The sequence below is a fragment of the Phyllostomus hastatus genome, unplaced genomic scaffold (genome assembly GCF_019186645.2).
Source record: "Phyllostomus hastatus isolate PE091 unplaced genomic scaffold, TTU_PhHast_1.1 phas_contig_150, whole genome shotgun sequence".
NCBI lineage: Eukaryota > Metazoa > Chordata > Mammalia > Chiroptera > Phyllostomidae > Phyllostomus > Phyllostomus hastatus.
The window spans coordinates 26,311,568-26,373,126 of NW_025333611.1; the positions used below are offsets into that span (position 1 = coordinate 26,311,568).

At 41.6% G+C, this 61,559-nt stretch overlaps 1 protein-coding gene across 1 annotated transcript; it reads right to left on the reverse strand.

The window, feature by feature from the left end:
- Window positions 1-10,474: 10,474 nt before the first annotated feature.
- NDFIP1 (Nedd4 family interacting protein 1) lies at window positions 10,475-46,062 on the reverse strand. The gene is made up of 8 exons (XM_045826103.1): window positions 45,763-46,062; window positions 31,459-31,546; window positions 26,373-26,503; window positions 22,793-22,880; window positions 21,782-21,906; window positions 19,816-19,882; window positions 16,494-16,599; window positions 10,475-11,521 (listed from the first exon to the last, which is right to left on the reverse strand). Exons 1-7 carry the CDS (start codon window positions 45,823-45,825, stop codon window positions 16,496-16,498), a joined length of 666 nt encoding a protein of 221 aa, XP_045682059.1. The 5' UTR covers window positions 45,826-46,062; the 3' UTR covers window positions 10,475-11,521; window positions 16,494-16,495.
- Window positions 46,063-61,559: the final 15,497 nt, after the last annotated feature.

The window sequence follows — 61,559 nt, forward strand, 5'->3', positions numbered from 1 at the left end:
AGATATTATGCATGAAAGCACTATACTAGCATCTGGACACATTAAGTGCTGAATGAATATAATCTATTAATAAGAAATTAGTATTGAAATACTGTCTCAAGGTGTCACTGTACATAATTTGAGAGTGAAGACACCAGGATCTTGCTCTGTCTCTGTCCAGGAGCCTGCAGAAATCACTTCATTTCAACAGTGGCTAGAACGATTCCGATTCCTCTCTTTTGCTAGGCCAGCCTCATTGGCTTAGAGGGGAAATAAAAAACCTGAAGTACAAGCTGGGGAGGCTGAGGCCAAGGTCAAGGGTCAGGCCAGGTGTGGGCAGAACAATGAGAAGAGGGATGCATGAGTCCACTTCATTCAGAACATGCCAGGACCAGAGAACGTCTTAGGCGGCTGTGTTAGGGGGGATATTCTGGCTCTCTTGGCCAGAATCCACCCCTCATCCCTGTCTCCAGTAAAGGGGAGTTGGCAGGCTGGAAGCCTTGGGGGAACAGAAAGGAATGTGTTAAAGATGAACAAGAAAGGGCAGGAGAATAAAAAGTAGGAACAGAAGCAGGTGTGCACACAGAAGGGGCAGGTGTTGCATCACTGCTAAGAGTTCACGCTCTGACAACACCACAAACCAAATTAGTCTCAGCCTCGCCACTAACACTTGTACAGAGCAAGTCAGTTAGCCACTCGAAGCCTCCCTTCCTTGTATGACACGAGGGTAACAGTATACCCACCTCAACAATTTGGGATGATAATGAAACTGAGGTAATGTGTATGAAGAATGAAAGAGGGTACTTACTAATGGTAAATGCTCCATCGATGGTACCCACCACTATCTATATATGAAGGGCATCTGCAACCCAACAATAACACACATATTCACTGTGGGTTTAATCCCTGGGGTCAAGGAATTTGAGGTGAATTTCAGATCAATGGAGAAACTGGGTCTCTTTTGGACCGTTATCAATGAAACATTATAGGAGCCTTTGTTTATAACTGCTGCAAAAGCCTCGTCATTCTCCTCAGCAATGAAAGAGTGGAAAGAAGAGGCATTAGAAGTTGGCTTAAACACTATCATTTAAGATTCATTAGAACTAATTGAAAAGTGGGAAAAGGCAAGACAGTCTCCAGTGTAGCAAAAAGACTGTAGAAAATGTAATTTCTGGCATAAATATAAAGACTTGATAAGAGACCTCATCGCACCAGGCTGTGCTGGTAGGCCAGCACCACACTGTGTAAAAAAAAGGATGAATTCACAAAAACAAGGCTGAAAAAGAATAAACGGTTGATTTTGGTGGGTGGTCAGATTAAAGGTGACTTTTAGATTTGCTGGTTGTCTTTGCAAAATCGGGATGTTTTTGTAAACTCCTGGGAGACCGATGGAAAGACGGTGTTGATGGGCTCACGGTTTCGGGCACCGTGGGAAAGAACCTGGGGTGTCTGCCCACGGGCGGTGGATTCCAAACCCTCTTTTAACTGCAGAACCTTTTTCTTTTGTAAATAACATCTTGAGATCCCATATATGAAGCAGATAAAATGCTGCTTTTCTAACTACATAGATTGAATACACATTTGAATAAAGATTGGAGATATTTTTAGAAGACAAAATTCCAATGAGATGCTTACAGAATCCTGTTTCTTGGGAAGTAGTTCAGAAACATCGAGAGAACTCTGGAAATCAGGGCCAATCACTGGGCACTTTTCCATGTAGACCCAAGGCTGGCCATGGATTCGTGCACATGTCCTCCATGTTGGTGTGAAGCGGGAAAAGAGCAGTGAGCCATGGGCACCCTAATGTCCTCTGTTTGATGAGCGACCCAGACTGGCACAGAGGGGCACGGAGAAGTGGCGAGCCTGGGGACACCGCGACAAAGGCCACATCTGGGAAAAGCTCCCAGGCGAGTCGTACCTGGGTAGGCTTGGGTTTGTGGGGCAGAGGGACAGACACACAGACTGAGGACACCCATCCTGAATCATTCAGGAACAAGAACCGGAGGCTTCCAGAAGGAAAAGAAAGCCTGTGATTTTCTCGTGGGGTGAGGCTTAGTGGGATAGTGAAGGAGGGTAGAAGGGGACACGTGGGTTGACAGGCAAGATGTGGAGAAAGGAAAGGGACACACGGCCACTGAGGAAATGGCCCTCTCTGCAGATGCAGAAAAGAAATGTGTAGGAATTTAAGACAGGAAAAGGCAAAGAAAGCAGAGTATCTAAGATGTACAGAAAACCTTGTCGGGGGAGGTGCAGAGAGGCTGGCAAAGAGAAGAGGTGAAGAAGTAGCAAAGAATTTAAGGCAAGTACGGAAAGAAACAAGGTAAAAAGGCTGAGAGTTCAAAGGAGGCTTTGAAGACCTAAATCCACAGATAGTGTACGGCAGATTTTGTAATGTAATACAAATGGCCCAAGAAAAAAGGCCAGAATTTTAGCCTGTAGACCTCAGGAAAGGAAATGAGAGTCCGTTGATTGGATTTACAGAGTTTTGATGTGATGAGTGTTGAAAAATTATTTGCCTCAGGAGGGAGGCTTTGGTTGCTTGCTGGTAAAGAACTTGTAATAATCCCTTTTATAGTGATCTGCGAGGATCAAACGAACATGTATATAAATATAACATCCTACATAAACACATGATGGTATTATTACCAGAAAAGCAACAGGAAGTCATATTCTCATCTGGGCTGCAGAAATTTAGGAGGGGGAGGGGCCTGCTTCATCAGGGACAATCTAATGACAGCCGTTGGCAAAGAAGGAATGAGGATAGACGGAATTTAGGAAGGCTCATTCATGGTCCTGAGAAGGGAACGAATGCCCTTGGTTTGAGCTACAGGTTTGCGCTTTTCATGTCCTGCCCTTGGATCCAATACTGTAGCTGCTTGGGGAGCTGTCTTCCATGCACTGGGAATTTTCCTTACCTTATCCTGTTCAAAACTAAAGATGGCCCTGGGAGAAAACATTCTGGTACACGGGTTAGGAAACCAGAGCTTGGATAGGGCAAGTCCATGACCCAAGATTACATAGCCAGCCAGAGACGGAAGGAGTGTTCCAGCCCCAGCCTCGCAGACTCCTGCCCACTCTCCCTCTGCACCTGGCTTCCTGGGTCCCAGACTCACAGCACCTGAGACGCTCCCTTCTCCATCCTTCCAGGTCCCCTCGGGAGTGGCTCCCCCTAGTGGCAGTAATCTTTCCTTCCTCAGGGAGGAAGGAAAGATTAGTTAGTTTATAGATCTTTATAAAACATTTAGTTTTATAAAGATCTTCAGTGCTGTTCTGGTGAAAACTAGAGGCAGATAATTGTAACTTGAAAAGTATAAAAAGCTTCTTCCACCACAACACAAATAAGGCAGATAAAATGGTGACACTAAGATTTCTGGAACAGGAAAGCACTTTGTCTTCTGTCTTGCCCAACCCTCTCCCTAGACCCCTCCTGGCGGCTAGGGGCTGTCTTGTACAGATCCCACTTACTCTACAGCCAGCACAAGGTCATTTTCATCGTAATCAGCTAATACAAATGAAAATGTATTAAACGAAGGTCTGAAACAACTCTATACAAGAAGCCAGAGCATTTCAGTTGTGCAATCCACTGTACAGCATGGTGCCGATAGTGGACAATACTGTATTGTGTACTTGCAAGTTTGCTAAGGGGGTAGATCTTTCTGGTGAGAAGTGTTCTTCTCACCAGAAAAAGGATAATAATAGTAATAATAATAAAGTATAGAAGAAACTTTTGGAGGTGACAGGTATGTATGTTTATGACATAGTTTTGGCAACAATTTCCCAGATGTATATTTATCTGCAAAACTAAGGTATATGCATTAAATAGGTACACCTTTTTTGTATGTCAATCATACCTCAAAGAAGTAGATTTAAAATAAATAAAAGGTAAAAAAGAAGCCAGAGCACAAGTATTTCTAACATATAGAAACTATATATATATTTAAATATTTTATTTATTTTTTAGAGGGAAGGGTGGGAGAGAGAGAGGGAGAGAAACATCAATGTGTGGTTGCCTCTCATGCGCCCCCTACTGGAGACCTGGCCCACAACCCAGGCATGTAACCTGACCTGGAATTGAACCCATGACCCTTTGGTTTGCAGCCCAGCACTCAATCCACTGAACCACACCCGCCGGGGCTAGAAACTGTATTTTTCAAAAGTAAAAATTTATCCCTCCTAACACAGGTGACTTTCCAAATTTCATCTGTAAGTCTTTCCGAGGGGAATAAAATACTGCAGCTGGAGGTCCAGCCAAGGCAACTTGGAGCCTGAGGGTGTAGGGAAGGTGTCTTGGCTTCTCCTCAGCTGTCTGATGTCACCAAAGCCATGCTCCCGAGGGCCAGCCTGGATAAACTTATGACCTCTGTTTGGCCCTGCGTTCCTAAAAATTTTTATGGGAAGGTCACTAATAAACTAAGTGTGTAAATGCTCCATCATCTAGTTAAAAAATAACAACCTAACTGCTACTGGAGCCGACTTACACTACATATTTTCTGCAAAACACATTTGTTTACCTTTCCTTCTAATAAAGTACAACCGGCAATGAATAAAAGGCAGTAAAAGTATCCATGGTTTGCTATTAAAACATGATATGTTTTTAACAACAATTTTTGGTACTGTTTTTGGATGGATCAGGTATTACTCGAAAATAAGCACCCAATGTGGACATGGTTGAGATTGGCACGGAGGTACAAACAAAATAATCTGTCTTAAACACAGTGTCTATACTCAGAGAACTTAAGTGCTGCCCCCCACGAGATCAGACTGCACTTTAAAATAGCCCATATACTTCTACCAATGAGTCACTTGCACAAAACACGCCACCATAAAACACATTAGTCTTTCTGCTTTTTTTTTTTAAGTTTAAACTACAGTCCAGTGAATTTAGTTCATCACACTCTTACATAAATGCTACAGTGGAGGGTGAGAGAGTCTTCGGGATTTCAGGGATTTTTTTTCTTTTTTGTCAAGAAAGCCTCTCAAGAGGGTATCCAAACCACTTCTTGGAGATATAATCAGATGTAAACAAAAGTAACCCAGAAAAGGGAGGAATTAAAAAAAATCCTTAGTCACTTTTTAAATGTATTCTTCAACTTAGACCAACCCTTTTATAGGGGGCTCCTAGCAATCAGCTGGCAATCTCGCCCCGGGGTCTCAGGGACGACAGCTGGGGCAAAGGAAGAAAGGCGCCGATCGGCTCCTGGCCTCGCCAGTCCTCCTGTCGTGATGAAACAGACCCCGAGTCCTCCAGACCCCTCCTCACCCACCTGATCTTTCTTGCCTTCCACCCATGGCCTCGTAGAAGGATTCTTAAAGGTAGTATTAGGCAATACCACCTAAACAAAGTCCCTTCAGAATATACAAAAGTTTGGAAATGCCTTCAGAAACTAGAGAGTGGTTTTTTGTTTTCTCATTTTGGAATTCTGAGCAAAGTGCAACATTTTTTGATCATTGGATCTTAAAAAAAAATATGCAGCAGTAGGTAATAAGCCACCCAAGTTAGGTTTACAAGTTCAGACACACTCTTTTTTCTCTTGCAGACTATTCAGGACAGTGCTCCCAGAGAGCCACCACATGAAAGAGGGCACAGCCTGGGAACAGCAGACGCGACAGCTGTCGAACTCACTGTTCCATCTGTCACTGACATGGGCCACATACAAACCTCTAGAGCTGTTGGGGACTTCAAGGGGCCTGCTAATCCATTCCTTTTCCTTTGCCCTAAGACCAGTCCAAACAAGGAGGTTCTACCCTATTTTTAAAGACCTCCAAGGAAGAGTCCACAATCACTCTTAGGCAAATATTTAGAAATTAATTTCCCTACGGCCATTCCCCACAGCTCTGCATACACAGTCCTTCTCTTACTCCTGGCGTGCAGAAGAGAAAACACTGCAACCATGGGCTTTGAGAACACTATGTGAAGACAAAATAATTCTTAATTTTACCCAACAAGCAATGCCATGCAAATGTACTAATGAAAAACTAACTCCCGGTTTTAAGTGTTAGTTTCTTCTATTCAACCTTCTATAGAGAGTGGAAATTTGAAATGAGTACTTACCTATTACCCTTACTTGGAAGCTCTGTGGGATGGCTGCAGGAACCATTTATAATTCTACAGGATGGGTGTTACAAAAAGAGTGATTAAAAAAACAACTTGCTTTTAGTACCTAAGTCTAGGAACTGCTAAATCACAGAAGGGATTAAGGCCCTGAACAAGTAGGAGACAGACCTCATACAGATAAAACCCCATTGCACACGTACAGCCTCAGTACAACGTACATCTCTACCCCACACAAGGCTTTTCTTGTACCCGTGACCATGGGGTTGCAGATCTAATGCTTGGGAGTCACCGAGTCAGACTGAGAGAAAGATGGACTGCTGATTTTGTTTCTTTAGGCCACCAGTGGCCACTCTGTTTCTTTTAAACAACTGTACAGTGCCAAATGATGCTAGTAATGAAAGGGCTGGTGAAAATGTTGATCTACCCAGTGGCTCACTCCATAATGTATTTGCAATCCCAGTTAAAACAGAAACTGGGAATAAACCATGGATGTAAAAATCTTCAGTGTCAATAACCAAAGAAGAAAACATACGAAAATGACATCTAAACCCAGTGACTGACAAATGCACCCTGTGAAATGTGCCGTCAAAATAAAGACGTGGAAGTCAGGAAGCAGCTGGCAACATTCTAAATCTGCATTTAAAGGGAGCAATTCAGGGATTTCTGACTGCTGTGCAAATGCAAAGAAGGATATCTCATCCAGTGTAACTCCAGCGAGTTACGGTAACAGGTTGGTCCGATGCTCTCTCCTTGGCTCAGGAAGCGACTGGCTTAACTGGGGGAAGCAGCTCTCAGTGAGGTACATGAAGGCAGACCCTGACGTGCAAGGCGAAAAATCACTGCAGCTCAGGGTAAATTCCAGAATAATAATAAGAAGGTAGCACACTTTCTTAGTTCTATAGTTTAGCTGATAATGTTTTGTGCCAAGAAATCACCTTCTCTATTCGAGAGATTTCTTTCAGGTTTTTGACCCAATTTCTCATTCCCCAGATGGTGTATACCACTTGCAAATCTTCCAGACAACGAATGAGTAACAATAACTACTCACTTCTCATAGCCATCATTCATCTTTGTAAGACGTAAAAGAAATCACTTTTCTCAGTTTTGGTGTCTATAAACCTGCAATCATGTTTGGATGGAGGAAAGTTTGTGAAACACTTCGTCTCCACCATGAATGAGCAAAACAATCTCTTTTCGAGGACGACGTACAAACCTGGGTTGGGAGATGTATATTTTATACAATTGCATCTGTTTCTGACCAGCATGGAATCCTGCATGAATGCAAGAGAATTCTCTGTATTTTGTATGTTCTCTATTCATGTTTAAGAGCTTTGCACTTAAGTTTACATCTTAGTAATTCATGAATTGATGAACTTAAGAATTAAAACTCTTAAAATCAGGAAACATGCTTTTTGGTAAAGACTAAAAAAAAAAAAAAAACCAGACATTTAAGTGAAAACAGATTATCAAACCAAAGCTTGAGTAATCTCTCTCTTGTATAAGTGACAAGTTCTGAGGGTAACTGGAGGGCCAAAGGGACCAAATGCCATATAGCAGATGGACCATTTACAGACAGGGAAACTGTCCTCAAGTGGACAGCTCTCCATTCCCAAGGTCTCTGTAGGAGCAGGCCTTTCTGTAGGCCATGAAGTTGTAGGTGATACAATGAGCTGGGTTGTACAGTAGCCTCTTTTTAGAAGGGGGATGACGCAAAATCAGTTTCTGTCACTGTCTTTTCCTTCTGAAAACCTTTTACTCTCAACCTAAGCTTACTCGCCCCTTTGGGAATTCCTGGTCTATTCCTTGGCCACGTCTTCCACTTTGTAGGAGAGCCTATGAAGAACCAATGTAGCAGAGGCTACCTATCAAAGAGCACTTTTTGAGGGTGTTTTAAATGAGTATAAATATACACAGGTCAACAGGTGTATGTAAAAGGGAAATCTAAACCAAGAGTGCTTTAGTTTTGGCTTAACAAGTACTCTCACTCAATCTACCTTATCTTCCTTACAGACTATCAGTACTATTTGGGCTTTAAAATATGCAAAACAAATTTTTAACGATGCACAAACCATCTATGGAAACATTTTACATTTTTTATGACTCTTGTTATCTCTGAAATCATCTTTGGAAAGCCTAAGGTGAAAATCTAAATAGGTGAAAACACCAGCAGAATCTAAAAACAGTTGAATTACATCTTGCACATGATTTACCTGGATGCATTGTCGAGGCGTCAAGAACCAGATTTGGGAAGGTAACAGAAGCCATAATTACCTTTTCATAAATTACTCCTTCACACTTTACATAAACATACAGTTCTATGTCTATTTTTGGCATGTTTTAAGAGTTGATGACTGGTATTTACTAGAATCAGAGCCAAATGATTTTCAGTATCTCTCATGCCAACCCTTAAGGAGGTCAGACACTGGCAGAGGTGGGAGGGATGGATTCAGAGCCGAGGCCAGCGTGGGGTGGGTTTCTGTTGATGCTCTCCTGAGAATCTTGCCACCCCAGGCAACCACTTAAACGATCACTTCTATTAGTCCTGAAACTCCCTTTCATTAGTTATTTCCTCCTATACATGTGAAAAATTTACAACCAAGTGCAGTACATCCCAGTATAAGACTACAGACAAGGCCAAACGAAATTCCACATGTTTCTAATGACTCACAATGGACCACAGCTCAAGTCAGCTAGCTTATACTTGCCAAGAACGCCAAAATAAAAATCTCGTTTCTTTAAAATTCTGAACAGAATTGATACCGTTAGTGAAGATACTCATTCTTATTCTTTTTTTAACAAGTAAATCTTAGTAACCCCTTTTATTCTCACACAAAGCAATCTAATTTTCCTAGGAAGGAAAAAAGGAATGGCTACGCAGGGCCCTTTAAACGTCGTTTGTGTGATTCCAAACAGTAACGAGCGAGGAACAGGAGGAGCCTCTGTGCTCCTGGGTGAGCCCCGGCTGTCCCTTAGCCCCGGGTCAAGGCCAGTTTATTTCATAGCCGTGGGTGAGTTACAGTGGTTCTTCAATATCCCCTTTCGAGTAATTTATCTTAAAGACCCACCTTTTTTCTGAGAGGCTTATTCTTAGTAATACGCCTACCAAAGGAGGACAGAAAAGATGAGAAAGAAAAAACAAGAAGTGTGCAGCATAAACATTTCCACCCAGAACAGTAAGGAGTATAGGTGACCTATGGTACCAACTTTATGGATGAGAAAAGACTGTAATTTTTAAAGCATTCAAAAGAAAAAAAATCATCCTCATAAATACTTCTAAAGCATATCAAACCGTAGGGTTACATTTGACAAAAGTCTTATGAACCACCAAATAGGTAGAAATAGGAATTCCAAATATTTTGGTTCTGTATGTTCAGACAACTACTGAACATACAGAACCAAATAAAGCACAAGGACCTAAAGAAAAAGCACCAAGTGAGTCCATAATGTCTGAGTGAGCGTGACTTAGGGCCCTTCTATTTGTTCTGTAAGATAATTTATTCAGATTGTTAGAGATGTAGTCATTCTGAAACTTAGAACATTATAGGCTATATACTCTTCCAAACTCTATTGTTGATATAATTTAATTCAAAATAAAAAAAATCTTCAAAGAAACTTTCATGAAGCCCCTGCTTATCTATTGCAAAATACAACTTTTAAACAAGAACATATTGTCCCATTACTTACAACAATCAATAAATCAGTTAGAACGATTATTGCCACGTCAGTCCAGGAGGCGCTCAGTTTCCCCGGTCGGCTCTCAGACCCCCTGCATGCTGTGCACGACACCTGACGCCCTGCACCGGCCTCCCGTGCTCGCCCCGGACGCTCGCCTGCCGCAGGTAAGGGAACATGCGCAGCTATCACACCATGCAAGTGCTGGCTTGTGTGTTATTTGACCATTTTGCTGTATTTTTTTCTTTATAATTTATTTGAATAAGTGGAAGAAGGAAAAAAATCAGATGGCCGACATGGTAAGAATCGCTGGTCTCTAAATGTACACAGTTGAGGTAAGAATAGAAATCTTCTGCCTCAGCTGGGTGCTCACAGGACTTACACCAACTGGCTGTGGTCAAGCGAGAAAAAAGGCAAATGCAGAGAACATGCAGAAAATACTGAATTTAAATTATCTAAGATTATGTCTAAAAAATGAAGCATAATTAGGAATTCTAGGATGATTTAAGATCTCTTCAACTCCTCCCTATTCAGTCCATTATCTTTTGCAGGACCAATTTTCACATAATTTCTAGGAATGTCCTGAGTATGATACAAAAGAAGGGAACTTCCTGTGCTGAAAAAGAAGGAAAAAATTGCCCAAAACCAATTCATTTTATATTTACTGAATGATTCTGTATGAATCTATGTGAATGAAGATTAGAAGAATATTGCCTTAGCAATCAACAAATGCAAACTAAGAAATTAAACACTAATCTACAGCAAAAGTTGCTACACAAGAGACGTTTATTGATGTTCTGTTGTATTTACAGTTTTAACATAGCAAACCAAGGTGAATAACCAGTTGGCAGAAAGCACATCATTCTACATTTATAACGCATCGGTTTCTGCTAACACATTGTAAAAGCAAGTAGTACATACAGTATGTTAGGGATCATCTCAAAAGTTCCAAGTTAATTCTTTCTTTGCTCCTATTAGCTAATCCCCTCCCTACTCCCAACCCTTGGCCTAATCATCAGGAGATAAGAGAAAGAAAAAAAGGGAAAGGGACTCTAGTCATACAGAAAGTAACACGAATTGTATTTCAGTAATTAAGCTGTATTTGTCCCTGTCCTTTCTATTTTATACAGTGACAACACATTTACAATCTCTTAGGTACACAACAGAGAACAATAGGTACTGCAAAATTGAGAATACAGACTATGAAATTAATGCTTATCATTTACCAATTAAGGACGTGTTCTTGACCATACCTTGAATGTATTTGCACTATGGTGGTGCTTCCAGGTGTTCACAGTACAAGTGAATAAATTTCTAGATTAATTTTAACAGCAAATGTGAAGAATTATGTGCACAAATGCAGTCATAACAAAGGTTTTAACTTTTGAGAAAACCCCTTTACAATGGCCAGCATTACACATATCTTACACTAAAATATTTAATTTCAAAGTCATTTTGAGATGGAAGATGAATAAAGCAAGATTGCCCCCTACTGACTACAGGGACAAGGTTCATGCTATTTTAAATGACTACAAACAATAGATAAGGCATTATTAACACATCACAGACTTGATTGCGAGAGCGTTTTCAAACATTAACCACTAATGATTCCATGATTACAGAATTCTGCATTAACTATTAAAATTTTACACCTAGGAACAAATAGAGAGAAATGATCTTTTGCGACAGTACTTTATGTTTTTAGAGCAGGTGATTATTCCTCTGTGTTCTGCATCTTGATTCACTTCCTGCAGGTGTTCTCTTGCTTCTTGAGAGAGAATTCATAAACGCAGGAAGACCTTTGCCAGAAAACATCTGCCAGAGAAGGACATTAAATATTGAAACTCCCGTTAGCGTGCTATTTTGGTGGAGAGAAGGATGTGGTCACAAAAGGCAGGATGTGTAGAGACACAAGAAGTACATTTCAACGTGGCTTCAAGATTACTATACACTGACATCATAGCATTCAATAAGCATTAAATTTTCAGTTCTTCAAGTTATCGAGGACTCTAGAACTAAAAAGAACTTGAATGCTCTCTTTAAAACCCATGAAGTTAAGGGTCTCTCTCTCCAAACTTCCTAACAAAAGAATGGAACGCAAGCAGCAATTCCTTCATTCAAGCTCCACAGCAACGACTGAAACCCGGAGACAAAGAGACAACAGGATCCGAGCGCCCAGGTCCCTTTCCTGATACACCTGAAGGCACTGTTTACTCTGCCGGTTCTGCCGGATCTCACAAGAGGAAGGTTTCCACTAAGGAAGGCAGTGATGTCATGCTGTCTTAGAGCAAAAACGACTTGTAAACTCACAAGTATCACACGTACCTGATCTCTAAGAAAGTGGGGGGAGGAAGGAGGCAGGAAGAGGAAAGAATATTGGTAGGCTGATGTCAAACGGGGGTTTTTGCAATGAGCCTAGACTCAGTACAAACCTAAATAACTTCAGTTTTATCAGTTTCCACAAATAGATTAAAAAAAACATAATGTTATAATTATTAGGTAGAAACACTAGATTTTTCAAGAACATGTAACATGGTCCAGATGACTACCTGGCCACTTTCCTCAGTTCTTGCTTCCACAGAAGTTAATCACCTTTAACAGATCCCTCAGAGTCACCCAGCAAACATCAAAAATCCTCTCAGAGGACCTAGGTGGGTCACTGTGGGGGACCTGCATCGCCACACAGACTCCAGATGAAAAAGCCTGCTTGCAGAGGCACTCACTGCTCCCGCAGGCCTGGAGGGAGCCTGTTCAGATCACCCCAACTCACAGCTTGTTACCGAACAGTGGTGAACACGAACTGGAGGACAGGCAGGTTTCAAGGGCTGGGGACATCTTTACTAAACGGTAGATCAAGCTCCGGAAACGAAAGCAATCCAACAGCCTACGGATCATTTAATTTCAAGAGGAAGACACGATTTCTTCTTGGACACTGTGATTTTTTTAAGAAGCAAAAACTGCACTGGAAACATTTCTGTGAGTCGCTACTTTATATCACAGTCCAATAAATCAAACTTTAACTTGAGGTGAATCTCCTCTAGTAAGAGAGGCATTAGGAGGCAGGGACAGCACAGAAAAGGGGGGAAGGAGAGCATCTGGAGAAAGTCACACTGCCCGACGCCCAGCGGGTGCAGCTGGCCCGGGCTCAGCAGAGGCCTCCACACTACAGAGGGCTCTGACCTCACTGATGCTGGGCCTGCGAATCCTCTTTCCTCCTATTTGAGACGTCGCTAAAGTAACAGAATTTTATAATCTATTACGTTTCATGTGCCCAAGTGCTTCTGGAACAGATTTGTTACCACCTTGCAGCTACTTAATTACGCCCTCGATTACCTGGCGCCACTAGGGAGAGTGATAATCCATAAAATTTACTTTCCAGTTAACTGGTAAATGAGTATGAACATCTTACAGTTTTCGGCATTTCAGATACGGGTGTAGATGGTATGTTTCTTTTTTACAACAGAAGGAACGTTTTGCTTTTTCTGCTTCCTCACAATCACACTTCCCCTTGATGCCGACTGCCACCGCCAGCAGCTCCTTCTGGCTTTCCTTGCTGTGGGGTAGGAAACCAGATTTCCCTTTTTAACCTTAAATGGGCTTCAAAAGGGAACCCAGAAGCTGCCTCTGTGATAGTAGCACTTGAGATTTAGTGGTCGGCTTTTGTAACATCTACCTGGGCTCATTAGAAAGAGGCCCCTGGGGCCTTCGCCAGGTGCATGCCTGTGTGCTGCCTTCCTTCGGGTGGCCTCAGGAGAACAGTCGCTATTCTTGTAACTTTTCCCAGGAAAATGCTAGATCTTAGTATAGCGTGGGAATTAAGTTATTATTTTGTTTTATTTTGGCAAAGTTATTCTGAACATTCCCTATCTGTGTCTTTCTGGCAAAAAGGAAGCCTCCAGGTAGCTTTTAACTAGTGACATGTCCACTAAAGAAAGAAGTCTCAATGAAAGAAAATAAAATCTTTATACATGATGGTTTTCTAATACATCTTTAAACTTAAACTAAATTTCCCCTGAACTACAGAAAGAAAACATTTTACATCTGAATCTGGATGGACAGCTCTTATCCCTGTCAACGGACAAAAGAAATTCAGTCTCATGGGATATTATGGCTTACTCCCTCTGGGGACACTGAAAATTGGTAAGAAAGTCAACAGGATTCTAAATGCTGCTCTCAATCCCCAAACCCTTAATTTAGAGTTCTGAATCCTCTGGGCATGTCAGGAATGATTTCAAATCAACTGGAATAGCAAAGTCAGGCAGACAGCAAAGAAACCCTCCAATGCCCTCCAACCGGGACGCTCTGAGACACGGCGTTTCCGAGAACGCCTCAGGCAGTAAGGCTCCACTGCAACACAGAGAGCACAGCTCCCACAGCGCCGTTACTCAGGACTGCCTAGTTCATGTCTTAGCCCTGAAGCTACTTTATTTCACACTTGGGATGCTCCCATGAAACATTTCAGAGATCTCAGAAAATCAAAACAAAACCCACCAAACTGCTAAAACCCTATGCATAGCGCTTCACAACTCAGGAACACTGAGAAGCTCGGGCTCCCCACCTGACTGCTTGTTAAGTGTCAGAAGCAAGGTGAAGCTGTGCAATCCTAGTAGGAATGGAAAGCTCTCTCTCTAACGTAAGAATGAAGAGCACAGACGGGGGTGTGCTCTCAACCCATCTGGAGATTCAAAGCTACCTTTTGATAAGACTTAGAGAAAATATTGTTTTAAAAAAAACTGTCCCCTCAGTATATTCTGGATGAGGGAAAAGCCAAGCCTGCAGCTGATGTCAGCGCCCTTCGTGAGAAGGCGAGCGGCAGCAACCCCGAAGAGCCAACTTCTGAATCCTCTGCGGGTGAGAGCTAACCCTGAGGCTTGGGAGTGACTGTAAAACACAGTAAGACACGGAAAAAAAATGGTGACGGTAACAGCACAGGACGACACAGAACCCCTGACAAGCCTCTCACAGTCAAGACTTCCTCCCCTCGACACAAAGCCAGGCCCGGCCCAGGCCTCGGGGCCCAGGCCAGTGGCGTGGACATCCTTCTGTGTCAGACTTCGTCGCCCACCTCAAATTCAGGACGGGCCACACACTTTTAAACACGAAACAAACTGTAACTATTCTTTTTAAAAATCATAAACACACTGGTATTCTTAATAACTAAAATTTCACTTTTAAATAAAGCACATATTCCTTTGAAGGAACCAACTTCAACCAACACAAGGCTAAGTTCTCTGTCTACTTTAACCTTCACAAGAAATGCCTGATGAATGTACCTTACCCTGCATGTATCTGAGCTTACCTATCACTAATGCCTTCTGTTGCTTGCATAAAAGTACATTTAACTACACAAGTAAAATGCTTAATACAATATCTGATACATGAAAAAGTTGATGTTTGTTACATTCAAGTTCTCATCATATTATTCTGTTGCTTAAAAAGTTTCAATGCCATCCCACCAATTAGCAAATTAAATATGGTGAATACTTTCTTTTCTAAACACATGCATTTTGAGACCTAAATGAATCTTCAGAATTGAAAACTCCACCCGCAGCATACGATTAGCTACATAAACTACGATGCCCCAACAGTGAACACAGAACAAGTGGCCGATGTTCACATGAGGTCGGCCTTGAATGAAGCCAACGTTTGTCACTAGGTTTAAATGCTGCTCTATGAATCCTATTGGCTCCATTGCAAATGGGCTTAGTACTCAAGATATTTGAGCACAGGACAGCTAGCTGTTCAACCTGGCTTTCCAGACCTGCCCCGAGATGCTCCTTTCTGCTACAGTCACAGTCCAGTCCCTCCAGCAGGCTTCTTAATTCCCAGGTGATTTCCGCTCTCCACTGTTTCAGGTGATTCTGAAATTCTTCCCCACCCTAGCTAATCTCCACTAATATAAATTCTACCTATCACTTAAGGCTTATCTCAACTGCTACACCCTTCACAAAGCCTTGCCTGAGGCCTTCAACCGTCCTGGGCTCCAGGTGTTGCTTAAGACACCAGGAGCCAGGCCTGGATGGATCCACCACACTCAACAGTGTTAAGGAATGAAGAGTGAAGTCCAAGAAGGCCTATCAGATGTTGGTACGAGGCAGGCCTCTCTGGGGTACTCTTTCCAAGACCCACTATCTCTTTTTTGCAGCTACTGATGTTAAGATGAAGTCAGCCTCTGGGGGAAAAAACACCTGCGAATCAGAGAGCCCCCCCACGGCCTGCTCCACCTGTTCCCTCCTACCCTGGACAGGGAAAAGACCCCTCCCTCCCTTCCTTTCTTCTGCCCCCTCCCCACCACCAGAGCCATCATATCAGGGTGTAACCCTGAGAGGTGGCCCAGGGAAACCTCCCTGACTGAGTTGTAAGAAATGGCAGCCCTGGCAGCCCAGGCAAAAGGAGCTCCTAAAGAGCCCATGGTCTCTCCCCGCTCAGGGGGTTGGAGCCCCTATGTAACTGGACTGAGTGATTAGGCCTGCAAGTCTCCTTCCTGACACCGTCTTCTGGAACTGGTACAACCCCGAGTCCCAGCCCAATATCCCAGCTCCCTGATGACTTACTACCCAGACCCAGCCCAGAGATCCCGTTTTCTCCTGTGGCAGCTTTCCTAACTTGCCTTTTCCCACAGCTCTGTGCAGAAACACCCCTCACCAAAAAGGGCTGTGGCTTCCTGAGCCTCTCCTCATCCCATCCCCTCCCACAGGAGGCAGCTCTACTCTAAACCTCGACAGAAATCTGCAGGGTTTCACGTGATTACAGTGAGATCAGAATAAAGTTTGTTTTTCTTTAATACCTCTAATAAATAAAGAGAACTCTGGTCCTGGGGAGATTTGAGAAAGTCTCTGGCATCTTCCGAACCTTCGCATAATTGATAAATCCTCTGAGAAACAGGAGAAATCCTAATTTAAAAAAGAAAAGTCAAGAATAAATTTATAATTTACATATTAAGTCCCCTCCCCAAAACAACCCTCTTGAAAGTTCCACTTCATCATTTTTCTAAAAACTAGCAAAACATCAACAAATTCCTCCCTAGTTTCCAAAGGATTTCTACACCAAATTTTTCACTTCTCAGTGAGAAAAACATACTCTCAAGAGCCAAATAAAAGTCTCTTTTGCACACTCAGAATCTAATTGGTCTAAAAAGGAAATAAAAAAGACGGGGCCACTCACATTTGAAAGCTTCAGTGAAAAGCATCACCAAAGCCTGTCTTCTGAATTCCAAAACAGCATTCCAAGATAATTAACCCACCCCCCACCTCCCCAAACAGAGAGGCTATAATTTGTTTTCTTAAGTAATAAGAAATTTCATCCTTTTTTGTCACTGGATTTTTTTTTTTTTTACTAGCAACAGTACATAATGTTGACCACTAGATGTCAGGATCCCCTTGCCTAACACAGCCATTATCTTCTCAACTCTTAAACTCTCATTTCTTTATTCTCAAAAAATACATACAAATAGGGCACTTTGCCATTTAGTTACCAGGCAGGTAAAAGAGTAAGACTGATTTTGTATGGCTACACCAGAATCTATACTTTCACAGAAGTTGGCACCTCTCGGAAGAGTCACTGGAAGGTGATGTGCCCCTTTCACTGTAGCTCAGACACTCTGGGCCCCCCTCCTCCAGAGATGGTCCCTGAGTCTTGTGTACATCTTTAAACACCTTTATGGAAATATAATTTACATACCATAAAGTCCCTCCATTTAATGTGTATGATTCACTGACTTTTAGTATAGTTATGGAGTTCCACAGCCAAAACCATAATATAATTTTAGAACCTTTTTTTATCACCCTTAAAAAAATCTGTACTCATCAGCAGTCACTCCCCATTTGCCTGCACCCTCCTTCCCCCTCCCCAGCTCCAGGCACCCACTTCTTTTAGATACATTTTAAAATACACTGAGTGGTAGAAAACTCATTGTACCCAGACAAAACATTTTTGGCAGTAACCAAGAACTGTCAGCACCGAGCTCAATGAACACTACTCTGGTCAGTGAAAAAAGCAGTAACACTACAGAGGAGGGGCCAACCCCTCAATGCGGGGCAGGGGAATCCTAGAGAACTGGGGAGCACAGCACATAACCTGTACGGAGGAGAAGCTACAACTCAGCTCCTGAAAAACAGTGGGTACCATGTGGGAATTAGACGAGTTTTGCTAGATATTTTTTTAAAGGAAAAAAATCACATGTTTTATGTGAAAATTCTTCATTTCTGAATGATCACAACTAATTTAAAAAGCTTCTGAAAATAACTGTTGAACAAACAAACCACAACTACAGGCCAGATGCAATTTATGAGCTGCCAGCCTAAGAACTCTGTACAGGCCTGGGTCTTACAGGAAAAACTCCAAAAACGCTGGTTCTCCTGCAAGAGAACTTCTAAAAATGACCCTAATGCTGGGTCCAAGCGCACTAATATCCAAAGTCTCACCATCTTGCTTACTAGTAAGCAGTAAGATAGCAAGAATGATCAATTATGAAGTATTATAAATTTATGTCATAAAATTTAGTATAAAAAGGAAATCAACCCTGGCTGGTGTGGCTCAGTAGACTGAGTGCCAACATGCGAACCAAAAGGTTGCTGGTTCTATTCCTGGTCAGGGCACATGCCTGGGTTGCAGGCCTGGTCCCCATTTGGGGGTGAGTGAACAAGAGGCAACCATTCAGTGTTTCTCTCACACATCAATGTTTTGCTCCCTTTCTTTCTCCCTCCATTCTCCTCTCTCTGAAAATAAAAAAAATATTTTTTTAAAAGGAAATCCATCTATTAAATTTCTTTAAATTGTCTATACTATATCAACAGTCAACCTGAAAGTATGCTTAATAGCTCTTCAGTCCATTCAGGATCTGCTTGGACTTTAGGCTTGGGGGAAGAAGAGAAGTCAGCCTTTCTCTTAAAGATACAGTTTAGAGAAGAAGCAAGCCAAGGAACTATTCCTCCAAAGTAACTCTCCTGTAGACCACTTTCATTATTGAGCTGCTCAATAATCGTGGGGGAGGGGAGCACTCATTCTCTTTCCTTGGAATTCCAATGACTGAGAGTAGAGCAGATGATGCTCTTGGGGAGGGGAGGGATGGCGTGACCGACTTGCATTTCCTAAATAAAACTTGGGGTCAGCAATGCATGGCTATCACCCTAGACAAAGAAGGTGGGCCCTGAACGCACTGAGCGCCTGTTGGGTGCAGTGCTGCACTGCGCCAGACAGACCACTCAGCAGCTCTGCCTAAGATCTGGGGATCTCAGTTAAAGAGGCAACAGAAAGGCCCAAAACAGGAAATAGGAGAAAATGCTGTCCCAGAAGCAGAGCAAGGCAGCTGTATCTTTAAGAGCCACAGGATGGCCCTGCTACTGTTTTATAGAAATGATGGTGGTCTGTTATTACCAAAAATATTTTCTCTATGAAGAATGAAGAAGCCAACAGTATTTACCTCAATGTTCATTTCTTTGCTTTAAAATATCTTGGAAGAAAAGATTTTAAAATAAATAAGAGTAAAAAATAAAATTTTAAGACAACCTGACATGCCTGGTTTACATAAACAAACAAACAAATAAACAAATAAATAAAAGCCTTATGCCCATCAAAAATAATTCTTACTCTCACAACAATAAACTGAAGAATTCTGGAACCCAGCAGTCGTTCTCCCAGAAGCTATGTCTAGCAGGGCCATAGACTTTCCCTTTTCTACTGACAGATCCAACACACACACTCATAAGCAGTTCTGCTGGTCACAACATGCTTATAAGCAATCTGGGGTTAAGTCTGTGAACCCTTTATGGCAGTAATTCACAAGGGGAAGGAATCCACAGACTGCAGAGTCATCCTATCTTATCAGTATGCCCCACTGGTCACATGGGGACCCTGAGAAGTGAACTTGAATGGGTCACGAAAAACCTGCAACTACTGAGAGACATTTTACTAACATGCATGTTATTCTGATGATGACAATAGCCTGATCTTTGTGAGAAATATTAGACTTTAATATTAGTTTAAATTAGACTTATTGCTGACTAACATATTACAGTATAGCAAGCAAGATGAGGGTTTACTAAAAGTACTTTTACTTCTAAAATTTAACATAATTTTTTCTTTCCTTTGTCTATGTTAAAAGCACTTACCTAAAACCAGGAACACCCACCACAGCCAATACTGACCATCAAAATATCCAGGGAAATAAGTGGAAAACTGAAAAATACAGCAAAATACTTCATAGCAGCTTAGCAGATACAATCTTACATTTTAACTTAATGGGGCACATAAAACGTAAGACTTTATTTTGTATATGAATGCTGTCATTTAGTTCTTAAAGATAAACTATTTTACATATTACTGGTTTGAAATACTTATGACATAAATATATTTACTTTTATGGAAAAGCAAACTTGAAACGATAGCTTTCAGCCTTTACTGACTTCTTATTTTATAAGTGATCAAATCTTGGTTTTTAAAATCTTTTCCCACAAAATATATTGGTCCTTCTAGAAATATGTTTTAATGATATTTTTACTTTGCTCACCCAGTGCCAAAACCAACTACTTGTCCTCCTTTCTAATGAGTCCTGATTTCATTCCTACTCCTCCAGCCATGCCCTGACCTTGAAAGCCCCCTAATGTATATCATGATAATCTCATTCCTTTACTGGGGCCTGGCACGTGGTTGTTATTCTGGACAACGGGAACTGAAAACCGCTGAGGTTCCCTTGCTCTTAAAGGGAAGGAGAAGAAGCAGTAGCTGCCTGTCTTCTGTCGAGCACTGCTGTGTTTCCGACGCAGTGCCTCACACTCCAGGAGGGAGCAGCTGGGCCCACACGCTCAGCGGAACCGCCAGCTGTCCCTGATGATGCCAGTGAGGCACCAATGTGACTAACTTCCTGTTTTCCAAGCCATTCTGAACTAAGTTTTCTGTTACCTGCAAGACAAAACCATCCTAACTGACACAAATTGATTCATTGAATTTAGTTTAAAATTTAGTCATGTCTGTTAAAAATTTAGTAAAAACAAATCAATAACTTACTTTACCTCTGTTTTCTATTAGAGGTTTTGGTGTTCGAAAATGTAACACAGTTTGAGCATTAAAATACTGTATTTTATTTCTTTATAATATAACAAGATTTAGAGAAAGAATGAAAAACCTATTTTTTTTCCAATTTGAGGAACCTCTTTAGGGCTTGGGTTCTTAACCTAAAGTCTCCATTTCAGGTGAGCAAACCCATAACTTTTACCAGACTCTCAACCTGGAATCCTAAAAAAATGTTAGCAGCTTCTTTAGAATAAGTAAGTTTGATAAATTCCAGTGGTCAGTCAACACCCATTAGTTAGTTAATAATGACAATTTATGATAAATACATCGGTTTTATCTACAAAGTTGTCATTAGAAATTAAACTTATTTGAAATCAGAGGATACTTTAGGAGACCAGATCTTTTATAATTTTAAATTACTTCATATAATTCTAACCGCTAACTTCCAAACAAACCACTGAAGATACCTCTAATTTACTTTACAGACAGGACCCCCTAGTGTAGCAGCACTTGCTAAACAGTTCCAACTCCCCAAACGTTTCAGCATAACCAGTGATGCTACTGATGGCCATCCTGGAAGGGAGCAGGGAAGACAGCAAGGAAGGGAGAGAGGAAGCAGGGAGGAAAGGGGGAGGGGGAGATACACTAAAACCAAAGTAATGAAAGGAAGACCAGCTTTTAACAAGACACCAAAAACCTGTATTTAACAAGACACCAAAAACCTGTATTTTTTATAATAAAACCTTCCTCTTATTATAAAAACAACTAATTTCAGAACAAACACATATTATAAACATTAGAAACAGAGCAAGTACATGGTAAAAAACCTACAGGATAGATGTCTCTGGACTACCAATATTCACGAGATTTGACTACAAAACTTGTGTGCATGAACCAGCTGCAAACTGATTTAGGTTCAACTTCATGAAACCAGAACAAAAACAAACCAGAAATCATTTTAAATGTTGACATAATGCAAAGAAAGCAAATGAAACAATCAAATATTCCAAGTTATTCTACTTATGGTTTCTCTACAGAGCCTCTCTTTTCCGGTGTACAACTTACCCTGACGATCAGGATCCACTTAATTAGAGAGAGTCCGAATCCTGAAATGGCCCCATACCTTCCTGCAGCTGAAGTGGTCAGGCAAAACGACAGGAAAAACCCAATCCAGTTGAAGAGGAATGCCACTGTGAACACAGGGAGGAAAAAAAGATGTCAGACACGCCCCCTTGCCTGTGGAGCAAGCGTGACCACCCGACAGGCCCCTGTTTAAGAGGCTTTCCCAAGGACCAAAGACACCCCACCAGGCCCCCACGACCCTCACCCCACACAGCCCCGAAGCCAACAAGAACACACCACCTCTGAATATCAGGTGATATACTAGTATGTCTCCAGCTGTTCATTTTCAAAATTGCCCTAACATTCTCCAAATTAGTATACTTATGGCTTTACTGTATGTGTTATACTTCAGTAAATAAATGCTTTAAACATTAAATTATTGCTCCCAAATAATCCGATTCAAGTTATTCATCCTCCTGCTTCTATAAATTTTGACAGCTTACATAATGTCACCTCTAAAAACATGGCATTTCCTTCATATTTTTTAATACAACAAATAAAAGCAATAAAATTGCTCACACATGGAATGATAAATGTGAATAACACCAAGGGGGGAAATCATGCTGACTTTGATCTGTTGGAAAGCAGAAGCTTACAAAACAAAATTCATTAAAGGCACATAATTTCTATTCACCAGGTCAGGCACAAGCAGGAGTGCGGCACAGTGGCCCTTGCAGACCTGGAAGATGAGGCTTAGCTCATACAAAAATGCTGCCTCCATGACTGCTTTAATTATTTCGTTATTTTAATATTTTCCATAGACATTAACAGGAGTAGAAGACGAAGAGAAGGATATTAGAAGTGTACTAAGCTCTGACATTTCAGTAAAAGGCACCAATAATTATAATGTATTAAAGTAGTAGTTCAATTAGTTATTTTAGTTCAGTCAGATTGGCCCATAATCCGAAGCAGGCTGCTCTGTGGGCAGAGGCTCTGCTGTGCGCATGTACTCACTGAAAAAGGTTAACATGAAAATCCCGTCGTTTCCTATCCTCAGCTGGTCAGCGTCATCAAAATCATCCCGGCCCACAAAATCCTCATCCTACATAAAAAGAAAAAAAATAAGGTAAATTCACAATGAATTCTTTCCAGGCAAAGGAAAGACACCTAGAAAAAGAGAAAGGACAAGAGTAGTAAGTACCAAGGAGAAAAATTTACTGCTTTGACTCAATTCTAAATTATGAGCATTAAGGTTCAGTACGTTTTTAAAATTTCGTTTTGCACCTGAAACTTATATAATGTTATAAACCTATGTTACCTCAATAAAAAAATTTACGAAAGCTAAATTTTTTAAATTATTTTTTTTCATTTATTGCGTAAAAGAAAGATACAGAGGAAAAAAAATCTTCTCTCCAGTTTTCTAAATAAAATGGTTTTCATTTTTACAACCCAAGTTCTTTTAACAATACACTTCAAAAATTATAAAAATTCAAAGTTCCTTTTTAATATATACACATAAAAAATGAGAAAATTTACTGACACATTTGGCTTAAATTCTAGAATTCAGTTAAGCCAGGCCCTTTGTAGCCAGGCCTCGAATATCAGCAACCCAGGGCCTGTCACGGAGCTACAGCCGAGTAGCTCCGGGGTTTCACGAGGCGGACAGAGGGAAGGGAGAGCGTGGTCGTGTGGGAAGGGTCTCCGCCACCCTGACGTGAAAACAGGACTCTGCAGGTCTAGAAGGAACTCAGTCTTGACTAACATTGACACCAACATCCTGCAACCTACCTTTTCAACCGAGGTAGGGATGTGTTGAGATATTAAAAAATAAATAAACATATACGTAAAAGTGGCAGACCTGTACACAGTCCAATGAGGGTTCCCTAAATTAAACAAACAAAAAACTTTAAGGGCTGTCAGAACTTGCCCTACACAGAAAAGGGGCTTGGAAATCCATAATGAGCTGTTAGCAAGGAAAAGGGAAGGGTCAGTGGCAGCTTCCATTTCTAACTTAGCACATTTTTTCTATTGTCCAAAATTTTTACAAGAATGTGTTTCATTTTTTTTAAAATACTAATACTGAGAATTCTGGCTTCATATTAGCAGGACATATAAGGCTTTGCCAAATCAGAAACTAATTCTGTTTATTGCATGGAAGTAATTTCCAATACAAACAGTCCCCAACTTATGATGGTTTGACTTTCGATTTTTCAGCTATATGGTGGTGTGAAAGTGACATGTGTTAATATAAACTGGCTAGGCTAAGCTATGATATTTGCTGGTTAAGTGTATAAAATGTATTTTCAACATACAGGATTTTCAACCTTCAACAGGTTTATCGGGATGTAACCCCACCAAAAGTCAAGAAGCATCTGTATTCACAAATGCCCCCTACCAACTGTTGCCAGGTTATTGTTTCTAGAACACCACACTTGTCTTACCATACCCCTGCTCAAAAACTCTGAAGCCCTAGCTGGTGTGGCTCGGTTGGAGCATGATCCTGTAACCAAAAGGTTACAGGTTCAATTCCCAGTCTGGGCACGTACAATCCTCCGTCCAGGTGCAGCCAGGAGGCAATGAATCCATGTTTCTCTCTCACATCGCTGTTTTTCTCTCTCCCTTCCTCTCTCTCTCTAAAAGCAATTTAAAAAGTCATTGGTGAGGGTAAAAAATGAAAAACTTTGAAGGCTTCTATGTGACCTACACATAATCTAAATGCCATAGCCTAGCATTCAGGAGACCCTACAACCTACAGATTTGCTCACAAACTCTTTGCTCAAGCAAAACCAATTACTGCATCCACAGAACCTGTCCTGCACCTGGCTGATTTCACACCTGCTTTCTGGGCTTTTCCCTCTGGACTGCTCTTATTCACCCTCTTCCCCGAGATCACACGGTGAAAAGTCACAGTTCTCACTGCTCACTGCTTCTGTGCTGCTGCTGCTGCTGCTGCTGCTCAAATACGGGTATTCGTAGGCCTTTTCCCCAGCTGGATTTTAAGCTCTTGTTTGGCAGGAACGTTGCCTTATACAAAGCTTTCTACATACCCACTGCAAAATACACAGCACGCACTGTATGAAAGAGTACTCTATTTAGGTTTGCTGAATAAGAGAACCCTTTAAAGATGTTTCTAAATACAGGAGTGGGCAAAAGCTGGTTTATAGTTGTGAGTACATCAAACAGTTTATTATTGTTTTATTCTTTATTGATTATTTATTTGTATTATAACTGTAAACCTATTTTGCCTACCTCTGTATGTACAGCTGTGAAATGAAAGTATTCTGAGGAGTTCTGTGATTAGTCAGAGCTAATCTCCTGGTCTACTTCCATAGGTCAGTTGCCACATATTCCAACAGGTCTACAGAGTACCTACAAGGACTGTGGAGTCTAGAATATCTGGATTTGGCTCTTATCTATGTTACTTATTAGCTACATGACTTTGGGCAAACTGCTTACTCTCCATGGAACTCAGTTTCTGCATCTGTAACTTGAGGATAATATAATCTCTATCCTGTGAGGTTACTGTGAGTGCTGGAAATAACATACAAAATACTATGGTATATAAAAGCACCAAGCACAGACCAATCATGTTTTTCGTTTCCAATACATGGTAGTTACATTAAGACTGTTCTGTCCTCAGGCAGTAAGCTCCACAAGGGTTCTTAGTTTCTCCCTGGAGAACCTACAAGAACTGAATGCACATCACCATGCAAAATCAGTCTAGACTAAGACTTACAAACTCCTATTTCTGCCAAGCACAGGTTTTAGGAGCTCCACCCCTAAAGGTATGGCCGGTAACAGTTCGCCACCCTGCGGCGTGAATGTCTAGAGCCTGTGGCATTGCACTGCCCAGACTGAGCTTCAGTTCTTTCTTATCTTTCACTCTAGTTTCCTGCCAGAACTAGGGTCTGGAGCCCTAATCGCCCCACATTTCTGGGGACACTATCCCGCTCTCTATTCTCCCAAGATCTGGCCCAAGGCCCTATCTGTATCAACTTCAGCCTCGATGAATATTTAAACCACATCTACATCATTTACAGGTCTGACATCAAGAACCAAGAGTGCTAGCTTTCATCTCATTCCACCTGCACGCCCGTGAATTAACACCAGGCCAGATGGGATCTGACTTCACCAGGCCCCCACAGAGGGCATGATCTGGACTGCTAGTGGCACAAGGGTCATCTCTCAGATGATTATTAGGACCTTTTTATGAGTTTAATTGGATAAAGTTGCACTTATTTATTATCTCCATAGATCTAACAGCTATCTACCCAACACTAAAGACTTAAGTGTGCAGAATCAAGGCAAAGTCAGTGTATTCCCTACATTGGCTCCTGTTCCAAGATGCTCCGCCACGCCAGGGGACTTGAGAAAGTGCTGGTAGCAGAAAAGAGACAGAAAAAACGAGCTGACTTGACTAGTGATTTTCTGTTTGTACCTTTTACCCCATCATTTTCAGGAAGAGGTAAGAGTTTATTATCCCAAAAGAAATTGTGCTTGTTTTTAAAAATTAGATGTACTTTTATTAGTCGATGCAATCATAAATAATAAATCAAAGTGGATGATGGAAATAACTTGATTCCCATGGACTTACTCTTCCAGGAACCAAAGGGATAGTAGCTTCAGCCTTGGTTCTCTCGGCTTCATCGTAGGTGGGCAGTGTTGTGGCCACATTGTAAGATGGGGGCTTTGGAAACCCAGACTCATCCTTGTAGTCAAAATACACTGCAGAACAAAAATGAAGTCACAATTATCTGATGTTTAATTACACAGAGGACAGAAAGGACTCCCCCTAACTCTGGACAACAAAAACCAGGCACTATAACAGCACGTATACAATTGAATCAAAAGATGTGTGCAAATAAGACAGTAGGAATGGTTTCTAAATTTATCTATTTTTCAATTATTTAAATTCCAGACTCTTTTGCTTTCCTAAGTGCTTTGAACACTTTTTTCAATTGATTCACAAGGGCATTTAATAATAATAGTGGTATATGAAAAATAAATCTGTACCATGGTTTCCTCCCATTTATAAACATGAAAATCAACTTAGAAGTTACAATTCATTTCTCACAGGTTCATTTTGGTACTTTGATTCTTTCACATTATTTTTTCCATGTATTGTTTTTTATGGAACGCCTAAGGTAACTTACTCAGTTACAGAACCATTATTTATCTGCATTAAATCTTTAATTTCCTCTTTTTAATGCTATATCTTCATTCTCATTGAATTTTATTATAAAAGATTCAATATTTATTATTAAAGAAAATCTACAAATGGATTAAATTTCTATACAATTTTTGAAAAAACAAGAATTTTGGAAAAAATTCCTATAATTCATCACAATTAACATTTTTCTTTTTTTCTTCTTTGGTTAATTGTAATTAACTTCTAATTTTACTATAATTTGATAATTATTGAAATTACCAATCAATATAATTCACTTCATTAACAGAAAAAAGAAAATATCCTATTCTCTTCACAAGGGCACAAAAGGCATTTGATAAAATTCAATATCTACTAATAAAAAACACTTAGCAAATTAGGAATTTAAAAAAAAAACCTTCCTTAATCTGATCACAAGTCTTCAAAAAACCTAGGGTAGCCCTGGCTGGCGTAGCTCAGTGGATTGAGCGTGGGCTGCGAACCAAAGTGTCGCAGGTTCGATTCCCAGTCAGGGTACATGCCTGGGTTGTAGGCCATGACCTCCAGCAACCGCACATTGATGTTTCTCTCTCTCTCTCTATCTCCCTCCCTTCCCTCTCTAAAAATAAATAAAATCTTAAAAAAAAAAAAAAAACAAACCTAGGGTAAATGTCATAATTAATGGTAAATTTTTTAAAGCCTTCCACCCCAAGAGTAAAGAATTAGACAAAATGCCCACTATCAAACTTTAATCAAACATTATCTCAAAGGTCTAGTAGATGCAATAAGGCAAGAAAAGGAAATACAAAAACTGGAAAGGGAGAAATAACTGTCCCTAATCATGGATGACATGATTATATACATAGAGAACCCATGAGCATCTACAGACAAGCTACTGGAATATAAAAATTTAACAAAGTCTCTGAATACATAGTTAAGAAACTATCAAATGTATTCCCACATACCAGCAATGAAAATAAAATTATATATGTACCATTTACAATAGCACCAAAATATACTGAATATCTAGGAATAAATCTAACAAAAATATGCAAGATCTCTATGTTGAAACTTACAAAATATTACGAGAGAAATTAAAGGGTATCTTAATAAATGCAGAGATATGTCATATTTACAGACTGGAAGATACAACACAATACAGACATTAATTCTCTTCAAACTGATCCACAGAGTCAATGGAATCCCAACTGACAAACTGATTCTAAAATGTACACAGCCAAAAAGAACCAAAGCATCTTAAGGAACAAAAAGGTTCAAGGATCTGTATTTGATACCAAGTTACAGAGCTCCACAAATTAAGACAGTAGGGTATAAGCGCAAAGATAAAAAAAATAGACCAAAGAACAGAATACTGAGTCTGGAAATAGATCCCCACATACATGGTCACCTATTTTATAACAAAGATCACACTGTAGCACAATGGAGTAAGAATGGTTTTTTCAAGAAATGATGCTGTACCAATTGGATATCTATTTGGAAAAACAACTTAATCTTAACTGCTACCTCACACTATACAGAAAAAACAACTCTAGATGGAATGCAGATCTAAATGGAAAAAATAAAATATCAAAGCTTTTAGAAGAAAATATAGGAAAAGGTATTATTGAAATTAAAGCTGCCACCTAATCCAATCTAAGGAACTTGGCCTTTTCCATATAAAATAACTATTTAACACACAGACATAAACATACATATATACTACACATGAATGCATATATTATAAAATATTCCATATATAACTTCCTATAAAACGTTTCAGTTTAATCAAATCATACTAAAGTCACATCGCAAGGAAAAATGTGCAAGTTGAATTAGCCCACTGTCATAGTAATTTTTAATACATGAATAAAACTGGTATCTACTACCTTCAAAGCTGAGGAAAATAAGAACAATTTATTTCCCTATTTCAAAAGATTTTTTACAAATGGAATCCAGGCCTGACTTGTGTGGCTCAGTGGGTTGGGTATCGTCCCACAAACTAAAAGGTCACCTGTTTGATTTCTGGTCAGCACACATGCCTGGGTCGCAAGCTAGGCCCCCAATTCGGGGAGCGTGAGAGGCAACCGATGACTTTCTCTGTCGCACATCCATGTCTCTCCCCCTCCCTTCCCCTCTTTCTAAAAATAAATAAAGTCTTTAAAAAAATGGAATCCATCCTTAAGATCTCATAAAATTTTGAGTTTCCATGAAAAGTTTAATGACAATCTTTTCAAGTTTATTTAGTACATTCAGGACAAAAAAAAAATCCAATATTTGTTAGACTGTTCAAATTCATACATCACACGTTAAAATACGGAAAGTGAATACACAAAACAACAGCTACGACCCCCCAACTCGTATGCTGCATCCTGCTTCTGTTTTTCTCGTAAATGGACAATAACTACACACAGTAAACATTTATCTTAAAAAAGCCGTGTCAATTTAATAAAGGAGAGAAGGCCATTTAAGCCACTTTAGAGATTTTCTTTTAAAAAAGTAAAAATGGAAAACTCTAGTTCATAAATAATAAAATTAACGGCCCTGAGTACTTTATGACCTGGAACTAAAAGAGCTCACAGAGACCCAGGAAGTTAAGGTTCTTTTGTTTGTTTTTTTAAGGACTCTGTATAGTCAGATAAAATGCCACAAAACCCAAAGACTTTATTTAAGAGAGAGTTCTTCAGGCCTTATTCTACAGTTTACCTTTCCTTTATACCCAATCTTAGGAAGTTCTGTTATTTGCTGTCAGGCCCACAGCAAGATGAACCAAAACAAGAGTGGGGGGGGGGAGGACCACAGGGTGACAGCAAAATGAGACGTGATCCCACAGCAAGGGAGGGACTGGATCCTTGAGTCAAAAAGTTCTACAAATCTCAGTGAATCAAAGTTATCACTACAGTACAGAGCAGAACACCTTCCAGAGACTGTTTCTGTTGTAATCCTTAAATCATAAGAAAAATTTCAAACCAGGAACAGTAGATGTCAGTGAATAAGGGAAAGAAGTGGTTGAGAAAGATTTCTGTCTAAAATGGTTATAACTTTTCACACAGAGTAGAAACTAAGATTCAGGAACAACTACTTATCAATATAAAGGACATTTATCATTAATAAAACAGGAACCCAATTTCTTATTAATCAGTTGAAATTTCTACTAATGCACTTAATGGAAGACCAGGGCTGAGGGTGTAGGCAGAGATGCGTGCATAGGAAACAGCTCTGCAATTCTCCCCCAAGTCTTGCTGTTGTCGTCATAATTTAATTCGACGAGACACCTTAGAATTCTTCCAAAACTGTAAATTAGCACTGTTAGTTTCAGATACTGACAAATAAAAGTAACTTAACTAATACAAGAAGACAGAGTTCAGAATTTGAAGCCAGAGTAGAGGTGAGAAATTTTCTAAGTTCCTCCTAATTATAATGGCAACCTCAGAGCCACAGAGACTACCAACAGATTTTTTTAAATCTTTACTTGAGAGTATGTTGGTTTGAGAGGGAGAGAAGGCAGTGGAAGAAAAGGGAAGAAAAAGAGGGAGAGAGTGAGAAACACTGATGTGAGAGAAACATCGATTGGTTGCCCACCCACACATGCCCTGACTTGGGATGGAACCCACCACCTTGGTATGTGCCCTGATCAGGGATCGAACCCACAGCAGTTTGATGTACGGGATGACATTCCAATCAACTGAGCTGCCTGGCCAGGGCAAGACGACCAATAGATTTAACCTCACATCAAATGAAAACAGCTGCTTGAAGGGCTGTTTGAAAAGCATTCCAAGGCTATCTGGTATGAATGCTGTCTTCAATTTGCCTCTCCACCTGGGGAGGAGGCTGAGTTCAGCTGTGGCCCCACGGGCCATGTACTAGCCGCTCTGCCTCAGTTCTGTTTTAGAAAATGTGAAAGAAGTTTCATTAAAACTGGACAACTTTCAATAATTAAAGCAGAACTAGTTATCAGGAAGCTGTAGTTACCAAAAGTCCTCAGCTATTGAGATTTTTTTCTTCTTCCCTATCCCTTTACACATATACATGAAAATTAAAAAGATAATCTGGCATAATACAGGAAAATGAACAGAAAATTAAGGATTTAAACCATGAGGAACATTTAAATTATGAGGAACAGAATGAAAGAGGAGACTTCTAGTTTGTTTTTTTAAAGAATTTACTAGCATAAAAAAGTAACATACTATATTCTACACCATAGGTACTAAACTCACAAAGAGCAAAAAGAGCAAATGAGGAAACTACAAAAAGAACAAAAATCAGGTGATCACCTGGTTCCCGAATTTCTACTTCTTCTATATTGAGTCTGTCGGAATGAAATTGAGTTCCATAAAAGAGCTACACTGAAATGGGGTCTGACCTGTTTTTCTAAACAGTAAAATGAGTTTTTTCACCTCGGGCCATAAACTAAATATAGTGACAAAGACTACTTCAAGGAAGCTGAAGCAAAGGTAAATACCAATCAACACACACGAGGCCGCAGCCTGTGCCTACGTGCATTCCAAGGCGCAGGGGTCACCTCGCTGGTACCTACCTGCACTCTCGGCAGAGATGCTGCTGTAAGGAGGAGGGGCGTCACCTGCAGCCTGTTCCGGTTCTCCAGGCTCTTCCTCATTCTGCAACTAAATAAAAATTTCATGTTTTAATGTAAGTACAAAGCCAGTTAAGACAGAAGAACCTGAAAACTGAACCTTTCTGGAAAGGTGGTTGGCAGTGTTTTTCAAAAGCCTTAAAAAGTGCAGATCCTTTACAAAGTATTCTACTCCCAGGAATTTATCCTAAGGAGATAATCAGACGGAGGCAAAAAGGTAGAGATACACAGGGTGGGGCAAACGTAGGTTTCTGTTCTGAGTGCGCGGAACACAGACTTGGTCCTTGCATTATTATTTATTAATTATTGTATTGTTTTCCATACAAACAACTGTAAACCTACTTTCTTCCACCCTGCAAATGCCAAGCAGCAAAAATTAGAGACAACCTAAATTCCAATCATGGGAAACATTAAATAAATCACAGATCATCTCACAAAAGCCTACTAAGCAGACTAAAAATGAAAATGAAGAAAATCTGATGACTTGAACAGATGGATATTCATGCTACACTGTTACATGAACAAAAGCTAAATTTACCAAACAGTATGCATCATGCAGTTTGGTTCTGAAAGACCAAATATATATAATGGAAAGAAGGTAAAGAATGACAGACATCTATAGTTTACATGGTTTATCTTCAGGTGATGTGATCATACGGGCTTTTGAAAAATTTTTATGTATATTCTCAGTTTTTGTAATGAACATTTATCATTTGTATAAGTTTTAAGTTACAAAAATACTCTGATAATAATATTTAAGACAAAGACAAATCACAGTAAACTGAGGTTCACCATCATAATTCAGTTTGTGAACAGAAATTAGATCTTAAATTGAGATATTTAGGAAAACATGAAATTCTACCTAATTCTACACATAACCTCTGTCAATACATGTCATCAACTTTCTCACCAGTCAGATCTACGGCTTCAGTGAGTTACTGTAACTCACACTGGAAGTGTGTCTTCCTGCCACTGCCCACACGGCTGGTCTACCGAATTTGTCTTCACAGAACAAAAACATCTGGTTGAATTTTTCCAGTGTGACAACAGACTACAGCTCATTTAAAAGATAAACTGGTCGTGAATGGGAATCACTCTGTAAAGTAGCAGAGTACTCACTGGGGGTCTGGGTCCTGGCTGGACATCATTGTAACAGACAGTCCACTGAGCCACTCATACAACACCCCACCTCTAAACCACCTGCTATGAAGAACTCCATCTTGAATTCAGAGAGAGACAGAGAGCCTGACCACTCACAACATGAAGTAGAGCTCCACAATTCATTTAATTTTAACCAACCACCTCAGTCTCCAATCCCTATGCTATTCAAAATCAAAAGCCAATGAAACTTTTCTGATTAATGCTGCAAAGCATTCAATTTCAAATGAATTCCTGTGCCAAATCTCCATAAATATCTACCATCTGATCACATTTTTAAAACTCTTGTAATCTAATGTTAAACTTAAAGCATTCTCAAAATTATTGTAACCTAAGGTGAATTCTCCTTTTAAAGGAAGACATATGGGCAAAAGGGCTATAGTAAAGCCAATGTTTCTAGAACACTAAATCAGTCAATTATTTAAATAGAGTGCCCGAGGCCATGGTTCACTGGAATACTTTCAACATTATCTGAAGCTCTGGAGAGGGTATTCTCGGCCTACTCCCACTAACCGTTCTTGTGCCCTGGGAATGTCGCAGAAAGAAGGGCCTGCTGCAAAAACAGAGGCAAAATGTTGCCTTAATACACTGTAGCTATTGACAGTTTTTAAACCTGGCTTTGATGTCTTTGACCTGTTTTATATTTCCTGAGCTTGGTCAAATAATCATGTTGCCTCTGCATAATTTAGGTTTTGGAAAGCAAACTGAGTAAATGACAATTCTAAGAAATACAGAGGTCCAAAGAATAACGAGGTCTGATATGCCAGTATCTGCAGATAGGCTGCCTGTTTCCTAGCAACCTAGAAACGAGAAATTTGATCATCCCACACCAGGGTAACAGATAACAGAGCAAAGAAATTCCAACCGTCTCAGAAACCCCCATTTTCTCTTTAGTGAGCAAAAAAGAAACATTTACAGGTGGTATTTTCTGCTCCATAAAAATTTACCCCTTCAGAATCATGTACTAGTATCATTTCCAACTAAAAACAAAAACAGCAAAAATCACCCACTCTGACTACATACTGGGAAGGCCCCAGGACTTCAGTGTATAGGTTTGTTTTTATAATGCTGTTAAATTTAGGCTCCATCAAGAATGTGTTTAAAATACTACAATGTAGGAGGGAAAGAGGCCATCTCCTCCGAGAAGTCTTTAGTGACCACCATCTGCTAAACAACCGAATCCCCAAGTATACATCTTTTTACTCTTTGGGGGCACCCAAGGCCATGATTTGGATTGTCAGCCAAACAAGCCAGGCACACTATTTGGGGGGGGGGGGGGACGTGCACTAGGACTGAGGTGGGGGTACTTGGTTCCAAAATGTATTTTTAAGGTTCCCTTCTCCGGGCGGGTGCACTCTTCCCCCGAACAGCCCTGGGGCTCGGGATCCTCAGGCTCTCCCCGGGGTGCTCTCAGGAAAGAGGCGGCATTGTCACTTTGGAGCTGGGACTGGAAAGATGCCCAGTCTCCTCCATCAACTGGGTCAGTGGGAGCCTGAGTACGACCCACCTGTCACAGAGCCCTGCAGGTGAGAGGCAGGACAGGCAGTGGCGGCCCTCCTGCTCTCTCCCTGCTCTATGCTGTTAGCTGGGGGATCCTGACAGCTCGTAACTGCAACAGGTAAGAAACACCTGTTGGGGCTGGGTTCTTTCATCATGTTTTTTTTTTAACAATTCTGATCCATTTTACTTACCTCTAAGTAAGTAAAACTGGCTTTTTCCAAAAAGAATTATACAATTACCTAAGTATGCTAAGTAAAGTACTACACTTAGCACAGAACTGCCTAGAGCTATCTGTATCCACTGCTGAGGTAGGAATAATCCAGCGATCCGAAAACTCAGATGGGCTTCCCTCTATCGCACCCCTGGCCATGCCTCATTCCCACTTTCCTGATGCTCCTCCTCTACCCTGAGCAGATTCCGCCACGGCTCCCCAGGAGAACCCTAGGACTTGTCCATGTTCCCACTTTAGATTTATCACCATCTGCTGTCATACCTCTTGGCCTCGATCACCCTCAATTTATTGTCTAATATTTACCTACAAATATGTGGTAATAACGTTCTGCCCTTTAGATATAGCCTAAATAGAGCACATCTAAAATAACAGCTGTCTTCCTCTTACTACATCCCTCTGCGGCCCATCTGTACTGCTGCTATTAAAAACAAATACATGACTTTTAGCTAAACAATAAGGAATCTCCCATATATAACCATTCATAACTCTAGTTACTAATAGAAACAAACTTGAATTTAAGAAGTTTAAAGACACATATCCTACAGGTTTCTTATTTGAGTTCCCACCCCAGCAAGAAGACTTCCTCACTATTCCTCCCTAAGTAGTTCTAAAGATAATCTTCAATTTAGAAATGAGCTCTTTTTAAGCAACAGCCAACTCAGGGCTAGATTAGACCTAAGTGAGGAGCAACATTTACAACTGTACCAATAGCAGTACCTACAGGCACTTAAAAGTTTTTATTAGATTTTCTCTGTTTACTAAGAATAGGATGACAAAACAAAAACACCCTACTAAACAACAACAAAAAAAGCCATAAATCCTTATACACAAGAAGAGGTATCGAAACACACCACCTAATTCCCATGAACACAACAAGCATGTGGAAACTGATGCTGAACTACCCAAAATTCCATGAAGTACAAGTGCTTGCGTACCACTCATTACTTTTTTCTTGGCTGAGTCCTATTTAAACAGCAAGAAAATGCTAAGTTATTTTTAGTTGTATTTTTTTCATTAAATTCATTGGGATGACATCGGTTAACAAAACCATACAGGTTTCAAATATACAAAATTCTCCTAAGCTTTAAATCCCTCCTTTAAGTGATTATCAGTAAGTCTCAGAAAATCCTAGAGGAATGCCTAAACTCTAGCTTTATGTTATTTAACCACTTCTAATTTTAGAGTTAACTTATAAAACTTTTACCTTAAAATGCAATTTTTAAACCTCTCATTACCAACCCACTATTTCTGCATACTCTTTAAATCCTACCAAATGAGACAGTATAATTACCAGAAAGTAAACAGCACATGTATTTAGCCCGGGCTCTGCTACTGCGGGAACAACTGAGTCGGCTACCTTACTCTGCTGTTCAGAAACGGCCAGCATTTGTGAGCACTGTGAAATTTCCAATATATTATACAGACTGTAGAGTTTTAAATGTATATTGACTGTAAGTTGTTACTCTAACATCACCAAAATTCTACTAATTGTTATTAATTAGGGGATGACACTTAATATAAGGAAAATAATTCTGACAAAGAGAATCTCAACAATAAAAAGACTGTAATTTTAAAAAGGGTAAAAAATTTAATAGAAGATATATAAATGGCAGAATATACAAGATCCTCAACATCATTAATCATCAGAGAAATGTAAATCAAAACCATGAGATACCACTTCACACCCACTAATATGGCCATAAAAAAATTAAAAAGTAGCATAACAAGCATTGTTGAATACGTGGAGAAAGTGGAGGAACCCTTCCACACTACTGGTGGGGATGTCAAATGGTGCAGCCACAGTGGAAAAGTTTAGCAGTTCCTTCAAAAGGGCTAACTAGGGTTACAAACAGATCCAGCACTCACACTATGAATTACATACCTACGAGAACTAAAAAGCCATTTTCACAGAAAAACACATATGTGAATGGTCACAGAAGCATTATTTGAAATAGCCAAAATGTACGTCACCTGACGAACGGGCACACGGCACACGGCATAGCCGCAGGCAAGGACAGAGAGGAGCAGTCCACCCTACCCGAAAAGTGTGAGGCGTGACTCGTGCCGCAACACAGATGAAACTCCAAACACTGTGCTAAGCAGAAGCCAGTCACAAAACCTGCATACTACTGTAAGATTCTGTTTCTATAAAATGTCCAAAAAAGGCATCCAATGAAGACAAAGTAGATAAGTGGTTGCCACGTGCCCAGGAAGAACAGGGAGAGTGACTGCTTCATCCAATGTGAATGCTATGCTGGGATTCAAGCTTCTGCTCTCCCCACTGCCTTTCTTCTGCCGTAGCTCACCACAACCTTCCTCTGGGATGGTCAGAAATTTGAATACTTCATTCAGTGAAATTTGACCAGGCACTGCTACATACCAGGACCACACCAGCTTGTGACTATTTTCCCCTAATCTTTCTGAAAGGACACTTCCATTTTTTTTCATTAATTTACTAGAAAGACTGGTCATTAATTTTAAGCCATAATAGTATTATTTAGGCTGCTAATTTTGGATGTTAAAAGTGTAATTTGATGAGATTTGTTAAATGATGCTTCATGTACAATGATCAGGATCAACATCTGTCAACAAGGTCAAACAATTTTTCACTACATCTGCTGGCAGCGGCACTGTTCCTATATGCCATCGCAGTGAAACAGCGAAGGAAGTAGTTTCTAAGGCGCACATGATATACACAGAACTGCCACGCAGACCTCTCACGCCAGCAAAGAGATTATCCTGGGGCAGGGGCACCTGGAAGGGCATCTGGAAGGGCATCTGGAAGGGCATCTGGAAGGGCACCTGAAGGGAGCTTTGAGTTCTTTCTTGATTTGGGTGCTAGTTAATGTGTTTTCAGCTTGGGAGAATTTACTGAGCTGCACATTTATAATCCGTGTTTGTTTCTGTATATAAATCGTACTTCACCAATGATTCAGGAAGGGGGGAAAGGAGCCTGTTGGAGAGTTAGTGATGCAGACCGTGAGCTCTGCAGACTGGGGCCTTTGCATGCTTATGGCTACACTCGCCCCAGCACTAACAGCAAGTGGCAGGTCACAGACACCTTCCTGGCGCATGTTGACTGAAGCAGGATGTGGAACTCGGACAGAAAACTACCTCAAGAAATGGCAGCTAATCTTAAGCCATCTTAATTCACCAGTTCACATTTATTAAAGACAACCAACTGGCATATCCAAAAAATAGAATATTCTACACTAAAAAAGACAACGAAGTCAAATGTACAAACACTGAAAGTGATAGGGACATGCCTACAACCCAGGGATGTGTTCTGACTGCATGCGGCCCGCTTGGCTTTGCTAGACCATGAGCTACCAGAGCTGTCAGGCTGAGAAGTTCCAGAGCTATGCTTGCTGCCGTTGCTGCTGCCAGTGCAGCAGGGGTGTCCAACCCGCAGCCCACGGGCTGCATGCAGCCCAGGACGGCTGTGAATGTGGCCCAACACAAAATCATAAATTTACTTAAAACATTATGAGAGTTTTGTGTGTGTGATTATGTGTTGCATTGTGTAGCTCCTCTTCCAGTATGGTGCAGAGATGCCAAAAGGTCGGACACCCTTGGTAGAGCATGATAGGACAGAGATTATGGTGGGACCAGTATTCTCTTCAAGAGAGCCTGCGTTAATTTAGGCCTGGTCATGAGGTCCCCTTGTCCTGAAAGAGCAGAGAGCCAAGAGAGAAGTGTAGCAGGCCTTTCATATCATTCCCTCTACGTCGTCATCACAGACGTTCCGTTTTGCACGTACTTAGCTGCTGGATGAACTCAGCACCACTCAGTGATTGCATCGGACCACGACTGACATGGGGTCTGAGGACATGACAGTGAACATGGCTGGTGTCTTTGACCTCACCAAGTCTGTACCTCAGCCAAAAAGGACAATCAAAAACAGTAATTACAGGAAAAAAAAGTAATTACGATATAGTTGCAATTATAATGTTCCAGTTAAACACACACACTTGCCCCTTATCCCTTCCAAAGCCCTCTTAAATGTAAACGCTAGTACAGTTTTGTTAATTTTAAGGCAAAATTTTAAAAATCCTGTTTCTCTCAACACTGATGTTTCTCTCCCTCCCTTGCCCTCTAAGAATAAATAAAATCTTTCTTAAAAAATTAAGTAAAATAAAAAAACACAAAAATTGAGCTATGTCAAAGGGACACAAGTGCCAACTGAAAGAGTTCCTATTGGCCAAAACTGGAAAAATTTGAACAACAAAATAGAGTAGCTTTGTACTGTAATCCAAAGAATAAAATAAATGAGCCAATGCTGGTATCGCTGCATAAATACATTAATGAAGAAGACAAATGTCCCATGCAGAAAGTTTCCAAATAATTCACACAGATACTCTGCCCTCGATGAGGTGGTAGAGTGTAACTCCCCAATCCTTAAGGGGGCGTTGTGCACAGTGAGTTCTTTCCAAAGAGTGCAGTACAGAAAGGTGTGTGTGGCAGGGGGGAAGGTGTGTGGTGGGGGAGAGGGGGACTCTTACAGCAGAGACACCTGACAGATGCTACTCGAATCAGGCGACTGCAGCCAACATCAATGGTGTTAAGTCATGCCGACCACATGTGTTCCTGACAAGATGTGATGAAAATGGCACTTTGCTTCTATGGTCTTCTGCCCCCAAACCCACAACCCCGTCTAATCATGATGAAAGCATCAGACATGTCCCAATTGAGGGACACTTTACAGACACGTGGCCAACACTCCTGCATCAAAAGCAGGGAACATCTGAGAAGCGATGGTAGCCAAGAGGAGCCGAGACAGGACGGCAGGTGTAATGTGGTGACCTGGGTGGGATCCTGGAACAGAGAAAGGAAGTTAGATAGAAACCGAAAATCTAAATAAAGTGTGGACTTTAGTGAATGATAATGTGTCAGTATTGGTTCACTGTCACAAATGTACCACATGGATGTCAAATGTTCCCAGGGGAAATTGGGCCCGGGACATATGAAAACTGTACTGTCTTCTAAATGTGTCTGAAATTCTAAAAATGCTTCAAAAAGTAAAGTGTATTTTAAAAAGTAAATATTTTAAAAATATACAGGGTCCAACACAAGTAACACCCCCTTTTTATTACAAAGTTTTTTATTACAAAATCATAAGCATGCAATTCTAGAACATAACAATACCACAACCAAGCACACCATGTGATATTTTAGGTGAAATGTTCAAATTAAAACTGTAAGTTATTACACCCATATTATTGCCTCACCAACCACACTCAAGCCGGCCTCAGTTCGGCTGGTCCCCGTGTTTTGAAGCAAAACGAAAAGCCTGAAGAACGCACATCGAACGTGAAGGAAGGGAAATCAAGTTTTCCTTTACCAAGTTACTGTTTGATTCTAGTATATGAAGAATGTACCACTGTACAACGAGAAATGTTTCATTTTAAATGCCACTTTAAGCACTGAATGATAAAAATGAAATTGTTATTAAATAGAACCACTCCCCAAACCCTTGTATTTCTATTAATAAACTATCCTATCTCTGGAAAGGCCTGCAGATAACATCAAGCATCTGATTAACTACTAATAGGACTGCATTACATGAATTTAAAAGAAAAATTGTCAAAGATTATACTAAATTGCTGGGCGGGGTGTATACAAATATGTATGTGAAAATAACTTCTTTAATTAGTCAGGAAATATTCTGCTAGATTCATTCTTAAAAATCAATCCGTATTTAGAGCTAGTATTTAGAACTTTTTTTTTAAAGATTTTATTTGTTTTTATTTTTAGAGAGGAAGGGAGGGAGATAGACAGAGAGAGAGAGAGAAACATCAATGTGCGGTTGCTGGGGGTTATGGCCTGCAACCCAGGCATGTACCCTGGCTGGGAATCGAACCTGGGTCACTTTGGTTCCCAGTCCGCGCTCAATCCACTGAGCTACGCCAGCCAGGGCTAGTATTTAGAACTTTTAACATAAGTGGTGTTGCTCAGAAAAAACAAGCCGGCCCCAGCCTTACGGCCGATGTGCTGCACAATGCTGGACAGCGCGCCTGCGAAGGCGGCCGTGGCACCGCGCTTCTCTCCAGACCGCCACTGGAGGCAACTCTAACTGGGTTGTGTAAAGAGCACAACCAGAGAATGTAAATTCGATGTATGCTATTTACCAACTGCCTAGGCATATTGGCAAAAATGACTGGAGAATAAAGATAAGACTATTGAGCAGATTTACAGCATTAATCTCTAATTAAGGTGTTAAAAGCCACTTTATCTAAATGGGCATCACCCACCATTCCTACAAGAATATGGCTCCACTACATAGTGTCCTTGTTCAAAGGCAACATAAGAATAAATCATTAAGAAACCCAAGTAATTATTTTAAAGCCCTAAGAACAAATAAGATAGAAGATGTCACCTGAATCTCTTCAAGCCTTTTTTTTTTGTTTTTTTTAATACAAAATCACTATCATGGTGAAATTTATTTTATAATATAATTTAATGTAAAGCAATGTAATATAATTGGTGTGTAGGATCAAGTTATGTGCAGACAAACTAGATTTCCTAAAGTACCTCAAGAGGGCCTTGATTTCAGCTCAAGCCAGGGAGCCCTGCCCTGTTTCCAGGGCAAAGACAGAATGATTAAACCAATTACATCTCCCTAACAAATGGTGGAGCAGTAGGACCAGGCAGAAAATAAGAACGGATCAACAGTAACCCATCACTGCTACAAAAACAACACCGAGTACACACAGCTCCCCGAGTGAAACTCAGAGGACAGTTAGACCCGCAGCTCCAGCCACTCACTGACCCTGTTTCTCTATCAGTAACAGACTGCAGAAGTGCTCTTGTGATACATTTCTCATGTGACAATATCTGCTTAAAACATCGTACTATTATCTTTAGAGTCACACACAGAAATATTTATCAATAAATGTTATCATTTCTGGATTTGCTTCAAAATGGTGGGAAGTATAAAAGAAACATTTGTTGCTAACTGTTGAATATAAGTAATGAATTCATAAGGGTTATTATAGTATATTTCTGTATATATTTTAAACTTTCACACTAAAAGTTAAAAATGTGAATAAATGTTAGGAAATTATGACTCAATAACAAAAAGCAAACAACCCAATTAAAAAATAGGCAGAGGAGTTAAATACACATTTCTCCAAAGATATACAACGGGCCAATAAGCACATTTAAAAGATGCTCAATATCACTGATCACTAGGGAAATGCAAACCAAAACCACAGTGACATATCATTTCACATCCATTTGGGTAACTTTATCAAAAAGAAAAACAGAAAATAACAAGAGTCGATGCACACATGAAAAATCTGGAGCCCGTAGGCGCCGCTGGTGGGAATGCAAAATGGTGCACTCCTGTGGGAAACAGTATGGCAGGTCCTCAAAAAATTAAAAGCAGCACTGCCATATAAACCAGCAGGTCACTTCTGAGTGCATATCCAAAGAGTTTAAAGCAGGCACTCGAGACTTGTATGCCCGTGTTCACAGCAGCATTACTTACAATGATCAAAAGATGAAAGGAAAGGAAAGGTGAAAGCATCCCAAGTGTCCATCTATGAAGAACGGATAAACAAAGTGCAGCGCATACATACAACGGAATATTACTCAGTCCGAAGACAGAAGGAAATTCTGATACATGCTGCACTATGGACCGACCATGAGGACATTATGCTAAGTGAAGTAAGCCGGTCATAAAAGGACAAATGCTCTGAGACTCCACTTACATGAGGTGCTGAGAGGAGTCAGAAAGAGTTTTCATAGACAGAAAGTGGAATGCAGCGGTCAGGGGCTGGAGAAGGAAATGGGGAATTATCATTTCTAATGGGCAGGCAGCCTCAGTTGGGGAAGAAGAGAAAGTCCTGGGAACAGATGGTGATGGCTGCCCAACAATGTGAATGTATCTGATGCCACTAGACAGACTACACACTTAAAAATGGTTAAAATGGTAAATTTTATACATAGATATATGCCACAATCTTTAAAGAAATAATTTTACCCAGCTTCTCAATGTTTTTACAAACATTTTCTTTGATCATTGGCCATATAGGCCACAAAAACAGCAAAATAACCTTAAAATCTTGACATAACATTCTCAGGGGTGTTGCATTATATAATTACAACTTTTGAAACTAGAAAAATTAAACCACATGGGTACTATCTGGCCCTTCCTTTAGGATCCTGACTCCATCTGAACATGAATTATGGTTTGGCCTACCAGAGACGAAATTCTTTCCCTTCTTCCACAATCCTGAGAGACCTATCCAAAAAGATGCCATTCCTACAGCTGCTCCACGGTGTCATCAAACTACAGTACCAACGTATCAGCAAAGCTCACAAGCAGGCAGCTTCTTTTGCAGGCAATGAGTCGAGTCTAAAACTAAACATTCTGCCGTCTGCTTTTAAACCTGTATGGCAGTGTCATAATTGCCCACTCATACTGGATTCAAATCCAAATTTCTCAAAACATTTCAGGAAGTATTTGGCAAAATTCATGATACAGGCAAAGATCTATTCCAGTGAGGCAAAGAGGGCTTGAAATGGATGAATAGGAGCAACACTTAGGTATCTCGACAATGGGCCGACGTAGACTTTTCTCAAACGGTGCTTCAGAATGTCTGGACACACAGCCCCAGTGTCAAAAAGCAAAAGCGGGGAGGGTGGGCGAAGCCCAGCCTCTCTGCACAGTCTGTCATGATGCTAAATTCAAGCTGTGCACATACTGCACGACCAATAAAAAGACTTCAAAGGAGAAAATTTCGTTTGCATTTATGAGTGAACCATGCAGTTTTCGGTGCATTTACTTCAACAGAAGACAAGCTCAATTTGATTAAACAGATCCAACAGAAGTCAGAATGGTCTTTTGTAACAACCAAAGAGTATCATGCTTCTATTAAGTTGCCTGGATAATTCACCATCTTATAATTCAAAATATATATATTTTTTAAATATATGTATTCCCTGACCAAGCATTTCCACATCTAGAAATTTATTCTAAGGAAATAGATGGAGATGTGTGTAAAAGAAACTATAGTGAATGAAAAAAAAATTTAAACATCTTTAGTGACCAACACTGGGCAATTGGTTAAATTATGGTATAGCCATGCAATTACACATTATACAGACATAGAAACGTGAACCCATCTTATTACATTGTGTGCCTCTGTACACACATGTGCACAAACACACACACATTTGGGAATATGTGTGTGAACAAGACATACATGGGTACATATATGGGTATGTAAACACACATGTATACACATGTGCACGTGTGTGCACAACATGGTCAAGGGCCCAGGGAATAGCACCGGTGTGTACAAAAGATGTGCCCGTACATGTAGGTACATGCGTGTTTGCTAATGCGCATACCTGTATTTGCACCATGAGCCTGTGTTTTAAGTAGATGAGTGTGTATTATCCTTGTAATCACTACTTAGAAGCTGTGACCTTGAGCAAGTTACTGAGCCTCTTGGAGTCATCACTGTCACCTGCATAGTACCAAACCCTGCCTCATTGGGGTTCTGTGAGGATTAAGTGAAATAACGTCTGTAAAGCACCTATTACCGTGATCGGCGCATAGTAAATGCTCACGGTAAATCAATATTAGCCTTCCTTCTCTGTACACATGTATACTGATCTACACTTACATATTTTACAGAGCTATAAATCCAGACATATACATCAAAATATTAACTTTGGTTATCTATGGAAGATAGGTTTTTGCTGTGAGGTTTTTTCTTTTTGGCTTTCATATTTTCCAATTTTTCTAAGAATATTACCTTGCTTTTTCACTCTGTTTTGAAGCTTATCTCTTCAAAATAATGATGGGCTCTCCCTGGCATACCTCACTTATGTGTATTTAAAGCTATTTCAATACCACACCAAAAAACGCATAATTTTGATACTCCACCAATTTTTTTTTTGTATTCTAGCAGTATGTGAGCACTACCTCACAGCTCAAGAAGATGGCAGCACAAAGAAAAGCCACAGCATTTTGCTTGTTTGCCTTATCCAAGGCAAAGGAAAAGAATGAATTAATCACACTGTGAGGTGCAGATGATTTGCAAACACCTTGGTGACAGTTAAGTGACACCTATCATTCATATTTTATTAAAGCAGAGAGGAACCCAGAGCTTTGCCCAAGGTCATACAAAAAAGCATGTGCCAGACCCCAGGCTGTGAGAGACCTAAGGACTAGAGTGCTTTGCCACAATTTGGGCGTGTTTATGAAACCAAGGATCTAAATTCTTAACCAGTCATTTCTGGAGTCCAGCTGAAGGAAGGAGGAAATGACAACACAGGGCTAACGACAACAAAATAAACCAGTTACTGGACACATCAGGGTTAACTCGGATGTATTAATCATTGTTTTTCCTTATTTCTACAATACAGATAGAACATTTCATTTCATAAAAGCACAACTGCCATTTTACGCAAATTATACTAAGCATTCAAAACACGACAGAACGCAGCTATCTGCGGTCCAAATCAACATCAATTACTAGCTGGCTCAATTCCCACAAAACCCCTGCAGAAGGTCTCTGAATTTCCGAAGGAAACCAGGCTACACACAGTGGCGAGTCAAACAAGCAGCTCTTTCCCCTAGGGCCTCAACTTATAAATCATACGCAAGATAATAATCCAATCATCCCCCATACATTTCCTCCCCAGGTATGCTATTAAACCTCGTCGCACGACATTTCCAAGCTATTAAGGCACACACCCAGGCACACGCCCTGCAGCCTCCCACATAGAGCGACATTTTGGGACATCATCAAAGTTGAATAGTGCCTTTCCCAAATTTACTGCAAAATGCAGGCTTGTCTCTCGCCTCATTTTTGACTTTTGTCTTAAAACGGAGGCGAGGGGGATGGGTTTCGAGACAGACAGGGCTGTGAAACCCTGAGTAATCGCATCTCCCAGCGGGGAGCTGTCGGCGGCAGTAGCAGCGATTTTAATCTTTTCTCTCCGCCCAGTTTTCTTTTCCATTTCATGCTTGATTTTTATTTTCCTATCCAATGACGTCAAACCAAAGGTAGAAAATGGAAAACGTAATGTGCCCAGGTCGACGTCCCTGGGCGCTGGCGGATTCTGACTTGGGGACCTGTGCGCCGTGGGAAACGCAGGAAACGCGGCGGGGCATAGGTTTTTCCTCCGCCAGAGTCCCGCCCGAGGTCACGGGGGGACGCGCCCAGACCGCGGCGGCCTCGAATCCGAGCCCCAGGCCCGCCCGGCCCGCCCAGGCCCAGCGCGGCCTGCTCGGCCGCGGCCTCGAGCTGGCCACTGGCCGGGCTGCAGAGGCCTGAAGCGGCCGGCGAGGAGGGGAGGGCCGGGGTCTCCGGCCCAGGGCGGGACTCGGCGCTGCTCACCTGCTGGTACCGGCTGCCGCAGGCCGGCTCCACCGCAGCCAGAGCCGCCAACGCCAACGCCATGGCGCAGCCGGCCGCAGGGACGAGGGCGGACGAGCGAGCGAGCTGAACGAAGGGGCGCGGGCGCCGCAGCCGGGGAGCACCGGGAGGCTGAAGGGTCACGCCTCGAGTGGGTCTCGATGGCCGCCGCTGTTTCCAGGCAAGCAGCTCTCCTCCGGCTGTGTGCACGGCCGCCGCGGAGGCTCCGACGCGGCCCCTGGGGAGGAGGCGGGGACCACGACGACGACGCTGCGCCGCCGCCCCGCCCCCGACTCGCTCTGCCCCGCGGTGCCTCCGTCTGGGGGGGTAGCCGCCTCTCCTCTCGCGCCTCCCAGCCTGAAGCGTCGAGTTCCAGTCCGCTGAGAGCGAATTGCTCACAGGCCACCACCGAGAGGGTGACGCCGGTGACGAGCACCTCTTAGCCAGCACTGAGCTTCCCCTACGTGTTTTTACCAGCCCTCATCACACGCAGGGGCCACAGTCCCTTAAGGCAAAGGTCTTTAAACCCGAGGGAGGACGACAGTCTTAATACACCAGCGACCTGATCCCTGGTATCTGACTGCAGATTCTATCTGGGTTCTTTTCCACTCACTCCCTTCCTGTCTGCCATCCTCCTAGAGCAGGGGTGGGTCAAATACAGGGCAAGGATCTATTCAATGACCGTGGGAAGTATATGAAAGTCAAACTTCAGTGTCCATAAATTAAGTTTTTTCGGAGCACAGCTGCTCCCTTTTGTTTAGTATGACATACAAATCCTAAATTACTTGCTATTGGGCCCTTTGCAGAAAACGTTGGCTAACCCTAAATCCTCAAAAACCTCTTCAATCTCAAAGCCTGTTGAGGGTGAGTGATGATATTAGCATCCTCATTTCCACGCAGTTCTTTAAGTGTTTTAACAGCCTCCTCTGTGAACATGGACATGATCTTTTCTGAACCAAAGCTCTCCAAGGAGATGACACAAAAGGCAAAACTTCCAAGAGTGAGCCATGCAATTATCCTTCTCGGTAGCGGTTACACGTGCAAAGGTGGTGAGGGAAGTGAGAGCTTGCCTTGTGGAAGGGCTGAGAGGGGGCAGGCATACCTGCCATATAAGGAGATAATTATTACTCTTTCACACACACACAACCCTTTGGTTCACAGGTTGGCGCTAAATCCACTAAGCCACACCAGCCAGGGCTGACTATATATTTTAAAACATAGCTGTGTTTTGAAACTACTCTGAAGTTTCTGTATAAAGGAACCAATTGTAATCAATAAAATTTCTAGACATTTATCTTCCTCACTGAGTTCTCTGCTAGTATACAAACTCCTACATGTCTGTCCCTATTTCCAGTGACATGCCAATCCGAGAGTCCCAAAGTGGTACGCTCCTTACTCTGCCCCTCAGTTTTTAATCCAGAAAAAAACCCACCACCCAACTTTAAATGTAATAAGGTACAGTAAATCATCCCAGACATAATGTCCTGCCTTGTGGTCTTATAGAAGGGGGAAAAGTCTAATTTGAAAATTTTTAAAAATCTCATCAACAGAAAGTAGGAATCCAGACTTCTTTGCTCAGATATTCTAAACTTCCACGTAAGAGGAAATTACAGAGATGTCTGTGCTGCCGCGTGCGGCTACCGGAACTGCAGCCGCGGTCCCCCTGCGCTTGCGCAGCGCATCGGTGCCCTTCCCACCTACTTCTTTCCTAAACCACTTTCTACCTCCATAGCTATACGCTCCCTGCGTATGGACATAAATACTTATCACAATATAAATACAGGAATTCTTTCCTCTCGAAAGAAAAAAAAAGTTTCCGATTGCCCTTGCCTGCTCCTTTTCTGATGTCCTAAACCAAAATGTTTTGTGTTAACAGTCAAGAGTGGGCTTCTTTTTTTTTTTTTTTTGCTTTGAGTTTCCCCCGAAGCCTTTAATAAGTAAATTGAAAAGATTTGTGTTGATTTGATGGGTGAATATAAGGGGGGATTGAGAAATTGAGGCTCCGCTGCATACGGTCTCCAGTTGGCAAGCAAACTGTACAGGGGAGTGAAAAGCTCTGCGTCTCTGACTCAGGGATGCCTGCCCGCTGCAAGCCAAGCAGATGGGAAGATTCTCCAAGGCCATAAAAACTGCACTCTTTGGCTTCATCTTGAGATGTTGTCAAGAGAGTTTCCACAGAGAAAGTTATTAATTTCAGATTGCTGCACTTAGAAACTTATTTCCCCACAGAATAACAGTAATAATTTCCATGTGCAATATTTTTCATGTGAGTTGCTGACTCTGAATCATCCATCCTGAGAGAGAAGAGAAATATTATGGACAAGCAAGAGCATAGCTCATGTCTGCTTTTCTTTATGCCCCTAGTTTAGACAAAAATTTCCTCTAGATAGATGAGGTCTCCTGTCGTTCACATGCACCGGAGTCCTACACAGCACTGAGCTCAATGAAAAACCAAGAAGGGCTTGTTAAATTTTAAACAAAGCCTCATTGGTCAATATCACATTTCAGGCCTTAAGTGTCTCCAGCTAATCTTTACAGGACTCCAACCAAAATGTGGAGTTCCATTTCTACTGACTTACTACTTCTCTTTATTGTCACTGCATTGTTAAAAATTTCATTAGTGGCAAAAGGTAATACTTTCATATTCAACTAAAGAAACTGTTCACTGATGATTACTACTGTTTGTGGAGTATCTCCCGGGTCTTTGACCCTTTACTACATCATCTCCTTAATCCTCATTTCAAATCCATTCTGGTGATGAAGAGACTAAGAAAACGTACACCCCTTGCTCAGTTAGTGAGCGATTGAACCGCAAGTCAAACTGTGATCTGTTTGACTACAAAGCTTGAGTGCTGCTCTGGGTGCGAAGGGAAACAGGATATGAAAGGAATAGGTCCCTCCTTGGGGTCTTCACGATGAAAAAGAGAAGACAGTAAACACATATTCAAGACATTTTTAATATGAAAATTGCACATTAATTACATCTGTGTTGAGCTACATTAACTAATGCTGAGAGATGGTGTAGAGAATTATGTGACCAGGTGGGATTAATCAGGTAAGAATTCAGGAGAAAGGGCTTTGCATGAGAAAAAGGCTTTGTTGCGATGGGAAAAGGGAAGGCACACCCAGTCATGGGTATGCTTGTGCAGAAACTCAGAAGGAGGGCAGCCAACTTTCATGTAGAGGGATAAACAGGGAACATTTTGGACTCCATGGGCCACAAGCTTTCTGTCACAAAGAGTCCACTTTGCCATTGTATCGTAAACACAGCAATAGACCACATCAAATAAATCAGCATGGCTGTGTCCCAATAAAACTTTATTTATGAGAACTGAAAGTTGAATTTCCTATTATTTTCACGTGTCATGAAACATTATTTTTCTTTTGATTTTTTCAAGGATTTGACAATGTGAAAAGTAGTCTTAACTCTCAGATCATACGAAAACAGGCGTTGGGCTGGATTCAGCCCCCAGGCAGTAGTCTGCCCACCCCTTAGCTTAGTAAAAAAGGACAAAAAAAGTTTATGTGCTAAGAGCTTAACTAGGAAGTTTAAACCACAGAGTAATGCAGAAGGCCTCGTGGAGAGGGAAGGAAAAAAGAGAAGAGGATGAGAATGTATCAAAGAGTTTAAAACATAAATGGCTTGTGCAAAACTGAGAGGATAAGGGTTGGCTGAGCAGGAATCCGACATGGACTCCTGATTCTATGGTTTGCCTGCTTCCCACGGAAACACAATGTATTCATTCATTCAACAAACATTGATTTGGCACCAATATGGGCAAGTACTGTAGCCTTCTGCATAGAAGCTGAAACTATAAAATAATAGTTTCTTGTTTATTCTCCAAAACGAAATTAAGAAGTGCTAAGAATGGTTATTTACTTATTTTAGTTGCATTCCACAAGTTTTGGTATACTGTGTTTTATTTTCATTCGGCTCAGTATTTTCTACTTTGCCTTATGATTTCCTCTTTGACTGACGGGTTATGTAGCAGCAGGTGATTTAATTTCCATGTATCAGTGCCTTTCCCAAATTTCTTACTGATTTCTAATTTCACTTCATTATGGTTAGAGGACTTATTTTATATTATTTTAATCTTTTTAAATTTATTGAGTTTTGTTTTATGCCCTAGCATGTGGTCTATGCTGGAGAATCTTTCCATGTCCAGTAGAGAAGATTGTATATTCTGGTATCATTGAGTGGAGTGTATATTAATTTTAATTTACTTAGAATGTAATTCAAATCTTCTATTTCCTTGCTGATCTTTTGCCTACTTGTTCTAGCCGTTATGAAAAATGGGTTGTTCAAGTCTCCAATTATCATTGTTGAATTGTCTGTTTCTCCTTCAGTTGTGTCACTTTTGCTTCATACATTTTAATGCTCTATTGTTAGGTGCATGTATGTTTACAGCATTTATTTATTTTACACACTGCTGATCCAAAAACTATCTGAGTGGTTACAGGATAGCAAGAAATCATGCATTAGAAGTAGATGAGAAAGAAAAAGCAAAACAAGAGTAGCACACCAAACAGACTTTCCCTTCTTGTTCTCTGCTGTCTCCCGCTGAACAGAGCCTGGCACACAGTAGGCCCTTATAGGACTGAAATAACATCAGGAACGAAGCTAACACAAAAATGAAGTTCTGCGCGCTGTAAGTGCCCCACAAATTCGGTGTGCGTTTGCAGTGGGGACCTGATTGGTTATACAATCGATGTTAAGCCTGAGGTAAATAACACAAGAGAAAATACAAAACCAATGAAGAAATTCCTCCCAAGGGTCCTCACTAACATTTAATTACAAAGATACTGACCCTTATGTCCCAAACAGAATATGTGCTTTAAGTTTTGGGAATCTCCCCTACCAGGAGGGATGCTACATGACACGCAGTGCAGTTGCGCACTGCCCCGTCCCAAGACAGTCAACCCGCTACAGTCTACGCAATTGACATCCACCCCGCCCCCCAGCCTGTTGACGGTATACAACCTGCGCAACTACAGGATGTGGCCCCGTAAAATCTTTGAGTGATTCCTCCCCTGACAAATGGCTCACACTGTATTTGGGGTGTTCTGAGAGGCATGAGGAACAGTGAAGTGTGCACAAGGAAATCAAGGGTCTGATCCTTACCTTTGGACACCCTGTACCAACCAATTGTGATAACTAAGTGCCTTGGGAAAAAAAAGAACAAGGTGAGTAGGGAAAGCTCTTCATTCTCAAACCCTGAGGCTGGTTAGTGAGGCAAGAAAAGGGTTTCTCACATTTCCCAGGATGGCAGTTTTCTTACTGTGTTTAGGGAGTATCACAAGAAACACAATTACACCAGGGAAATACGAAAGCCGGGAGCTCTGCGCTGCAGGCGCTGTGTCAGGGGAGGAAAAAAATGCCTTAATTATGACACGGAAGAGAGGTGACCCGCCAGGGGCCCCACTGGAAGCAGCTGACGTCGGCTGCACGTTGGCAGCAGCTCCAGAGCACAAAGGCTGGTTCCCGGGGCCTTCGGGGAACTTGTCCTGGAGAGTAACGCAGGCCTCAGGCCTCGGGCAACGCACGAGGAGAACCTCCCGTTCTAAAGAAGATGGCACCAGGCCCGGGACATAAATAATGCCTTAGTTTTTAAGCAGAAATCCTGGCCAATTGCTCAAGAACTCCTCTCTAACATTATCCTGTGTGGTGCTTTCCCTCATCCCATCTTCAGTAGCTAAAGCCCCTGGAGGGAAAGACAAGCCCCCTTCTCTGCCAAATTCCTTCCCAGGGGTCAGCAGTGCTGCGTGCAATAGGGTAGGGATGCAAAGTGGGGCGGTGCCTCGGGAACAAAGCCTCTCCAGAGCTGACTGTGATAAAGCAAGTCACAGAAACTCAGATTTCTATTTTAAATGGTATAATAGGCCTCCTGCTAAGTGGCTGAATAGAAGCTGCTCCGGGCTCTTGAAACACCAAACATCCTCTTGCCTTGTCCTTCCATTTCCTATTAAGTCAGTGTCACTCCACGAGCAATCAAGGTCAATATGTTAGTCTGCAAAACATCCAGAATACCATCTTAAATTCCCACTGATGTTTTTCACCATAAAAAGCTTTAAAGTGGGGGGCGCGGCGGAAAAAAAAAGCTTTAAAGCACATTTGTTACTATTCACTGCTCTAACAGAGGTGTTCTGATGTCACTGGCCCCAAGAACGCTACTTCAATAACTCACATGTATTTTTTTAAAGATTTTATTCATTTATTTTCAGACAGAGGGTAAGGGAGGGAGAAAGAGAGGGAGAGAAACATCAATCTCATACACCCCAACTGGGGACCTGGCCCGCAACCCAGGCATGGGCCCTGACTGGGAATTGAACCAGCAACCTTTTGGTTCACAGGCCAGTGCTCGATCCACTGAGCCACACCAGCCAGGGCCGCATGTATTGACTACTTCATGCCAGGGTCTGTGCCAAGCAATTTCCGTTTATTCTCTTTTTTTTTTTTACCATTTGCAGTAAACTAATATAAAGTGGAGTCTATTTCTCTCTCTATTCTATGGATGGGGGAACAAGTCCCATGGAGGCTAATTATCTTGAAAATTAGAGCTAAAAGGGCTTTAGAAGTCCTTTGATGATTCTTCACCTTGTAGATAAGGAAGCTGAGTTCAGAGAGGTTAAGTCACGTGCCCATGATCACACAGCCAGGAAGAGGCAGAGCTGATACCTAACACAAGGTTCATTTCATCCTTGAACTGCACCCTTTGCCGCTTTGGGTTAGCACACATCGCCCTGGACTCCTGTTCTCTGAGTCTGTGGTCCAGTTGTTTGTGATTTGAGGATGTATGCCATCCCCAAGTCTGTTGTCATTCAAAGGAGGGGGAGCATCCTGCTCTCTCTGAATCAGATTGATGATGACGTCAAATTCTGTGACTCATAATACGCAGAAGCTCTCTGGCCCTTACAACTTTCCCCACAGGAAACCCTCCAGGTGCTTGGTTACCTTTTGCGTTTTATTGTGGGTGGCAGAGAACGCATCTAAAAATAGATCTGTCCCCAGCTCTCCCAGAAGAGGCTTGCAGCCTAAAAATGTCAGTTTTTTCCTCCCTTCCAAAACACAGACATCACTTCCTGGAACAAAACCCTTCCTTCCCAACCCAGCAGCTACTTAAAGAGAAGCCTTCCTCCCACCTGGAGACTAGACGTCCGTCTTTCGGAAGGGACAGAATTATCTCTTGACAGCAGAAAGAAAAAAGCAATTCTTATGAACTAGCAAAAATCGCTCTTCTAAATCCATGTGACTTCGAGGAAGAAGGTGTGGGTCTCTGACCTAGTCTTTTACCTCCTGAAGATCAACTAATGGGGACAATGTGTTAAAAGTGCTTTGTAAATGCCCAATACCAGGAATGATCGCATGTCTGTGCACATGTTCCTGCATCCTCAGTGAGCAGAAGGAATGACTTTTCTGGTGATACCTTGGGTGACGCAGATTTTCCAGCACAGAGACCCAGGGCGTTTTCCTGGCCTGGGCTTTCCGTGGGTAACTAACTGCTTGTATGCTGAGATGAGGTTAGGCCCACTGCACAGAAGCAGTTCTGAGGCTGGGCTCATGCCAGTTAAAATGGGGTGCAGATGCTAGAATGAGTCAAAATTGACAGACCTAGGCAGGCCTAGGAGGAATGGAAAATCACCAGGCGGGGAACTGTACCATGGGAAACTGCCTGCCGACCCTACCCAGGACAAACGGATGCCCAGCTAAGACTGGGGTCTGTTGTCCTAAGACCGGCCAATCCGGCATAACAGTTTACAGCTTTAACTTGAGCCTGACACGATGTATCAAGAATAATAGTCAGCAGAAACAGCACCCAGCAACCAGCTCTAGCCAGTCAGCCTCAGACACCCCAAGCAGTTACCCTTTGAGGGTTTTTGCACTCAAAAACCCTTCCCTAAGACAACAGAGCAAGTCTTAACCTCCATTGGTTGGCTCCCCAACCTCTCTCAGTTGGCTCCACTTTCTCCACCTTCCCCTGCAAGTCCCAATCTCCCGTGGTTGGCTCCACTGTTCCCTCTTATTCCCTACTAATAAACCCTGCTGCTTAGCTCACTGTGTCCATCTGGTTTCTTGAGGAACTCCGACCTAACAAAAATGAGTTTCAATCAGCCAGCAGATTGAGAAGACAGGGAGAGAGCATTGTCTGGCCCTGGGAGGACCTCCCAAGGGAGGCTCTGCCACTGTGTGAACCTGGAGTTGTTCTCTAGGCAAAGACAAGTTTGCTAGCCTATTGCCAGGGGCACACGATGCTTCTGCTCCACAGAACACTTTGTCACGTTAGAGGTATTTCCAGTTCTCTTATTTTATTCATGCGTTCATTCATTCAGTAAATACATATTCAGTTCTTACTGCATGGGCAGCCTTCTCTGTTTAAAAAACTCTTCTATTGTCTGCCCATACAAAGCCCATGCATGGTGAGCATAGCTTGAGGGTAAACACGCTTTGTTTAAATACAAGAAGTAAAGTTGTGCCTATTTCCATTGCATCCACTCCCTGCCACCCTCCTTGACCTTCCCCATAAACTAGAGGGCACTTTTGGGATATTTCCTATTCCTGGGAACCACTGTATTCCTGGAAAGCACTGTTTTCAGAATGCCGTTGTACTCTTTTTATAGTATTTGTTACAGTATTAGTACAGCATTTCTTGAGCATTCAAATGCCTGCCTCCATGAGAGATTCTGGGGGAAAATAAAAGCAATAACAATAACAACAAGACAACGGCATCATTAAGAAGAACAAGAACTGTTAGCTGTCTCTGGGTTTTAGGTACTTACAACAGCATGGTCAAGTGAAGGGGAATATGCGAGACAGTTAATGCCCAAAGGCAGGGGGTGTGCATCTGACTCCTCCACCCACCCATGCCCAGGACAGACAGCAACAATCACAACACTACCCCTGAGGGTAGATTCCCCCGAAGAGTCCTCCTCAACACAGTGCTCTGAGCACCCCCTGCCAGGTGGCTAGAGGTGGCAGGTGAAACACCATCCGCCTATCTCCCCTTTCCATCCATGTATTTTTGACCAAGTGCAACAGTTCAAAGAAGGAAGAAATGGCATGGTTGGGAAAGGAGCCACGGGGGAGGGTAACTTCAGCAGTATCCTGCAGGACCGATCAAATTCAGATGGAGGCAGTGAGCAGAAGAGAGGATGGAGGAAAAATAGTATTTGCCGTAATAAAGCTTTTTGCATTTTTAAAATAGGGAGTCAAACCTATGTTTCTCTCTCTCTTTTTTAATGACTTCTTGGCTTTCACTTACAGAGGTCTTCCTCACTCCCAAGATCTTGAAAAAACATTCGCCTATATTTTCTACAAATACTTTTGTAGTTTTCTTTTGTACAGGAACGTATTTTATCAAATTGCAGTTTATTTGGGGGTAAGGAATATGGTAGGAGTCCAGTTGTTTTTGTTTGTTTGTTTGTTTGTTTTGCTGGCTAGCTAGATCTCATACCATTTTTTGAATAATCATTTTAAAAGTCTCCTTTATTGTGTACAGAATCTTTATATATACTTGTGCTTATGTCTGAATCCCTGATCTTTTTTACTCCTCTGTTCATACGTGTTATTGGGAGTCCTGCTTTTAAGAAAACTCACATCACAAAAACCTCAATGTACAAATTAGATAAACTAAAGGGATTATTTTAGGTTGCAGATAGCAAGCTGCCCTAATGGTCCCTGAAGTGAGTCCATTTTTTCAAAGCTTAAATTTATACATACTTTTTAAAATAAGCTTTATTGGCATATAATTCTCATACTACACAATTCATCGATTTAAAATTCAGTGGTTTTCAGTATGTTTGCAATGTGCAACCTGCACCACAATCAATTTTAGAACACTTGCATCACTCCTAAAGAAACCCCGCATTCATTCACAGTCACTTCTCATTTTGTCCCATCCCCCACCAGCCCTGGGCAACCACTACTCTACTTTTTGTCTGTATAGATTTGCTGGTTCGCATATCTCATATAAACGAAATCACACAATACATGGTCTTTTGTATCTGGCTTCTTTCATTTAGCTTGGTATTTTCAACGTTCATCCATAATTTAACATGTACCGTACCTTCTTTCTTTTTTAAAATTGAGATAACATGAAATTAACAATTTAAAGTGCACCATTCAGTGGCATTTGGTACCTTCATTATGTTGTGTGACCCTCACCTCTGTCTAGTCCTGAAACCTTTCCATCACTGCCAAAGGAAGCCCCCACTCGTGAGGCAGCCACTCCCTATTTCCCCCGCCCCGCCCCACCCAGTCCCTGGCAACCACCAGTCCACTCTCTGTCTCCGTGCACGTGCCTGCTCTGGACACTTCCCACAAAGAGAATGATGGGACATGTGACCTTTTATGTCTGGGTTCTTTCACTCAGCACATAGTTTTCAAAGTTCATCCATATTAGAGCGTGTGTATCCAAACTTCATTTCTTCCTTGTTGACTGTTCCTTGGTATGGATATACTTGATGGGCATTTTGATTATTCTGAATGTCTGGCTATTATCAATAACAATGCTATGATCACTCATGTACATGTTTTGTGTGGACTATGCACTTCTTTTAAAAGGAGCATTACCTTTTGCATAAACTCATATACTTTGCAACTCTAGTCCTGTGCACCATCTGCTCAGGATGATTACAAAGTGTATTTGCTCATGGCCTTGTTTCTTTAAAGCCAAATGTAATTTTATTTTTCGGAGGCCTTAATCTTATTAGCCTATGCTAGTTTGAACTACTATCAGGTTAATTCAGAAATGAAGAAATTAATTAAGAAAAACTGCAGTGTGGCAAAGGTCCTGAATGGGTGGGCGCTCGAAAGGGTCCAGGGATAACATGGAGGCGGTGGCAAAGCACAGCAAAGCACCGAAATCTCTGATTATACTTTTAAGTTCCTTTCTTCACACAAACAGGATCCTGGTAATTTCATCCATCTGTTTATGGGCTAGAGGTTCCATTTTTAAACTAGCTTAAACACTTAATAGGTTTTGCCCATTAATCCTGCCATGAACAGCATCACCACAACAAGGTTCAATGAAGGGAATCAAGGAGGCAAACAAAGACAGACACAGTTTTTTTAACAGACTCAGCTCCCATGCCAGACTCAAGTTCTTTTTAAAAAAAAATTTATGAAATTTATTGGGGCAACACTGGTTAATAAAATTACATGGGTTTCAGGTGCACAGTTCCATAACACATCATCTGTGCATTGTAGTGTGTGTTCGCCACCCGAAGTCAAGTCTCCTTCCGTCACCACGTATCCCCGCTTTGCCCTCTTCCACCTCCTACGACCAGACTCTAAGTCCTTGAGAACAAGGACTGACAGACTATACAGATAATGTATTTGTTAAATTCAAAAAAAAAATCTAGCCATTGCCCCCCATCCCATTGTTTATGCTTCACCACAGACCCCAGCCTCACCAGTTCTAAGGGACAAATGGGAAGATTCCCAAATTTTGATCTGTCTAAGGCAGGTGTAGTTGGAAGACGGTCCTCAGTGTTCTGAGGGTGGGAGGGAGCAGCATCCACCGCAGAAAACCAAATGGTTCTATGCAGTCATGCCCTTCACCTGCCATTCACGAAAGAAAAGTAATTTCTTCATACTTGGGAATTTGTACCAAGAAACAAAAACAAACAAACAAACAAAGAGTTTAAATACTAAATCTAATTGACTTGCCCAAACCCCAAAGGTGGCTGTGCGATGAACAGACGCAGAATCGTAAACTTCTCACCTCCTCCCAGGACTCCCAGACGCCTCTGTGTGCCGTCTCATCGCATCTCTGGGAGGAGCAGAACAAGCCACCGTTCGATGCTGCTGTTTAAGCACCAAGTCTGGGCAGTGGATGCTGGCAGCAGGTGCTGGGCTTTCTGTGGGGAGCACCTTCATGGACCACACAGCCATGTATTTACCCTCTAGACCCATTGAAGACAAACTTTGAGGAGGTCCAAAAAGCCCCCTGTGAGAAAAGGCCTCTTTGCCACTGTTAGTTAAACCTTGGCCGCCAGGCCAGGCCAGAGGCAACATGCTCTATCAGTAGGCGCCTGAAAACCCCACGGAGGAGGGCTCAGCCCTGACGAGAAAGCAGTGGTTGTGGATGTGCAAGTGGCTGGCTCCCTTTGTACCACGTGCTTGGTCACCAGTTCAGTCCTGTCCTCCTCAGAGGGGGCTTCCCGGCGCCTCACCAAGCCCTTGAGATGCTAAAGATGAAACTGCTGTCAATCTCAGTCGGCAGAGCCCTCATCCTGTCTCCCTCTTATTCACAGAGGCTCTGCAAGGGTGTGGGGTGACAGGGCCACCATCCGCAAGGTGGGGGGGTCCTTTTGATCAGTTGGCCCTCAATTTGTCTCTGGCTTTAGCTCCTATTCTGATGAACTGATTGTGATGTTCCCCTGTCCCAGAACAAGCACGGCTGTCTCCCTGTGTCTGCTGCTAATTTCATGCACCATCAGGTCTCCTGTTCTCTCTTGTTTCCATTAGACCCTGCATCCCCCTTTGGGGTGTGGGAACAGTCTGGGGAGCACACTGCGATGTGCTGGCATGCTGGGGAGTAAGGCAGGAGCACAACCAACCTGGGGAGAACTTGTCCCTTGGTGACATCCACCCCCTTGTAGCTTGCCCCCCCCCCCCGACTCCCCACCTGGTCACCCGGGGCAGCCATGGCTCACCAGTCACAGCCGAGCCTGGAACTGGCCTCTGGGTTCTTCCCACCACACTCCGGGCAGAACTCAATGGGCACTGTTTGCCAGGCCTAGGGATTTAGAACCACCACTGACGGAGAAAAAATACATCTGCCCCCTAAGTGGGCTCAGCTTCACACTGTTGCTCGGGCCATGTTCCCTGTGTGTACGGTGCCGCTTTGTGAGTTTTCCCGCATCGGACATCTGTCAGGTGAGAGGCCGTTGTTCCTTTCCAGAGGGGGGAAATCTCTCTGAACACGTCTTTTAAAAATAAGTCCTAACCATTTCTTAAGCGTGGAGAAGTACAGAGAAGAAAACATGGGATGGCCTGTGTTCTCATTGGTCAGACCACTCCTGTTGACATCAGGCAATGATTACAACACTAACTCCAATAGCCTCACAGGTGCTGAACCCAGGGAAGTAGCCATGCTTTCGTATCACCAAGGTGCCTTCCGAGTAGGAGCCTCTTTATATATATATATATATGGTTTTGAAATTTTAAACATTAAAGTATAAAATAACAAGTGATAACTTCTGTTTCTTTTCCTCCTAATGGTAACAATTATTACCTAGTAATAGTTTGTCATGGATCCTTCCAGAAAAAGTATATATTTATGTATGTATGTATATTTATGTATTTATACAGATATATGTATATGTATATATAATATATATTCTTTTTTAATTTACAAATAAAATAGGGAGAGGGATTGTGTTCTATGTTATGTTCTATACCTTGCTTTTTTCTTACTGAATAATACCCCTTGGCATTCTTTCCTGACCCACCTCATTCATTTTATCAGCACAGGTTTTCTAACACATGGATGCGTCGTAATTTATTCAACCAGTACCCTATCAATGGCAAAACAGCTTTTAAAGAGTTCCGCGTGCACCTTGGCAGTTGACATGCCATTCATCCATATGAAGGAAGGATTCCTATTTCATTCATTCATTCATTCATTCATTCATTCAAAATCTTGCAGCTGCAAAGATTATTCAGCTTGGCCCACAATATCTGGCAAATACAAGTAAAAAGCAAAGCATCCGCAGAGCCAGGGGCTGTGTGTGGAATGAAAAGTCATTTGCAATGCACCAGAATGAAGATCATTTGCAATGATCTTAAGCTGTAAAAACTGCCAGTCGGCAAAGACTCAGCCCCATGATTGGGCCAGGGGGTATTGCCCTGGATGATGTCAGCCCAGCATGGCTTCGAACAGAGACTTCAGATTAACAATCTGAAGTTTTACCTCAAAGGTTTACAGCCCTGAATGTGCTTTATCTTAGTGATAATGGGTATATTCAGTACAGCTGCTGAGTCCCCTAAATCAGTCGTGCTTTCCTATCACCAAGGTGCCTTGATAGTGGGACCATCACTGTGCATATAGATATTTTAAAATTCTCCAGAGAAAGAGACCTTTGCTTCGTCTGGGTCTAATTCTGGCAGGGGATCGGGTGATCAGTTCAGGTAAAATTGAAACCAGCCTTGTTTATCCACTTCTTAGCTGTGTGCCCTTAGGCATGTCAACTAACCACCCCAAGCCTACAAAACGGTGGCTAGCCTGTGGGGTTGTTGGGATGATCAGCTGGGACCACGTACATCTGCAGGAAAACAGACGGGTGCTCCCACTCATGCATTTAAACGCGTATCTGATATGTCAACCTGCAAAGAGGGGCATCTGGAAACCTGGCTACCAATACGTAAACCTCGGTTTCCTCTGGAGGTGGGATTTCTAGATATTTCATTAATTTATTTATTTGCCACACTGCTAGGGTTTCTTTGTTTTGGGGATCTCAATAAAATTTTTATAATAATTAGGAATAATTTTTTACAAAAAACATAAAGCCATTTTCAAACTCAAATAACGCATATAAAGAAAGTCACACACGGTAAGTGTTCAGGCAGTGGTAGATGTGATCACTGTGAAAGCCTATCATGAAAAGATGGCTTGTTCGATCCCAGAAAATCACCATGTGACGACACTTAAGATCCACAGAGCCCAGTCCTTAAGAATATGGGCTTTGAAATTAGACTGTCCTGGGTTTAAATCCCAGGTCTATATCTTTATTTCCCCCTCTTGATCTTTTTAGACACTACACCTTGAGCAAAACACTTCACCACTTATAGCTTTGGTGCCTCCATCTGTAAAATAAAATGCTTTTTCAATTGCCCAAACCCTACATAATCTTTGGAGCTTTCAGTGTTTCCAGCTACTCCAAAGACTCTGAATTCCTAAAGTGTTTGCGACTTTGTCACTCTTTCATGCCCTGTGTACAATAGGAGATCCTAGTCATGGTCAACACAGCTAATTCACTACACGATTCTCTTCTTCCCCTTCTCTTTACCAATAAAACTTGGATTTTATGCAGGGCAGCAATGTGCCAATTAAAAATACCCCCTTGTGTGATCCACTCTGGCCAATGAGTAAGTAATATTCTCATATATTACAAGGGGCTTCCAAGAAAAACTGTTGTTTTTCCTTATCAGAGGGGAGAGATTCAGCTGACATATTCTTTGCCTTTAACTCTTGTCCCTGTTCCTGCCTGAAGCAGGGAATGACAGTTAAAGAGTTAGGAGCCATCTTAGCAACTGTAAGAGCCATCTGTTAATGACAGAAAAGCAGAAGAAACCATCTCCTTGATGACTTCACAGAGATGCTGTAAAAATCCTGTCCACATGCCCCTGACTTCATGTGACATGAGAGAAATAAACCTTTAGTGGGTTAAGCCACTATGGTTAGGATTCTGTTACATGCAGCCAAATGCAGTCCTAAGGGAATGCACTACCTTATAGGGCTGCTATGAGGATTCAAATAAGACATTTGTCAGGCACTTAGTCCAGTGTCTGGAATGTAGGCTGAACTTAATACATGTCAGTTGATGAGATACAATTTCCTTCCTAGTAAAAGTGATTAGGGTTTGAAAATCTGTCACAGAGCATGGACTATAACAAAAAGTTAGAAACTTTATTCATTCATTTGTAAAGTTCTTCAAATCATGCCTGGCACACAAGAAACACTTTACAAATATTCAATAAATAGATACAATCCTAACAAATGTTTACTGAATGTCTACAGTATGCCAGGCCCTGCTCTAGAGCCTAGAAATACAGCAAT

Excerpts from the sequence above, each read along its gene's own strand:
- NDFIP1 (XM_045826103.1), bottom strand. The coding sequence starts at position 45,825 with ATGGCGTTGGCGTTGGCGGCTCTGGCTGCGGTGGAGCCGGCCTGCGGC. Across the intron at positions 26,504-31,458 it reads CATCTCTGCCGAGAGTGCAG|TGTATTTTGACTACAAGGAT; the intron begins GTAGGTACCAGC and ends TTTGTTCTGCAG. Across the intron at positions 21,907-22,792 it reads TTTCATGTTAACCTTTTTCA|TGGCATTCCTCTTCAACTGG; the intron begins GTGAGTACATGC and ends CTGTGTTCACAG.